The 60,948-nt window shown below is 40.6% G+C and overlaps 1 protein-coding gene across 2 annotated transcripts; it reads left to right on the top strand.

Annotated features, from left to right (window-relative positions):
- Window positions 1-1,395: 1,395 nt before the first annotated feature.
- QPCT (glutaminyl-peptide cyclotransferase) lies at window positions 1,396-57,250 on the top strand. 2 transcript variants are annotated; one of them, XM_003416080.3, is made up of 7 exons: window positions 1,396-1,540; window positions 28,019-28,165; window positions 36,280-36,558; window positions 49,771-49,947; window positions 51,925-52,024; window positions 54,347-54,463; window positions 56,922-57,250. In XM_003416080.3, exons 1-7 carry the CDS (start codon window positions 1,421-1,423, stop codon window positions 57,065-57,067), a joined length of 1,086 nt encoding a protein of 361 aa, XP_003416128.1. In that variant the 5' UTR covers window positions 1,396-1,420; the 3' UTR covers window positions 57,068-57,250. The 2 variants fall into 2 exon arrangements, with proteins under 2 accessions (XP_003416128.1, XP_064133260.1); XM_064277190.1 differs by lacking the exon at window positions 49,771-49,947.
- The last annotated feature ends 3,698 nt before the right edge of the window (window positions 57,251-60,948 follow it).

The following is a 60,948-nucleotide window of genomic DNA, read 5'->3' as shown; positions in this document are numbered from 1 at the left end:
GCCACACCTTGGAAACCCTATGGGGCAGTTCTACTCTGTCCAACAGGGTAGTTATGAGTTGGAATCGACTGGATGGCCATGGATTTGGTTTGGGTTACTATACAAATAGAAAGTTCTGAAGTTGTTCAATTATCAGAAGAACTGTCCACGAATGTTACAAAGAAGTTACTTTCGTTCAAGCCAAATTATCACTCAAAACCTTCAGACATGAATGGACTTAGCAATTTTGAACATCAAGAAAGGAGACACTTCCATCCTGTTTTCTCTTGTAGCTCCAGAGGAGGGCAGAACAGTGTATTCCCAGGAGAGCTCTCTCTCTTTTAAAATACTCACACTTAAAGCTGAGTCTAGGAAGACAGAGTGGGCCTTCTGGCAGGCTCCATTGCTTTCAAACTTTTGCTCTCTGGCAAGTAGCTCTATTTCTGCATTCTTGTTGTGGTTGTTCCGGGAACTATATGTTGCTAACCAGATGACTCAAGGCAGGCCACTCCCTGATTCTCACTGTGGAATAAAAAGAGGATGATGAAGTAATTGTTGTGACAGGTTAGGCTAGAAATCTTCAGGCGAAATTAAGATGTTATTTTATTTTTGCTAGGATTGTCTGGATACAAGTGATCTTTTGAAGTTACAAAGTAAATAAAATCGTTTGGATCTTTTCCTTTCTGGGGGATGTGTTGCAGAAGATGACTTCCTAGAGAGCCACTGTGAATATTTTAAATTTCAGATAAAGAATTCAACCACACCTTTCAATTTGGGAGTCTGTTGGTCTGTACCCTAAAAGGTAACTATTGGTGAGGAAAAAAGGTGAAAGAGAAAAGGTAAAGATTCACTTGTCTTGGAAACAGCTTCCCATAGAGGAAATAGTTATCCTCGAGTGTTCCAGTTCAGGTTGTCTATACTGGGTCTCAGTTTTTTTATCTGTAAAATGGCATTAATACCTACTTCACGTGCTTGTGAAGATTAAATAAGGGAGCACGGGAAAAACACCTAGCACAGTGCCTGGCACTTAATATTCGGTGAATGCTGATTTACCTACCCATCCCTGTGGAAAAACACTTCATAACCCCTTAGGGTCTGATGAACCGTCACTCCCCTTTCTATTCCCTGTTACAGCATTGGAATCATTAAAGGCTCTTCCATGTCTCATCTCTCCTTCCTTCCTGTCCCAGATAAGGAAAGTGGCTGTGTTTGCTTCACGGGATTCAGCAGCTGGTACCTCGCGGGAAGCCCAGCCCGGGCTTGCGAAGGTCTAGGGGAGGAGGGTTTCGGCCTGCGCCACGCAGCAGGAGGCGACCGGGATGCGATGGGGAGGCGGGCACTGTCGACTCAAGGGTGGAGAAGGGGGACGGCGAAGGACGCGCGTTCCCGGCTCGTGACCGCGGGCGGCCCCGGGAACCGGCGCCCAGGCAGCCCCGGAGAGATGGCAGGCGGCGGGGACCGAAGCGTTATGGATACCCTCCACCTGCTGCTGCTAGTGGCCGCCCTGCCTCTGGCGCCTGGGGGGGCCGCTCGGAGCGCCACGGCCTGGACGGAGGAAAAGGTGAGGGGCTGCTTCTGCGAGGTCGTAGCTGAGAGGCTCTTGCTGGGCGCGGAGACCGCGGGCCTGGCCGGGCGACCCCTCCCGGGCAGGGCGGGACCCCAGGCTCCCGCGCCCCATCCCACCCGGGGGAGTGGGGCTCTGCGCCCTCGCCGGGGTGCCTCGGCTTGCCTCGGGACTTCTTCGAGGACTCCAGGGGGGCTGGCTGATGTCACGGCCTCTCCAGGGCTGCGGTCTGATGGAGGTACTGATCCGCCCAGTGCGGAGGTGAGGGCGCACCGCGCGCCGCCGCCCACCCGGGACCGGCGATGACAGCGGTCGCCGCCCTGGGGGTCGGCCTGTGCCACATCCAGGGATATCCTTGGGACGTGGACGTTTCCATGCTGTCCAGGACAGGCGTGGGTTATTGATTTAGGTTTTTTACTCGGAGCGAAGGACCTTAACTGGCGACCTGCTTTTCTTTAACACCAGTTTGAGAGAGAGAGGGAGAAAGAGATAGGAGAACGGAAAGAGAGAAGGGAGGGAGAGAGGGAGAGGAGAGAAATTCAATTTTCAAAGAAATATACCTAGCTTAAATGTTCATATAAGAAATTTAGGATGAAAGTGATTTGTAAGTTCCCTCTGTGTGAAGAAAACAGGTTCACAATTCTTTTCTTGTGTAACACTTTTGAAATCGTGAAATTGCTAGAAGCCCATGTACGTGTTAAAGATACTGTAGTGAAATGGCAAGCTTTTAAAGAAACTAAGAAAAGCAGGAAAGTAAGGGATGTTAACGTCGATGGTGCTATCCAACAGATCTTTTAAGTGCTTACATTGTGCGGGTTGGTGTTTATTCAGACTTTTGGAATACACCTATGAACGCAAAGCCCCTTCACTCACGCCTCTCCACCCAGCCCCTTGCACATGTATATGAATAGCTGCTTCAGTTCTGTGTCTTGTTTAGTTACTGTCACCATTCAGGGGCCACAACATGCCTTCCCCGCTTTTACACATGCAAGCCACCGGCCAGAGGGAACCTGGTGAGTGTGTGGGAAGGAAATTAACTCAAGGATAACTTCATTATAAGAAAAACAATTTCCTTTGGGGTTTCAGTAGGAGTAATACCCAAGAAGAGGAGCGTAGAGTTACACACAGGTCCTCTCCTTCAGTTCGAAACTGAGATCAGTCTGAAACTGAGACGAAAACAAAACCCATTGCTGTTGAGTGGATTCCGACTCATGGTGACCCATGTGTTACAGGATAGAACTGCTCCATAGGGTTTTCTAGGCGATGTTCTTTACTGAAGCAGATTGTCAGGCCTTTCTTCCGTGATACCCCTGTGTAGGTTCCAACAGTCAACCATTTTTTCCAGGTTGGTAGACGGGTTGCCCAATGGTTACACACTCGATGCTAACTGTAAGTTTGGTGATTTGAACTCACCTAGTGGCTTCACGGGAGAAAGACCTGGTGATCTGCTTCCATAAAGATTACTGCTAAGAAAACCCTATGGGACAGTTCTGCTCTTTCACACGGAGCTCCTATGAGTCAGAATCGACTTGACAGCCCTCGACAACATCATGAGTTGGGGGCCAACTCGATGGCCAAAAACAACAATCAAGTGCAAACTGTGTTACCCAGGGACCTTTATCAGAATGTGGAGTCACACCAGGTGTGTCTTTATGATACATATAAATGGATGGGAATGAAGGAGATGGAAACTGAACGGCCTGCCCTGAAGTGATCATTTATAGGCAGTTGTGGACAAGGTGATTTTATGAGTGGGAAGGGGTGCTGTGATTCTTACAGTATTTTAAACTAATCAGTTTAACTTTTTAGAAATGCCTTTTAAACCCTGAATTCTTTTTATACTTATTTTAAGAAGCTTTTAATCGCTGTGCTATTATACTGAATGCTTCCGAGTAGTACGAGTAAGTGAAGCTAATGGCAGATTCAGCCATGACAACATTTCCGGTTTTCTAGCCCTCTCCCCTCTTATTCTGTAGGCTTTTATAAAGTCTTCCAGGCAGCCAGCTGTGGCTTGTGGTCTGGGAGATGAATCAGTCCACAGTAAAATACATGCCTTGCCTGCTCTATATGGCATTTGACTATTTTAATCATATGAGGTGTGTCTTTGGTACACTAGTCTGACCACTTAAAAAGTAAGGTGGTGAGGAAAGCATCGATTTTGAAATTTTGCTTCCTTTGTTTTGAAATAAAAGTATGTCTCTTTCAGTGGTATCTAATATATAAAAACAGGTCAACCCTAGTTTATAGTTGTGTTCTAAAGACTGACTTGGTTATTTATTTATTTTTTATACCCAAATAAAGTTTTAATTTATATTTATTCAGGGACTACAGGATCCTTCCACAATTTTTTTTTTATTTTATTGTGTTTTACTTGGAAGCTTTCAGTGCAAATTAGTTTCTCATTCAAAAATTTTTACACAAATTGTTTTGTGACATTGGTTGCAATCCCCGCAACGTGTCTGCACTCTCCCCTTTTCCCTTTCTACCCTGGGTTCTCCGTCTCCATTCATTCAATTTTCCAGTCCCTTCTTGTCTTCTCGTCTTGCTTTTGGTCTCCTACATTTCGTTGATCTAAGAAGTGTGCTCCTCATGTGTGTTATTGTTTATTTTATAGGCCTGTCTAATCTTTGACTGAAAGGTGGACTTCGGGAGTGGCTTCAGTTCTGAGTTAGTAGGGTGTGTGGGGCCCCTCGTCTTGGGGGTTCCTCCAGTCTCTGTTAGGTCAGTGTGTGGCCTTTTTTTTTTCTTTTTCTTCTGCAAAAGACCTTTTTATTTTATTTTTTATTGTGCTTTAGGTGAAGGTTTACAGAGCAGATTAGTTTCTCATTAAACAATTAATACATATTATTTTGTAACATTGGTCGCCAACCCCACAACGTTTCAACACTCTCTCCCTCTCGAACTTGGGTTCACTGTTTTCATTTGTCCAGGTTTCCTGTCCCCTCCTGCCTTCTCATTCTTGCCCCTGGGCTGGCGTGCCCATTTCGTCTCGTGTACATGGCTGAGCTATTTGTATTATTGTTCATTTTATAGGCCTATCTAATCTTTGGCTGAAGGGTGAACCTCAAGAATGACTTCAGTACTGAATTAAAAGGGTGTCTGGGGGCCATACTCTAGGGTTTTCTCCAGCCTCTGCGAGACCAGCAAGTATGGTCTTTTTTGTGAGTTTGAATTTTTTCTCCACATTTTTCTCCAGCTTTGCCTGGGACCCTCTGTTGTGATCCCTGTCAGAGCAGTCAGTGGTGGTAGTAGCCAGGCACTATCTAGTCGTGCTGGACTCAGTCTGGTGGAAGCTGTGGTAGTTGTCGTGCATTAGTCCTTTGGGCTAATCTTTCCCTTATGTCTTTGGTTTTCTTCATTCTCCCATGCCCCAGAGGAGGTGGGACTGGTAGACATATCTTAGATAGCCACTTGCAAGCTTTTAAGACCCCAGATGCTACTCACCAAAGTAGGATGTAGAACATTTTCCTTATAAACTATGTTGTGCCAATTGAGCTAGATGTCCCCTGAGACCATGGTCCCCAGCCCTCAGCCTGGTAACTTGGTCCCTAAGGGAGTTTGGATGTGTCTATGAAGCTTCTATGACTTTGCTTGATCAAGTTGTGCTGGCTTACCCAGTATTGTGTACTCTTACCCTTCATCAAATCACTGCTCATCTATTGTCTAGTTAGTGTTTCCCTCCACTCTTTCCCTCCCTTGTAACCGTCAAAGATTGTTTCTTTCTGTGTGTAAAGCTTTTCATGACTTTTTATAATAGTGATGTCATACAGTATTTGTCCTTTTGTGATTGACTTATTTCAGTCAGCATAATGCCCTCCCAATTCATTCATGCTGTGACATGTTTTGAAGATTTGTCATTGTTCTTTATCATTGCATAATATTCCATTGTGTGTATGTACCATAATTTGTTTATCAGTTTATCTGTTGATGGGCACTTAGGTTGTTTCCATCTTTTTGCTTATAGTGAATAATGCTGCAGTAAGCATGGGTGTGCATATGTCTATTCATGTGACAACTCTTATTTCTCTAGGATATATTCCTAGGAGTGGGATACCTGGATATGGTATTTCTATTTCTAGCTTTTTAGGAAGCACCATATCGTTTTCCAAAATGGTTGTACCATTTTGCATTCCCATCAGCAGCGCATAAGCGTTCCAAGCTCCCTCCAACCCCTCCAACATTTATTACATTCTGTTTTTTTGATTTGTGCCAGTAATACTGGGGTGAAATGGCATCTCATTGTAGTTCTGATTTACATTTTTGTAATGGCTAGTGATCGTGAGCATTTCCTCATGTGTCTGTTAGCTGCCTGAATGTCTTCTTTGGTGAAGTGTCTGTTCATATCATTTGCCCATTTTTTTTCTTTTTTTTAAATTGTACTTTAGATGAAGATTTACAGAACAAACTAGTTTCTCATTAAACAGTTAGTACACATATTGTTTTATGACATTGGTTAACAACCCCCATGTTGATACTCTCTCTTCTTGACCTTGAGTTCTGTTACCAGCTTTCCCATCCCCTCCTGCCTTCTAGTCCTTCCTCCTGGGCTGGTGTGCCCCTTTAGTCTCATTCTGTTTTATGGGCCTGTCTAATCTTTGGCTGAAGGGTGAACCTCAGGAGTGATTTCCTTACTGAGCTAAAAGAGTGTCCGGGAGCCATAATCTCGGGGTTTCTCCAGTCTCTGTCAGGCCAGTAAGTCTGGTCTTTCATTGTGAGTTAGAATTTTGTGCTACATTTTTCTCCAGCTCTTCCTGGGACCTTCTATTGTGATCCCTGTCAGGGCACTCAGTGGTGGTAGCCAAACACCATCTAGTTGTACTGGACTCAGTCTGGTGGAGGCTGTGGTAGTTGTGTTCCACTAGACCTTTGGACTAATCTTTCCCTTGTATCTTTGGTTTTCTTCATTCTCTCTTGCTCCCAAAGGGGTGAGACCAGTGGAGTATCTTTGGTGGCTGCTTACAGGCTTTTAAGACCCCAGATGTTACTCACCAAAGAAGAACATAGAACATTTTCTTTATAAACTATGTTATGCCAGTGAGCTGAATATTCTGAGACCATGGTCCCCACAACCCTCAGCCCAGCAATTCGGTCCCTCAAAGAGTTTGGATGTGTCTATGGAGCATCCATGCCTTTGCCCATTTTTTAATTGGATTATTTGTCCTTTTGTTGTAGAGGTGTTGGATTTTCCTATAGATTTTAGAGATTAGAGCTTTGTCAGATTTGTCATAGCCAATTTTTTTCCCCCGTTTGTAGGTTCACTTTTTACTCTTTTGGTGAAGTCTTTGATGAGCATAAGTGTTTAATTTTTGGAAGATCACAGTTATCTAGCTTATCTTCTGGCATTTGTATATTGGTAGTTACGGTTTGTATCATATTTATGCTGTATATTAGGGTGTCTAGTGGTGACCCTAGTTTTTCTTCCATGATCTTTATAGTTTTGGGTTTTATATTTAGGTCTTTGATCCATTTTGAATTAGAATTTATGTATAGTGTGAGGTAGGGGTCCTGTTTCATTTTTTTACAGCTGGACATCCAGTTTTACTAGGGCCATTTGTTAAAAAAGACTGTGTTTCCTCATTTAAAGGACTTTGGGCCTTTGTCAAGGGCCAGGTGATCATAGGTGAATGGGTTTACATCTGGGTTCTCTATTCTGTTCCACTGGTCAATGTATCTGTCATTGTACCAGTATCAAGCTGTTTTGAATACTGTGGCTATGTAGTAGGTTCTGAGGTCAGGTAGTGTGAGGCCTCCTACTTTGTTCTTCTTCAATAATGCTTTACTTATCTGGGGCCTCTTTCCTTTCAGTATAAAGTTAGTTTTTCTGTCTCTTTAAATGCTGCTGGTGTTTGGATCACAGGATTCCATTATATTTGTCGATTGATTTGGGTAGAATTGACATTTTCACAATGTTGAATATACCTATCCATGAGCATGGTATGTTTTTCCATTTATGTAGGTCTTTTTTAGTTTCTTGCAGTAGTGTTTTGTAGTGTTCTTTTTATAGGTCTTCTATGTCTTTAGTTAGATTTATTCTTAAGTATTTTATTTTTTTAGGGGCTTTTGTAAATGGTATTGCTCTCCTTTTCATAATTCTTTTTATTGATGTTTAGGAATCTAACTCATTTTTGTATGTTTATCTTGTATGCTGCTATTCTGCTGAATCTTTCTATTAGTTTCAGTAGTTTTCTTGTGGAGTCTTTTGAATTCTCTATGTACCTTTATTTCTTTTTCTTGCCTTGGCTGTTGGTTTTTTATAGATGCCCTTTATTGTGTTGAGGAATTATCCTTCTATACCTATGTTATTGAGAGTTTTTATCAGGAGTGGGTGTTGGACTTTATCGAATGCCTTCTCCTAGTCAATTGAGATGATTATGTGATTCTTTTATTTTGGTTTATTTATGTGGTAGATTACATTGGTTGATTTTCTAATGTTGAACCATTCTTGCATGTTGTTGTTGTTGTTAGGTGCTGTTGAGTTGGTTCTGATTCATAACAAAACACACAACAGAACGAAACACTGCCTGGTCCTGCGCCATCCTTACAATCACTGTTATGCTTGAGCTCATTGTTGCAGCCACTGTGTCAATCCACCTCGTTGAGGGTCTTCCTCTTTTCCGCTGACTCTGTACTCTGCCAAGCATGATGTCCTTCTCCAGGGACTGATCCCTCCTGACAACATGTCCAAAGTGTGTAAGACGCAGTCTCACCATCCTTGCCTCTAAGGAGCATTCTGGCTGCACTTCTTCCAAGACAGATTTGTTCGTTCTTTTGGCATTCCACTGTATATTCAATATTCTTCACCAACACCACAATTCGAAGGCATCAACTCTTCTTCAGTCTTCCTTATTCATTGTCCAGCCTTCACATGCATATGATGTGATTGAAAATACCATGGCTTGGGTCAGGCACACTTTAGTCTTCAGGGTGACATCTTTGCTCTTCAACACTTTGAAGAGGTCCTTTGCAGCAGATTTGCCCAATGCAATGTGTCTTTTGATTTCTTGACTGCTACTTCCATGGCTGTTGATTGTGGATCCAAGTAAAATGAAATCCTTGACAACTTCAGTCTTTTCTCCATTTATCATGATGTTGCTCATTGGTCCAGTTGTGAGGATTTTTGTTTTGTTTATGTTGAGGTGCAATCCATACTGAAGGCTGTGGTCTTTGATCTTCATTAGTAAGTGGTTCAAGCCTTCTTCACTTTCAGCAAGCAAGGTTGTGTCATCCACATAATGCAGGTTGTTAATGAGTCTTCCTCCAATCCTGATGCCCCGTTCTTCTTCATATAGTCCAGCTTCTCGTATTATTTGTTCAGCATACAGATTAAATAGGTATGGTGAAAGGATACAACCCTGACGCACACCTTTCCTGACTTTAAACCAATCAGTATCCCCTTGTTCTGTCCGAACAACTGCCTCTTGATCTGTGTAAAGGTTCGTCATGAGCACAATTAAGTGTTCTGGAATTCCCATTCTTCACAGTGTTATCCATAGTTTGTTATGATCCACACAGTCGGATGCCTCTGCATAGTCAATAAAACGCAGGTAAACATCCTTCTGGTATTCTCTGCTTTCAGCCAGGATCCATCTGACATCAGCAATGATATCCCTGGTTCCACGTCCTCTTCTGAAAACGGCCTGAATTTCTGGCAGTTCCCTGTCGATATACTGCTGCAGCCATTTTTGAATGATCTTCAGCAAAATTTTGCTTATGTGTGATTTTAATGATATTGTTCTATAATTTCCACATTCGGTTGGATCATCTGTTTTGGGAATAGGCATAAACATGGATCTCTTCCAGTCAGTTGGCCAGGAAGCTGTCTTCCATATTTCTTGGCATAGATGAGTGAGCACCTCCAGCGCTGCATCTGTTTGTCAAAGCATCTCAACTGATATTCCTTCAATTCCTGGAGCCTTGTTTTTTCCAATACCTTCAGAGAAGCTTGGACTTCTTCCTTCCATACCATAGGTTCCTGATCATATGCCACCTCTTGAAATGGTTGAATATCAACTAATTCTTTTTGGTGTGATGACTCTGTGTATTCCTTCCATCTTCTTTTGATGCTTCCTGTGTCATTTAATTTTTTCCCCATAGAATCCTTCTCTATTGCAACTCGAGGTTTGAATTTTTTCTTCAGTTCTTTCAGCTTGAGAAATGCTGAGCGTGTTCTTCCATTTTGGTTTTCCATCTCCAGCTCTTTGCACATGTCATTATAATACTTTGTCTTCTTGAGCTGCCCTTTGAAATCTTCAGTTCAGTTCTTTTACTTCATCAATTCTTCCTTTTGCTTTAGCTACTCGATGCTCAAGAGCAAGTTTCAGAGTCTCCTCTGACATCCATCTTGGTCTTTTCTTTCTTTCCTGTCTTTTCAGTGACCTCTTGCTTTCTTCATGGATGATGTCCTTGATGTCATTCCACAACTCGTCTGGTCTTCAGTCACTAGTGTTCAGTGCGTCAAATCTGTTCTTGAGGAGATCTCTAAATTTAGGTGGAATATACTCAAGGTCATATTTTGGCTGTCATGGACTTGCTCTGATTTTCTTCACTTTCAGCTTGACCTTGCGTATGAGCAATTGATGGTCTGTCCCACAGTCAGCCCCTGGCCTTGTTCTGACTGATGATATTGAGCTTTTCCATTGCCTCTTTCCACAGATGTAGTCAATTTGATTTTGTGTGTTCCATCTGGTGAGGTCCATGTGTATAGTTGCCGTTTATGTTGGTGAAATAAGGCATTTGCAACGACGAAGTCGTTGGTCTTGCAAAATTCTATCGTTGGACCTCCGGCATTGTTTCTGTCGCCAAGGCCATATTTTCCAACTACTGATCCTTCTTCTTTGTTTCCAACTTTCGCATTCCAATCGCCAGTAATTATCAATGAATCTTGACTGCATGTTCGATCAGTTTCAGACTGCAGCAGCTGATAAAAATCTATTTCTTCATCTTTGGCCCTAGTGGTTGGTGCGTAAGTTTGAATAATAGTCGTATTAACTGGTCTTCCTTGTAGGCATATGGATATTATCCTGTCACTGATAGCTTTGTACTTCAGGATAGATCTTGAAACGTTCTTTTTGACGAATGCAACACCATTCCTCTTTGAGTTGTCATTCCCAGCATAGTAGACTATATGATTGTCCAATTCAAAATGGCCAGTACCAGTCCATTTCATCTCACTAATGCCTAGGATACTGATGTTTATGCATTCCATTTCATTTTTGACGATTTCCAATTTTCCTAGATTCATACCTTGTACATTCCAGGTTCCGATTATTAATGGATGTTTGCAGCTGTTTCTCCTCATTTTGAGTCGTGCCACAGCAGCAAATGAAGGTCCCGAAAGCTTTACTCCATCCGTATCATTAAGGTTGACTCTACTTTGAGGAGGCAGCTCTTCCCCAGTCATCTTTTGAGAGCCTTCCAACCTGGGGGCCTCATCTTCCAGCACTATATCAATGTTCTGCTGCTATTCATAAGGTTTTCACTGGCTAAAGCTTTTTAGAAGTAGACTGCTGGGTCCTTCTTTCTAGTTTGTCTTAGTCTGGAAGGTCATCTGAAACCCGTCCTGCATGGGTGACCCTGCTGGTACCTGGGTACCGGTGGCATAGCTTTCAGCTTCCCAGCAACACACAATCCCCCACAGTACGACAAACTGACAGACACGTGGGGGCATTCTTGCATACCTGGTATGAATCCCACTTGTTTGTGGTATATGTATTTTTTTAAACATGATCCTGAATTTTATTGACTAGAATTTTGTTGAGAATTTTTACATCTGTTTTTATTCATGAGAGATATTGGTCTGTAATTTTCTTTTTTTGTTGTGTCTTTGCCTGGTTTTGGTATCAGTGTTATGCTGGCTTCATAGAATGAATTTGGAAGTATCCCTTCCTTATCTATATTATGCAATAGTTTGCATGTAGTAGTGTGAGCTAGTCTCTGAATGTTTGGTAAATTCTCCAGTGAAGCCTTCTGGGCCAGGGCTTTTTTTTTTTTTTAGTTTTATAACGTTCTTAATCTCTTCTCTTGTTATTTGTCTGTTCAGATTTTCTACTTCAGTTTGTGTTGGTTTAAGTAGATAGTGTGTTTCTAGAAACATGTCCATTTCTTCTAGGTTTTCAAATTTTTTGGAGTATTGTTTTTCGCAGTACTCTGTTACGATCCTTTTTATTACAGTTGGATCTGTTGTAATTCCCCCATTTCATTTCTTATTTGGGTTATTTGCTTCCTCTCCTGTTTTTCTTTTCCCAGTTTTGGCAAAGGCCTGTTGATTTTGTTGATCCTTTCAAAGAACCAACTTTTGGTTTTGTTGCTTCTTTTTTTTTTAATTCTCTATTTCATTTATTTCTGCTCTGATCTTTATTATTTCCTTTCTTCTGGTTGCTGTGGGCTTTTTTTTGCTGTTCTCTTTCTATTTTTCGAGTTGTGTAGCTAATGTTTTGATTTTGTCCGTTTCTTCTTTTTTGATGTGTGCATCTTTGCTTTATATTGACCTGTGAGCGCTGCCTTTGCTGTGTTCCAAAGCTTTTGGTATGATATGTTTTCATTCTCATTTGATTCTAAGAATTTTTTAATTCTGTCTTTGATTTCTTCTATTACCCAGTGGTTTTTAAGCAGTGTGTTACTCAGTTTCCATCTATTTGATTTTTTTCCCTTGCTCTTCTTGTTACTGATTTCTACTTTTAAAGCGTTGTGATCAAAGAAGGTATTTTGTATTACCTCAAATTACGGGTTTTGTTGAGGATTGCTTTCGGGCCAAAAAAAAAAAAAATTTTTTTTTTTTTTTTTATGTGGTCTATTCTGGAGTACATTCCATGTGCATTGGAAAGAATGCTCACTTTGCTGCTGTTGGGTGGAGTGTTCTATCTATGTCTATGAAGTCAAGTTAGTTGATTGTGGCCTTTAGATCTTATGTATCTTTGAGTTTCTTTCTAGATGTTCTGTCCTTTACGAAGAGTGGTGCATTGAAGTCTCATACTATTATTTTGGAATTGTCAGTTTCTCTCTTCAGTGCTTTTAGAGTTTCTTTTATGTATTTTGTAGCCCTGTCGTTGGGTGTGTAAATGTTTATTGTGGTTAAATCATAATAGTGGATTGTCCCTTTAATCATTATATTATATCCTTCCTTGTCATTTATGGTGGATATTGTCTTAATGCCTTTCTTATCTGAGATTAGTATGCCATTTCTCTCTTTTTTGGTAGCTGTTAGCTTGATATTTTTTCCCATTATTTACGTCTTTGTTTCTAAGGTGTGTCTTCTGTAGACAGGATATTGATGGTTCATGTTTTTTTTAATCCATTCTGTCTCTCTGTGTCTTTATGGGTGCATTTAAGTCGTTTACATTCAGTGTGATTATCTGTAGATAGGAGTTTATTGCTGTCATTTCGTAGTGCTTTTTTTTTTTTTTTTTTTTTTTTGTGGTACTGATGTTTTCTTTATTCCTGTTACTCTCCTGTGCTGAATTCCTTGTGTTTGTGAATTCTCTTTTTGTTTCTTTTGTTTTTGTAGATTTTGTATTTACTGAAACTTTGTGTTTTTCTTCTTTATTTTGATGAGTGGGTTTGTTTCATTTTTTTGTGGTTACTTTGAAATGTAACCTCATCTTCGTAAGTTGGAACCAGTCTTTTATTATTTGATATCACCTTGATTTCCTCTACATTTCAAAATTCTATACCTACACTGATTAGTCCCTCTTTTATTGTTCTGACATTATTGTCATTTTGAGATTGACATCTCTAGTTCTCGGTTGTAAAACTTTAGTTTTGTTTTATACTTGAGAGTTCATTACCTAGATTGGTATGTGGTTGATGCTGTCCTGTGTCCTAGATTCAGGTTGTTTTCTAATGTTCTTGGTTCTCTAACTGAAGGAATCCCTTTAATAATTCTTGTAAGTTTGGTTTGGTTTTTACGTATTCCCTTAATTTCTGTTTATCTGGAAATACTCCAATTTCGCTATCATATTTGAGCAAGAGTTTTGCATGATACGTTATTCTTGGTTGGCAATTTTTTTTCCCAAAGGTTTATATAAGTCATCCCTTTGCTTTCTTGCTTGCATGGTTTCTGTTGAGTAATCAGAGCTTAGTCTTATTGTCTCCCCTTTGTATGTGACTTTTCATTTTTCTCAAGCCATTCTCAGGATTCTTTGTCTTTGGTTTGTACAAGCGTGATTATGATATGTCTAGGCGATTTTGGTGTGTCTTTCTTTTGAGGTCTATCTTATATGGGATTCATTGAGCTTCTTGGATGGTCAGCTTTTCATCTTTCATGGTATTAGGGAAGTTTTCTTCTTTTCTATGTAGCCATAGCTTATTCATTTTCACTGCTTTACAGTATTTCCTAATATTACATTCCAGGGTGCCATTAATTATTTAACCACTGTACTGCTAATATATATTTAGGTATTTTCAGTTTTGTGCTACTAAGAACAGTGCGACTATGGACATCTTTGGACAGGTGCCAGAGCTTCTCTAGGTTAAATACCTAGGAACCTGTTGGTGAATATTATTACTTCATTGTGGTTGTTTTAATTTGTATTTATCAAGTTCCTATGTACTTGAAAAAAAAATTTTTTTTCTTTGTATACGCTTATTGACCATTTGGATCTCTTCTTTTTAAAAATGATATTAGGGAAGTTGTCTGTTAACAAATCTTCAACGATCCTCTCTGTGTTTTCCATTTTGTCCCTCTGTTCTGGAACTCTGATCATCTGCAAATTTTGTTCTTGATTGTATCCCACATAGTTCTTAGATTTTCTTCATTGTTTTCTCTGATTTTTCCTCAAACAAAATGGTATCCAAGGATTTGTCTTCAATTTCGCTGATCCCACCTTCCATTGTTTCAGGTTTGCTCTTAAAACCTATTGCATTGTCCATTTCTAAAATCTTGTTTATCTTTTAGATTTCTAATTGCTGTTTTTGTATGATTTCTAATTGCTTATTTATTTTAACATTCTGTTCTTGTATTATTTTCCTGAATTCTCCCATTGGTTTGTCTGCATTTTCCTTCATGATTTTCCTAATCTCTTGGAGATCCCTGAATATAAGACTTCTGAATTCCCTATCAGGTAGTCCCAGTGCCTTTTCTTCTACTGAAAGGTCATCTTGGTGTTTTATTTTGCTCACTTACTGCAGCCATCCTGTCCTGTTTTTTTTTTTTTTTAAATAGGTTTTGGCATTATCTGCTGTCTCGGAGACATTCAGGAATTATTTTCTTTGTTCATAGATTGTAGGTTTGTTTGTTTCATCCTTTTTTGTTTTATTTGATTATGTCTGGGTGGGAAGGCTGGGTGTGCTTTGTTGCTTTCTTGTCCATGGGCACGATAGTTCTCACCACCTTGTCCAGGTGGGCAGGGCCAGTTGGTTAACTATGGTGCAGCGGGGCAGGTCCAGCAGGTGTGGAGGGGTGGGAATGGGTAGTTTGCAGCATGAATTGGGGCTGGCAGGCTGGGCCTGGGGGGCGCAGCACAGGGCAGCATCTGAGGTTTCGGAGGTCCACTGGCTGTTTTCTTACCTATTGTCCATTACTCTGTCCCAGGGCCCACCTGGTTAATGTGGACAGGATCCTTTCCTTCAGGTCGACAGTGAAAGAAATCAAGCTCACTTTTAAATGGGTGCTTTATAGAGGCTTGAAAGAGTTCTTGAGAGATTTAAGAGAAAAAAATGGGAACAAAATAAATAAACCCCCAGTATCTCTTTTTGCAAACAGATATGTGAGTGAAACATAGTTAACAAATAGCAGCAATAAATGCTTGCCAAATGAATAAAACTACGTTCAGCAAACAGGTCTAAAGGTGCTCATGAATATAGAGACTTCGCATATGTTGCTCTTAAACCTCCTGGACTCAACCATTTCATTAACATACTTCAATAAAGAGCACTCTCCTCTCCTGGCCTCTCGGGGAGTAAAGATGCCTCTGTGAAATCACAGACAGAAATTTCCCCATCAGTGAAGGCTATGAGAAACAACCACGCCCAATGAATTACTTGAGCCCTTTGACTAATTAAAGTTCTGTATGGAAAAGCATTTGACTTTTCCAAACTAAACAGTATGCATTCAATTTTTATGGCTCCTTATTCTCAGAACTGAATACATATAAAAAATGTAAGTGGAGATAGGAGGAAGGAGAAAACTGGAAAGAAAGTGTGGGCTGGGCATGAGGAAAGTAACTGAGGCACAGTATTGAGTCCCATGATAAATGCAAACCACACATTATTCTAGGTTTTTTTTAGATAAAAAACATGTAGACAATTTTCTATCAGTACAAGTGTCCACAGAGTTTCTGGCACAAACAGTTAAGCATTCCACTTGACTAGTAGCCAAAAGGCTGGTGGTTCAAACTAACCCAGAAGTGCCTCAGAAGTTAGGCCTTGAGATCTGCTTCCAAAAGGTCAGAGCCTTGAAAATCCTATGGAACAGTTCTACTCTGCACACATTGGGTCCTGATGAGTTGCAATCCACTCAATGGCGACCAACAACAACACAGGTATCCTCAGAGGAATGTGGCTCTGGTACAGCCTCTGCCTTGTCTTTTCATCCAGGCAGAAAGGACAGAGTCTGCTTGGCGTGGGGTGGCAAGAATCTTGCAGCTGAACAATGTGAACCAGATATCCTGAGCCATCTTTCCCTAGGCTACTTGCATGGTGCTGGGCCACAGCAGGTTTTAATGACATAATTTGTAGAGCTGGCCCAGCTTGCAGAGGGTTTTGAGGTCCCAAAATTAAAGTGAGATAATTCCAGAAGTGCAGCCACTTCAATTCCAGTTTCCACCCCATATGAGTGTCTCTCAGACAGCACTCAAATGAACACCTCTGTCAACCTGTAAATTCAACTCAGCCAGCGTTTACTGAACTCCTTCTGTGTGTCAGATATCACCGACATTACAAATGCAGTTGTGGAAGAGTTAGGAGCTGGAGAAAATAGTTATGTCTTTAAAAAACAAAAGCAGCCCTCTACTTAAAGGCAGAGCAGAATGGGCTTGCACACAACAATTTAGGGTCAAATCCAACTCCCTCACTTACTAGCTGTGACTAAAAAAAGATTGTTTATCTGAGAAATGGTTGTCATAGTACTTACTACCAGATGACAGGGGCTCAAAAATGGTTCATTTTGTCCTTCTCACACTACCAACACCTGACCTAGCACTAACCTCCTTGCCCCTACCTTGAGGCCTCCATTGCTGCTTCCATAACGATCTGGGGGGTGGGGATAAGAATTCTTCCAACCTTCTAACCATAGGGAGGGATACTCCGCAGACTTTTAAAATACTGGTCCAGAAGCAGAAGCATGTGCAGTGTTGGGAAAAGCAGGAGCCATTTGCCAGAGTTGACCCTGGTAGAGATTCCGAGGTAAGGCCAACCCTTCTATAAGTGGTTACTCTTTTCAAAAAGTCTGTCCCTCATCCGCCATATGACTTGAATTTTTCTTTTTCACTTTTGCTGCCATGAAGAAAAATTCTATCAGTTAAAATACTTTGCATCCCAGCTTTATAATAGAGAAAATTTGGACACAACCTAACTATCCAACAATAAAGGAATAGTCAAATAAATGATGGAATCATAATGATTTTGCAATCATCAAATGATGCTTTCAATTAATTTATTGGCTTAAGGAAATACTCATAATATTGTATTAAGTATAATCACAGGACATAAAATTGTATATGCAGCACAGTTTCTCATATGTAATAAATATTCATGTGTTTATTGAAAAGTAAACAATTATATGCAGTGATTAAGAATAATGATGAATCCGTGAAACATCTCACAACACGGATGAATTTGGAGGACACTGTGCTGAGAAAAAATAATTCACAAAAGGACAAGTATCGTATGAAGCTACTATTAGAAAAAGTCAAGAAAAGGTTTACACCCAGAAAGAAACATTTTTGATGGTTTCCAGGGATGGAAGGGGGAGGGAGGGAAAATCACTAACTAGAGAGTAGACACGTATTAACTTTGGTGAACGTAAAGGCAGTACACAATATGGCGGAAGTCAGCACAACTTAAACAAGCCAAGGAAAGATACTGTGAGGTACACAAGAATAAAAGGCAATGAAGATAAATACTATAACATTCACAGTCCTGTAACACCAGTAATAACAAACAATAGTCTATGAGTGGATACATAGATAGATATGTATGCTGAATAGGTGTGGGAGTACACTCATGTGCATATATAGATTTGGCTGTGGATACTTCTACATACCTATTTGTATGCGCTGGATGTATATTCACGTATATAATAGAGCACATAGGCCGCACAGTCATTGAAACTGCCTAGACATAACCAGACACCTCGAGGGACTGAGTTACTGGCCTTGAAGGCTAAGGACCATGGTCTCGGGGGACATCTAGGTCAATTTGCATAACGTAGTTCATAAAGAAAACATTCTACACCCTACTTTGGTGAGTAGCATCTGGGGTCTTAAAAGCTAGCAAGTGGCCATCGAAGATAGAACTATTGGTCTCTTTCTGTCTGGAGTAAAGGAGAATGAAGAAAACCAAAGACTCAAGGAAACAATTGGTCCAATTTATAGATGAGGAAATTGAAACCCAGAGAAGTTACAGAACTTAGCCATGATTACAGGATCAAATTGCAGAACCAGGATTTTACTCTACCATGAGCTTTCCTTTCCTCCTCTACTTTCTTCTCTAAGGTTCGTGAGTCCTAGCAGAAGGTACAGAGAACAGTGCCCAGGTAGCACAGGACCATGGGGCTGGTGGGCAGGGATAGAGGGTTAGAAGTGTTTATTTTGCCCTTTCTGGGCCATAGTGGACCCTAAATGGATTTTCAAAATAGGTAGTTTGGTTTTGGTATCTTGTTTTGTTTACACCATATTTTCCTTTTTCCCTGCTCTCTTTTGTGCTACTTAAAAGTTATCGATACTTTGGGGGTTGATCCATATTCTAAAATTACTTGTCCTCCTTCCTGCTCTTTTTCCCCCATCCCAGTCCTTTAGTACAATGTTGTCAACCAGCTGTTGGAAGGAATCTATTAAATCAGTTCTCCGTGAGGTGCAAGTGACTGGCCGTTTTCGATAAGGCTAAATCTGAAATATAACTAAGGCATATAGCAGGTAGGGAGCGTGCTCTGGATACCGCTTGAGGGGGGTCGCCAATGAGCAGTTCAATTGGCCATCACAGTTTCTATAACCAGCTGTGATAGATCATTCAACAGTTTAACACTAATGGCCCTAGGCGATATTTTCTGTAGATAGGCCCCTGCATATATTTTTTAAAAAGAAAGTTATTAGCTCCAATAAATTAAAAAGTATGGCTTCTATTGAAGTCACCCAATTATAAAGTTAACATGTGCTTTTATTTTATTACAGGGTCACTATGAGTCGAAATCGACTCAACGGCAACAGGTTTGGTTTTTATTTTAGAAGACTTGGAAACTATAGAAAAGTATACTAAAAAGAAAACTAATGTCACCCATAATCCCACCATTCAGAAATAATTGCTTAAATTCTAGTAAAAAGACCAAGATTAATGGTCTGACTGAGACTGGAGGGACCCTGATGATCATGGTCCTCAGACTCGTTGATAGCCCAAGGTTGGAACCATTCCTGAAACCAACTCTGCAGACACGGATTGGCCTGGACTATAAGATAGACAATGATGCTGGTGAGGAGTGAACTTCGTGGCTCAAGTAGACACATGAGACTATGTGGGCGACTCCTGTCTGGTGGCGAGATGGGGAGGGACGGGGTACAGGAGCTGGTTGAATGGACACGGGGGGATACAGGGTGGAAAGGAGGAGTGTGCTGTCTCATTAAGGGGAGAGCAGCTGAGAGTGCACAGCGAGGTGTGTATGGCTTTTTGTATGAGAGACTGACTTGATGTGTAAACTTTCACCTAAAGCACAATAAATAAATTAAAAAAAAAGAAATAATTGTTAACATTTTGGTATTTTTATTTTTAGTTTTTTTCCTCTGTCTCTGTATACACACACACGTATGCACATATACATCCATATGTGTACGTATTTACATTTATAGCTATAGAGTTGGGTAATAATTATACCAATCTCATAGATTTTTATGAGAATTAAATGAGCTAATTCATGTAAAGCACTTGGCACAGTGCCTGGCACATAGTAAAGTTTCAATAAGGCTAATTATTTATTTATGTATTTATTTTTATTGTACTTTAGGTGAAGGTTTACAGAGCAAATTAGTTTCTTATTCAATAATTTATGCACAAACTGTTCCATGACATTGGTTGCAATACCTGCAATGAGTCAGCACTCTCCCCATTACCACCCTGATTCCCCATTTTCATTCCTCTGATTTTCCTGTCCCTTCCTTTCTTCTCGTCTTTGCTTTTGGGCATATGTTGTCCTTTTGGTGTCATGTAGATGGTTGTTCTAAGGAGCTCTTTCCTTGCATGCGTTACTGTTTATTTATAGACCTGTCAATTATTTGGCTGAAAGGTGATCTCTGGGAATGGCTTCACTCCAATTGGAAGGGTGTCTAAGAATTATAGTCTTGGGAGTAACTCCACTCACTCTCAGACCAGTAAATCGGGTCTTTTTTATAAATTTGAATTTTGTTCTAGATTTTTTTCCCACTCTAACTGGGACGTTCTATTGTGATCCTAGTCAGAGCAGTGAGTAGTGGTAGCTGGGCACCATCTAGTTCCTCTGGTCTCATGCTGGTGGAGCTGTGGTTCCTGTGGTCCATTAATCCTTTGGACTAATTGTTTCCTTGAGTCTTTGGTTTTCTTCACTCTTCTTTGCTCCTGACAGAAGGAGACCAATAGTTGTATTTTAGATGGACACTCACAAGCTTTTAATACCTCAGACGCTACTCAGTGTGTGCAGAGTAGAACTTCTCCATAGGATTTTTCAAGGCTGTGACCTTTTGAAAGTGGATCTCCAGGCCTGCCTTCCCAGGTGCCACTGGGTGGGTTCGACCCACCAGCCTTTCAGCTAGTAGTCGAGTTGAATGCTTAATCTTTGTGCCACCCAGGTACTTTGTTGACATTTGTACTGATAGAAAATTGTCTATGTATCTTTTATCTAAAATAAACCTAGAATAACGTGTTGTTTGCATTTATCATGGGACTCAATACTGTGTCTCAGTTACTTTCTTCATTGCTGGCCCACACTTTCTTTCCAGTTTTCTCCTTCCTCTTGTCTCCACGTAGATTTTTTTTTTTTAAATATGTATTGAGTTCTGAGAGTAAGGTGCCATAAAAATCAAATGCATGCTCTTTAGGATGGAAAAGTCAAATGCTTTTCCATAAAAAAAAAAAACAGGACTTTAATTAGATGAAGGGCTCAAGTAATTCACTGGGTGTGGTTGTTTCTCACAACCTCCACTGACGGGGAAGCTTCTGTCTGTGATTTCACATGCGGGACCTTTACTCCCTGAGAGGCCAGGAGAGGACAGTGCTCTTTACTGAAGTATGTTAATGAAATGGTTGAGTCCAGGAGGTTTAGAAGCAACATGTGCCAAGCCTCTACATTCATGAGCATCTATAGGCCTGTTTGCTGAATGTAGTTTTATTCATTCAACAAGCATTTAATGCTGCTATTTGTTAACTATGTTTTATCCACATACCTGTTTGCAGCTAGAGATAAAAAAAAAAAAGAGATACTGGGGGTTTATTTATTTTGTTCCCATTTTTTTCTCTTAAATCTCTTAAGAACTCTTTCAAGCCTCTATAAAAAAAGCACCCATTTAAAAGTGAACTTGATTTCCTTTCACTGTGAACATGAAGTGAAGGACCCAGGCGGGCCCTGGGACAGAGTAATGGACAGTAAGTAGGAAAGGAGCCAGTGGTAGAGCAGCCTTCATCACAACAGTTCTTTATTGTCACAGTGACCATCCTGGGCTCACCCATCTCTAAGCCATCCCAAGCACTGAGTATCAAAAATAACGAAGCCCATAGACATTGAACCACAGCACTCCCTGTCTCTTTGCATGTAGCTGTGTATTCAGCTGGTTTGGTACTTACTGATGGCAAAAACGCCCATTTTACCTTAATCATTGTGTAAACACAGCCTTATGAAGATAGTTTAGAAAGGTCATTCATCTGTTGATTCCTTCTGTGATTAATTCACCTAGTTTTTACTCAGTGCTCAATATGAGCTGGGCGCTGTATGGTGCTGGGAAGAGAGTGGTAAGTAAGACAGGTTGTCCTGCCCTCACGGTGCTTACATTGTGTATGGAATACAGACATTAAACAAATACACACTTAATTACAATTGTGTACAATGAAGGAAAAGAACTCTGTGATTGGGATTATATAAAAAAAAAAAAAAAGCAGTTGCCGTTGAGTTGACGGGGACTCCTGGGCACCCCACGTGGGTCAGAGTAGAACTGTGCTCCATAGCGTTTCCAGTGGCTGATTTTTTGCAAGTAGATCACCAGGACTCTCTTCTGAGGTGCTTCTGGGTGGACTTGAACCTCCAACCTTTTGGTTAACAATCGAGCACGTTAACCTAGCCCAAAGAGTCAGGAAAGGTTTTCTGAGGAAGCGTCCTCCAAGCCGTTGCTTGAGGGTGAGCAAGAGTTAGCTAGGTGAAGATGAAAGGGAAGCATGACTGAGGGTGACACAGGTGCCAGGGGGCAAAGCCTCAGGCTTTGGGGTCTGGAAGGGTGCCAGGGTTGCTGAAGCGTGGTGAACCAGAACAAGCAGCACTACGTGTGGCTTCTTGTGAGGCCTTGGGAGAATCCCGACCGGCTGTTGTAGGCAGGGTTAGGTAATAATAACCATGTGCCTCTTTTGACATTTTTCCTGGACTTTTATCTTTTCTCTTCTCATATTTCTATTTTGTCTTTTGGCTTCAGCTTTCTTCTCAAAGTGCTATTTGATAGCTAGCATGAGGACTTAGATCCTAGATCCAAGTTTAAAAAGGGTTTAAAGCCTGAAGTGACACATTTATTCAGAAAATACATTTAAAAATTTATTACCAGTAAACAAACGCAATCCTTAAGATGTTCACACACAGCGTCAACATCCCAGTTAATTGAACTAAGAATGTGGTTAGTGCTTCTGTTCTGCGTTTTAGTTCCTTGCGCAGTGCCTGTGGTCTTAAAAGCTTGCAAGCGGTCATCCAAGGCACAGCAATTGGCCTATATTTGCCTGAAGCAACAGACAAAGAAGGGTCAGGAATGAGGAGGAGATAGAATGTGCGGCTAATTGCCTCCATGAGTAATGGCCACCTTCGCCATGTGATCAGAACTGAATGGTGCCCAGGCACCATTACTGAATATTTTGATCAAGGATTCTATAGAGGAAACTTGATCAAAAAGGTGAAAAAGCAGAACAGAATTTCAAATTCTTATGGACTCCAGACTTTCTGGATTTATGGAGGCTGAACGAACCCTGAAACTATTGCCCTGAGATAATCTTTAAACCTTAAACCAAAAATATTCCCTGAAGTCTTCTTAAAACCAAACAATAAACAATAGCTCAGCTTAACTAGTGAAAAATGGCTGCCTTGAGCATTATGGTCTTTTAACAACTGTCTATGTGGGATGAAATTGACAACAGCAACTCAAAAGAATTGAAAGGGGGTGCTGAGTTTATGTTAATGGGGGAGGAACAACTCAGAAAAGGAGGCCAAGAATGGTTGCATACCTCAAAGAATGTAATCAATGTCACTGAATTGTACATGTAGAAACTGTTGAATTGGTATATATTTTCTTGTGTATATTCTCAACAACAGCAGCAAAATTAAAAAAAAAAATCAACTGGAAGTATTTGAATGGGGCAGTGAGGCAGAGTAGAACTAGTGCTAGATCAGGGCCCACTCTCCTATGACCTTGGGGAAAATGAGTTGGTTTTTATAGACCTCAGTTTCCACTGAAACAAATCAAGGGTATTGGATGTGATCCTCTCTCGTGGCCTTTGCAGCAATAAAAATCTGTACCCCATTAGTGTAGGATGATGCGGTCCCTGAGTGTCACAAAAGGTTTGTACTGGACTACTAACTTAAAGATTGGCAGTTTGAACCTGCCCAGTGACTCTGAGGGAGAAAGAGCTGGTGACCTGCTTCCAGAAAAATTGCAGCTAAGATAACCCTATGGAGCAGTTCTACTCTGTAATACATGTGGTCACCGTCACCCTGCATTGGCATATGCTAAATGGCAATGGCCTCGTGTTTGATGGAGTCTCTGGGTGGTGCAGTTAATGTCCTTGGCTGCTGACTGAAAGGCTAGAGGTTCAAGTCCACCCAGAGGTGCCTTGGAAGAGAGGCTTGGTGATCTACTTCTGAAAAAGCAGCCATTGAAAACCCTACGGAGCACAGTTCTACTCTGACACACATGGGGTCGCCGTGAGTCAGAATTGTCTAGAATAGCTACAGTTTTTTTTTTTTTTTAAGTATTTGATAGAAGAGAATAGAACTAACACTTAGTGAGTGTTTACTGTGGCACTTTACATATATTAGCTCAATTAATTATAATTACCTCCATTTTACAGATGAGAAAATTGAGCCTTAATGAGCTGAGGTAACTTGGCCAGGGTTACAGCTGCTACGTGGGAGGTGCTGAGCTCAGAGGCATCTGAGTCTATCTGATCCCACAAACCATGTAATAATACTGGAGAGTAACAGAACCATCTCAAAATATAAAAAAAAAAAAATAGATAAGCATAAATAATTATGCAATAAGTATACTCCAATTCCATAGTTTCTTACCAGTCACATAGAGTGAATATACTCGCATGATTGCTTAAACGTATTCAGCTAACTGTGGTGCTGACAAATAGCCAAGTCTCCACCAATTTGTTTTGCATTTAGGAGAACTCAATATTCTTATATAACCCTTATCACTCACCTCAGGGAAGAAATCATCTGATCAACCACTCACCTTTGGGGAGGAGTAACATATTGCATCATTGAGTGTCTGATAAACCTGTAATGAATGAATGATTCATTATCATCACTAGTGTCTGAACAGAATACAGCATGTGTAAAGCAAAATCCAATAACCAAATTTGAATGTTATGTTTGTTTTGCTTTTTAAGCAGAGTTTGCTCTAATATATGTGTACTTAAGAGTGTGAGTATTAATAGAATATTAAAATGATTTTAACTTAAGACAAAAAATTTACTAGTTAGTGGATTGTAGTCGTCAAACTTGGACTGCAAAGAACTGCAACAGTTGTCTAGATTAGTGCTGTCCGATGGAAATATATAATAAGAATCACATACGTAAGGTGTAGCACATGATTTGCTAACCTAAAGGAGCCCTGGTGGTGCACTGGCTAATCGCTTTGCTGCTAATTGAAAGGTTGGTGGTTTGAACCCACCAGCTGCTCCACAGGAGAAAGATGTGGCAGCCTGCTTCCACAAAGGCTTACAGCCTTGGAAATCCTATGAGGCGGTTCTACTGTGTCTTACAGGGTTGCTGTGAGTCATAATCAACTCGATGGCAAGGAGTTTTCAGGTTTTTACTAACTGAAAAGTTGGGGGTTTGAACCTACCGAGCAGCATTGCAGAAGAAAGACCTGGAGATCTGCTTCTGTTAAGATTATAGCCAAGAAAACCCTATGGGGAAGTTCTACTCTGTAACACGTGGGATTACCATGAGTTGGAATTGACTCGATAGCAACAGGTTTTCATTAAAAAGGTAAAAGCAATTAATTTCAATAATATATTTTATTTTACCCAGTATATCCAAAAATTATCATATCAACATGTATGTAATCACTATAAAAATTATATTTTATGGCTTTTTTTTTCCTACTGAGTCTTTAAATCCAGTGTATATATTGCACTGACAGCATATTTCAATTCAGAGTAGCCACATTTCAAGTGCTCGATAGCCACATGCGGCTTACCCCGTTGCCGTGGAGTCAATTTCGACTCATAGTGACTGTATAGGACAGAGTAGAACTGCTGCATAGGGTTTCCAAGGAAGGTCCGGTGGATTTGAACTGCCAACCTTTTAGTTAGCAGCCATAGCTCTTAAGCACTATACCCCCAGCGTTTCCCACATATGACTGGTGGCTACCATATTGGACACTGCAGATCTAGATCAAAGAGTGTTTATGGCAGAGTGAAAAGTTAAGGGGCCTGCCCAAGCTCACACAACTTATACAGGTAGTCCCTGACTTACGACATATTCGAGTTACAGTGAACTACAATTACAACCCTCTGCATGGGGGTGAAGTTGATGCCTGGCTTCAAGGCATTTAAAGACAGAATCACACTGCTGCTTAGAGGAAATGCTGCTGGATTTAAATTAAAACCTTTTTTTGTTTATTGTTCTGAAAACCCCCGAGCATTCAAAAATATTGACAAAAATAAGCTGCTAGTGTACTACAGAAGTAACTTCAAGGCCTGAATGATGATTGTGTTATTCGAAGACTGGTTTTTAAATTGTTTCACCCCAGAAGTCCATGCCTTCTGCTTTGAAAAGAGCATGCTTTCAAGATTCTGCTTCTACTGAATAATGCCCAGGACATCCTCCTCGAGTAGATGATCTAGACCAAGATGTGAAAATGGTGTGATTCAGCCTGTGGAGCAAGGTGCACCCACCACCTTCAAGGCAGACTACCTACGGACTATGTTTACGCAGGCAATAGCTGCAACAGATGGAGATACAGTAACTTTACATGATTTCTGGAAGAATTATATTCTTCTTCAGAGTATCCAGAACATTGCATCTTCCTGGGAGGAAGTACCGGGAAAATGTATGCAGGGGATTTGGAAAAAATTGCTGAGTTGTGTGAACATGCTCCAAGCATTTGATCAGAATAATATGATGAAAGAGACGAGTGGAAAGATCACCCATATGGCAAGAATGCTGAATTTAGAACTTGGTATTGTTGATGTGGATCAAGCAGAAGGGAAATTGACAGATCAAGACTTAATGGATTTTGAAGAAGGAAGAAATGCTGAAGAAGAAAGAAATAATCAGGAAGAAGAAGAAGAGAAATTGTTAGAACAAATTTCAGTGAAAGGATTAACTAAAGTTTTTTCTAAGCTAAATCAGGAGCTTCAGTTGCTTAAAAACATGGACCCAAATGCTGATGGCTTTGCTAAAGTGGATAGGCGGATTCAGGAAGCAGTGAGATGTTACCATGAAAGATATGAAGAAAAAAAGAAAAGGACCGCAGACAACTCTCACTAATTTTCTGACTGGAAACACTATCCGCATTCCCAGGGATAATACAGACTATTCAGAACCTTCCACAAGTGGAGTTGTTATGTCAACTGACAAAATGCCAATGTTGTCCAACTCTTCTTCACCATCGGAGTAAATTTTTATGATTTGTGTATTTTTTTAATGTATGCATTAAAATACATCTGTAAGTTTGTATGTAGTGTTTCCAATCTGCAAAGACAAATAAAGATCGAATTTATAACGATGCTGATGATAAAAGGCAATAATAATGAAAATAAAAGGCAAGGTCGTGGAAGCTCCATAGACACATCCAAACTCCTTGAGGGACTGAATTGGTGGGCTGAGGGCTGTGGGGACCATGGTCTTAGGAACATCTCGCTCAATTAGCATAACATAGTTTATAATGAAAATGTTCTACATTCTACTTTGGTGAGTAGCATCTGGGGTCTTAAAAGCTTGTAAGCAGCCATCTAAGATACTCCACTGATCTCATTCCTTTGGGAGCAAGGGAGAATGAAGAAAACCAAAGACACAAGGGGAAGATTAGACCAAAGGCCACAACTACCACAGCCTCCACCAGAGTGAGTCTAGCACAACTAGATGGTGCCCAGCTACGACCACTGACTGCTCTGACAGGGGTCACAATAGAGGGTACTGGACAGAGCTGGAGGAAAATGTACAACAAAATTCTAACTGACACACACACAAAAGACCAGACTTACTGGTCTGACAAAGACTGGAAAAACCCGGATAGTATGGCCCCCAGACACCCTTTTAGCTCAGCAATGAAGTCACTCCTGAGGTTCACCATTCAGCCAAAGATTAGACCGGCACATAAAACAAAAGGAGACTAAAGGGGCACACGCCCCAGGGGCAAGAACAAGAAGGCAGGAGGGGACAGGAAAGCTGGTAGTAGGGAACCCAAGGTTGAGAAGGACTGAGTATTGACACAAGTAGTAAAAGTTAGGTATTAATTCTCAGGAAACCCTGGTGGCGTAGTGGTTAAGTGCTATGGCTGCTAACCAAAAGGTCAGCAGTTCAAATCCACCAGGCACTCCTTGGAAACTCTATGGAGCAGTTTTACTCTGTCCTAAAGGGTTGCTATGAGTCAGAATCGACTCAACAGCAGTGGGTTTGGTTTTTTTTTTTTTGGTTATTAATTCTCAGGTTTGTTGATTTTTAAGCCATTATGTTAATTTTGATTTTAAAATAGACGACCAGTTTCTTAGTGTAAGGGGCTAATTTAAAGCTAAGTAGCTTAGTTCACTTCCTGTGACGTAAAAGTTATCCTTTAATTTTGAGGTTCAAAGCGAAGTTTTTGCAATTGCAAATGTCTCAGAATAAGCCTTAAACATATTATGAAATTATAGACTTAAACAATTTTATTTAATCCTCAGAATTATCACCAACCAGCCATTTTGAATTCATCTTCTCTCCGGCAAGTGGCAGAAGGCACCAATATTTCTAAAATGTGGCAAAATGACTTACGACCGCTTCTGATAGAGAGGTATCCAGGATCCCCAGGAAGCTATACTGCTCGCCAGGTAAGAACACAGCACACAAACCTAAAGGTTGTTAGATACTTTCTTTCATATGACAGGTAATGTTATGACCGAAGGAAGCTCTGAGTTGTCTAATATTCAGATGTGTTATCTAGTTTTATTATTCACCAAAAGGAACAGTCCAGAAACCCAAACAACTGAGAGAAAATGCCTGTTCTGAATTTAGTGATACATGGTAATCTAAATCAGTTTGTGTGAACCTGGGTCTGGGGAACAACATCAGATAGGGAACTAAGTTCTTAACTCCTGACCATTCAGTGACACTCCTCCAGGCTCCCAATCAAGTTTTCTTGAACCCCAAACACCCGACATCAACAGTCTTAGGCAATCTTTGCTTGACAGTTCTGAGCCATGGTCACTGCTCTGATTATCAGAACTTCATTCCCCTTAAAACTGAAAACCAAAACTGTTGCTGTTGAATCAAGTTCAAACTCATAGTGACCCTATAAGATAGAGTAGAGAACTTCCCCATAGGGTTTCCAAGGCTATAATCTTCACGGAAGCAGACTGCCATGTCTTTCTCTCACAGAGCAGCTGGTGGATTTGAACCACTGACCTTTTGGTTAGCAGCTGAGCACTTTAACCACTGTGCTACCAGTGCTCCTTTCATTCCCTTTAGGGAAACTGTTCTCCCTGGAGGGAGAGTTATAGTCAGTGAGAAGCTGCTTTCTCTACAGCAGTGCCTTGCAAACTTTTGACTCTGACCCACAATAAAAACATATTTTACATTTTATATACACAAACTGTGTAGTTATAGTTAACTGACACAAAAGTTTCATGAAAAATATTCACCCTTATTATCCAAAATCCTATGGGACCGTTTATGCTGTCCTACAGAGTCTCTGTGAGTCAGAATTGACTCAATGACAGTGGGTTTGTTTGGGTTTATCTGCAATTCACTGTGATACTGTTAATTGTTTTACTAGTTTTTAAAAACTGCTGGTCATGACCCACTAAACTGTTATCCAGACTCACTGATTGTACCACTGCAGTTTGAAAGATGCTGCTGGAAATGGTGGAATAAGTCATAAGCTGGGCCAAAAACCATTGCTTTTGAGTCCACTCCAACTCACAGCGATCCTGTAGGACAGAGTAGAACTGCCCCGTAGGGTTTCCAAAGAGTAGCTGGTGGATTCGAACTGCTCACCTTCTGGTTAGCAGCCTGAGCTCTTAACTACTGTGTCACCAGGTCTCCAAAGCTGGGCTAAGGGCTAAGCCCTGAAAATTTCTTTGCCTAACTCCTTGGGCAAAAGAACTTGGCACCCACTGCTGTGCCGGAGCATCGCTCCTGCCCCTCCAATCTAGCCTAATAGTCAACCATTGTATCTGTTGCCCCATTAGCCTCTTATCCAATTGTTATGGATTGAATTGTGTTCTCCCCAAATATGTATTGAACATGTATGCCGCTTTACCTGCAGAGGTGCAAACAGTTAAGGTCTGGACTACCAACAGAAAGGTTGGTGGTTTGGAAGAGGTGACAATCTGCTTCTGAAAGGTCACGGGCTTGAAAACCCTATGGAATGCAGTTCTACTCTGCAACACACTGGGGCTGTGATCCTGTGTGGATATAGGGTTTTTGTTATGTTAATGAAGCCCTACCAGAGTAGGGTGGGTCCTAAACCTAATCACTTCTGAGTTATTAAAAGAGCATAAATGACAACACACAGGGAGAAGACACAATGTGAAGACAGACACATACAGCACAGGCATCTACAAGCCCAGGAACTACAAGGGCCGCCAACTACTAGAAGGAGAAATGGAGTCTCTGTGTAATGCACACGGTTAATGTGCTTGGCTGCTAACTGAAAGATTGGAGGTTTGAGTCCATCCAGAGGTGCCTTGAAAGACATGGCTGGCAATATGCTTTTGAAAAATCAGCCATTAAAAACCCTATTCAGCACAGTTTTACTCTGACATACATGGGGTCACCATGAGTTGGAGCTGACTTGACAGCAACTAGTTGGTTGATTGGTTAGAAGCTGAAATAGACAAAGACAGACCACACACTAGGGCCACACCCTGAATTCAGACTACTAACCTCCTTAACTGTGAGAAAATAAATTTTGGTTCTTTACAGCCACTACTCGTGGTATTTTTATTAGGGCAGCAGAAACACATTCCTATCCCACAGCTCCTGATTCTTCTAAGGAATTAGATGGCGGAGACCCAAACAGCACCTTCAGGCCGAGTGAGGAATGACAGTAATGGAGGCTGGCTTTCACTCAGCACCTCTCCAGTCAGGCACTTTACCAAGCACTTTGCATAGGTCATCTCATTCAGTCTCCACAGCAATCCCACCATTTGGATACTCTTACTCCCCGAATTTCCCAGATTAAAATGGACCTGAAGTTTAGGTATATGAATTATCTTGTCAAGGGTACACAGCTAGTAGTGATTTGGACCCAAATTAGCTTGACTTCTCCATCCTTCCTCTGGAGAGGTCTGGCTGAGCGGGGCAGCCCTGTGGTATGCACACACGTCTCCAGCTCTGCTTCTTCTCATGCCCAAGTTGGAGAGCAAGGTGCATGCTGTTCGCTCCAACAATATTCACTGGGCCTCATCTCCCAACCATTTTCTTGAAAGAAGCTGACTTAATGGGGCTTTCCGAAATCATCAGTTCCCTATTAGAAGAAATCTAGGTTTGTAATGCTCACTCAAACCAACCTTTTTCATTTCCTCATCCTGTTTGCTCAGAAGGTTGTCTGTACTCTAAAACAAAATCATTGTTAATTTTTTGAGAACTGTCCTCTAAGCTATGGAAGATAAAGAGCTTCTTTTTTTGAAGATGAGGCAGATGACACTGAGTCATTATAAAATATCACTATGAAATATCTATGCATACTTTGGGCCTGACGTTCCTCACCTGCCAGCTAATGTCATTTTGATCTTTATTTAGCTTCAATAAAATATATGGCATAAATAATACACCTAGGTGCCATCGTGATTTTAAAAAATTATGTATACATTTAAAAGTGTTACTGAATTCATAATAACATTTTCCACTATGATGTGGGGGTGGAGGCAAGCAAGGAATTACCTGACAGTATTTTGAGGTACCTTTTGGAAATGGCTGCTGCGTTGCGTATGCATGGTCTGGCTGGCTGATGTAGCCGTCGTCCCAAGAGGTACCTGTGTTGGAAACCTCATACCGTCCCTGTAAGACATTCACTTAGGAGATTCAGTCTGGAAACTTTTTGGGAAGAAAATCATTGTTAATTTTTAGAGAGCTGTCCCCTAAGCTATGAAAGATAAGGTAGACGACACTGAGTTATTACCAGGGAACTACACGAATGGCCTTAATTTGACTAGAATTAATACCTAATCAAAATAGTAGAAAACATTTTCTCGTGAGGCCTTTTTGAGTGCTAGATCAGATGTTTTATAATTTATAGTCTTATGGTCTTCACTAGAAAAGACCCTAAAATCTAAAAAGGTGTGGACTTAGTATAAAATTGGTTAGTGAGTTAACTTCTGCAGTTATCAATAAAGATGTGCATGACTCCGAACTCTCTTTCAGAGACAGATAATATTTTGGAGAAACAGTGCTTCATAGTCTGCCTTTTTATTGTCTCTGATCAATGAGTCCAAAGCTGCCTATTGAATTATCAGAGTATTTTTTGAGGAGATAATTTATTTGTAAAAGAAATAATTTTTTGGCCAGAAAAAAAAATTTGTTATAAAAATACAGGTAACACAACACTTGCCAATTCAGCATTTGTCACTGTACAATCCAGTGACACCAGTTACATCAGTCATGTTGTACAACTATCACCAATATCTGTTGCCATATTTCCCGTTGCCATAAACAGAAAGTTAATGCTAGCTAAAGATTTCCCTCTTTCCCCTTCCTTCCTGCCCCTGGCAACTACTGTTAAACTCTGATCTCTATCTATTTGCCTATTTTAAGTGTTTCATATTAGTTAATTCATACTGTATTTGTCCTTTTGTGATTGACTTATAAAATAAATAAATTGAGGGTATTAAATTTGGAACTGTTTCAGTGATTTCTATTTGAGATAGGAATAAAAAAATAAATTAAAAAACCAAGATGATGAAGTCTTACTGAGGGGCAAGCAAAAAACCCTTTGTATAAAAGCAGCGAGCTAGAAACTGCAGGGGTAAAAATGCGCAGTGCATCTGGCCTTCTTCAGCGCAAGGTGTATATGTCTTAGGGTGCACCCTCAGGCTAGCTTCTTGGGTGGAGGGCCCTCGGCAATGAGCCTTCAGCTTGGAGTGTTGTACACCAAGAAGAAAGAGGTGCCTAGGTTCTCAGTGGCCGGCTCAGCAGCCAGACAGCAGTCTGTTCGCAGACCTAGCGCAAATACTGGAGAATCTGCTTCCTTCGCATAAACCCGTTCTATTAATGTCACTGTTTCGCAGCACCTGGAAATTAGAATTTAAGTTTAGGTAAATTAGACCCAGAAAAGTTCATTAATATTAATCTAAAGTCAGCACTCTGTCTCCTTTATGATGTGGGATGTCATTTAATAGCATTTTTCTTTCTTTCTCCCTTCCTTCCTTTCTTTTCCTTTCTTTCTCCTCGGCATCTCCATCTCTATATCTTTTTCTTTCTCTTTCTACTTATTCTTCATCTGTCTCTGTCTTTATCTGTCTCCATCTCTTTCTATTTCTTTCCTATTCCCATTAAAAAAACAAACATGCGTAGTAACCCAAAGTGTACAGTCTGTGTTTGAAAATGCATTTGGCGCCCCTGGGGCCCAGCCTTTTGCTGCGTGGACACCGGGAAGCCCAGCTGCTTTAGACTCTTGTGTCAGAAGGAAGCCACAGCCAAGCACTCCCTCCTTAGGGGTATCCTAGTGATAAGAGCAGTAGTTTTTGGAGCCAACTCCAGAGAATTGTAGTGGGAACTTGCAGACTAAGTCTGAAAGCCAGAAATACAGCAACAAGGGATATTGGTGGCCTGATTAGATTATGTAGCCAATTTGATTGTTTATAAAGAAAGTAGTTGCTAAGATAAATTAAAAAAAGTTTACTTTAGGGAGAACTCCTTTTGGGGCATTTGCTGATTCTTTTGTGGATTTTTGTGTCAATGTAAACATCAGAAATTATGGCCAAGACCTGTTTAGAATTTGAGAAATGAGTTTGTGTACGAGAGCCTGCCTGCAGTCGAGCAGTGCAAACAGATATATCTTTTAAATCCCACTTCACTCTGGGAGCTTGCAGGCTGCTATTGGTGTTGATGTAGTTTTATGGAGCAGTCTATCATCTGGATACCAGATGTTCTGGAGTGTATGCTTGCTTTTTTTTTTCTTCTTCCTTTTTTAAGATGACCTCTTTTTTTTTTGTCTGGGGATAACTCATTTTAATATTCTGTGAAAAATTGTATCTTAGATGCACAGTGATCTGTCTCTATTCAAACTGCTTATATTCTGTCTGTATCATATAATTTTATATATTCTCATTGAAAACAACTTATTAGTTCCAGTCAACCCGTATTTACTGATGGTCTGTTGTGAGCACAGCACTAAGAATTGTGGAGAATAACAAAATAAATGAGATATAAAGGTTGATTTCGAGAAGGTTCTAGACATTTCTTTTTAATATGATAGAAAAGACGACCTGTAAATCTGTAATAGAAAAGATAAGGTACTGTGCGTTGTTGTTGTTAGGTGCCATCGAGTCGGTTCCGACTCACAGCGGCCCCATGTACAACAGTCTTGTGCCACCCTCACAATTGTCTGAGCCCATTGTTGCAGCCACTGTGTCAGTCCATCTCGTTGAGGGTCTTCCTCTTTTTCGCTGACCCTCTACTTCGCCAAGCATGATGAACTCCAGGGACTGGTCCCTCCTGGTGACGTGTGCAAAGTACGTAAAACAAAGTCTCGCCATCCCCACTTCTAAGGAGCATTCTGGCTGTACTTCTTCCAAGACAGATTTGTTCGTTCTCCTGGATGTTTCATGGTGTATTCAGTGTTGTTCCCCAGCACCATAATTCAAAGGCATCAATTCTTAGGTCTTGCTTATTCATTGTCCGGCTTTCGCATACATATGAGGCAATTGAAAATACCATGGCTGGGGTCAAGTGCACTTTAGTTTTCAAGGTGACATCTTTGCTTTTCAACATTTGAAAGAGGTCTTTTGCAGCAGATTTGATTTCTCGGCTGTTGCTTCCATGGGTGTTAATTGTGGATTCAAGTAAAATGAAATCCTTGACAACTTCAATATTTTCTCTGTACGATACTGTGTATACATGCATATTTAGGCCAAAGTCCACTTCCCTACAGAGAGCAGGGAATGAATAGCTGGGGAATTGTTTGTTTATTCCGGCTTTTGCAGGATTAGCTGCGGAATCGGTATCCACCCTGACTAAGCTCCCATCTCCCTGCAAGCTTCCTGCCACAGTTTTCCCAGGGCCTTTGCTACGTGTCCTGTCACATTAACGAGTGTCAGGCCACACGAAATGAGGCTAGTCTAGAAAATCCTGTATTTCCTTGGGGAAAAAAAATCCTGTTCTTTTCCAGTTACTATAAGTTTTTTTTTTTATAAGTTATTCATTTATCATCTCAAGATTCATCCTCACTGGATTAATTGAGGAACAAATCACCACTTATTTTGATGGTTGGTTTCTTGTTCGACTTTTTTTTTTTTTTTGACTTTTTAAAAAAATTTTTTAAGGCAACATACAAAGATGTATACAATAATTTAAAATAAAATAAATGGAATGTGGTGAGAAAAAAGAGGCAAAGGAAAAATAAAGATAGGAAGAGGCAAAATGGAACAATGAACTCGCCTCTGATTTGTCACACCACAAATTGTAGGTTCTCGAAGGACACACCTCCAGTCCCTGAGTGGTGCTTCTTTATCCCATCAGTCCCTGCATTGCCTATAAGGCCAGGGTGGCAGGATGAGGTGGGGAAATCTATTCCTTTTTAGTTTCGCCAACATTTACAGTTAGCCTGGACCAGCCTGGGGTGCAGAGAAAAACTCCTTGCTGTGGTCATTAGGGTTCAGAGTTAGTAGCTCACTGATACTTAGAGTGAGCAAGAACCTCAAATATCCCCCAACCATTTCCTTATTTTGCAGCTTTTTCTACATTATCCTTGACAGGTGAGGGTCAGTCTCTTTCGCTAGTGTTCACTACATTAGAAGTATTTGCTCTACATTTGGGACAAAAACTACCATTGGCCCTCCTGGCCTTTGAAGGGCTTAGTGGAAGCTGAGATCTGTAGGACCCCGATGTATCTCATTTCTCAAACATTCCTTCTTAGCCTCCTAGAAATGTTAAAAGTGGACCTTGATACATACTGAACTGGGTCTCTATCTCCTGATTTGTAGAAATATCCACGATAAATTGTTAAATGAGAAAAGCAAAGGGCAGAGTACATTGCCGGCCAATGCACTTCATGTGCACCACTGTCTGTCGGTGGCGGGTTGCGTGTTGCTATGATGCTGAACAGGTTTCAGTGGAGCTTACAGACTAAGATGGACTAGGAAGAAAGGCCTGGCTATCTACTTCTGAAAATCAGCCAATGAAAACTCTATGGAGCATAATGGTTTTTTATTGTGCGTGGGTTTGCCATGACTTGGGATCTGACTCAATGGCAGCTTGTAACAACCAAAACCTGTTGCCATCGAGTTGATCCTGACTCATGGTGACCTTATGTGTTACAGAGTAGAACTGTTCCATAAGGTTTTCTTTGCTGTAATTTTTATGGGAGCAGATCGTCAGGCCTTTCTCCCATGATGCCACTGGGGTGGGTTCCAACTGCCAGCTTTGAGTAGTTGAGCGCACTGTGCCACCCAGGGATTTACAACGCACCATTCCTATAAAAACATACACTTCTCTGCCAACTGTGTGTTTGTGTGCTAGTATATGTTCATATAAGCAAGGAGAAGGGTATGGAAAGATACACATCAGATTGTTAACATTGGCAACCCAGGGGCTGACATGGATTGGTGGGGGGAAGGTTAGGTGAGAAAGAAGATTACTTTTCCTTTAAATATCTTTTTACTATAAGCATGCATTGCATTTTTGATTTGAAAGGTATCACATAAACTTAAAAACATACCTAACAAATGAAAATTGTCTGTCTAGATCTTAACTTTTTGTTTCATTTTGTTTTGTTTTTGATCAGCACATCATGAAGCGAATTCAGAGACTTCAAGCTGACTGGGTCTTGGAAGTAGACACTTTCTTAAGCCAGACACCCTATGGGTACCGGTCGTTCTCAAATATCATCAGCACCCTCAATCCCACTGCTAAACGACACTTGGTCCTCGCCTGTCACTATGACTCCAAGTATTTTCCCCACTGGGACAACAACGTTTTTGTGGGAGCCACCGATTCAGCTGTGCCGTGCGCGATGATGCTGGAGCTTGCTCGAGCCTTAGACAAACGGCTCCTTTCCCTGAAGGTATCTGTTTTCCTCTTGTTGATTCCTGGGATAAGGTACCTTAGCAGTAACTCAAGGTGAATTCTAGAGTCCTTGGGGAAGTGGGAAGGCTGTTTAGAAATGGAGACTTCAGGTGCATTTTGTACTAATTTGTTACAAAATGCTGTGAAGCTGAATGAATATTAATTGGAAGATTGCATTATTTGAAATTTCAACCATGGGCAATAAACCAAAGATGCATGACAGTACACTCATTAAATGCAATCTGATATCTCAGTTTTGAATATTCATTATATTAAATGCACTCTCTGGGAAAAATGAAGAAGGTGAAAGGTTGGTACAAAAAAAAAAAAAAACCCACTGCTGTCGAGTAGACTCTGACTCGTAGTGACCCTATAGGGCAGAGAAGAACCGTCCCATATGGTTTCCAAGGCTGTAATCTTTACGAAAGCAGACTTCACCATCAACCACCGCAGAGAGGCTGGTGTGTTTCAACCTCTGACCTTTTTGGTTAGCAGCCGAGTACTTTAACCACTCAACCACCAGGACTCCTTGGAAGGTTGGTACAGGCAAGTATATGAGCACTGTGTTTATTTCTTCTTGTTAATACAGCCATGAAACACATCTCGACCTTCTGATCAGAGAGTCGGTGGCTCTCGAGTGGGGGGGAGTGGGTTACAGCAAAGTGGTTCCTAAGTCAAGAGCAGGTAATTCAGACATATCAAGATGAAAAGCGTGAAGCAGAAATGCATTACTGTTATTATCTGCGAATCTCGGCTCAATTTTATGTAGCATAGCAGAGCTTTTGTTATGCTGTCAGCTCAAAATACTTCTGGGACTCTCAGATGTTATTTCAGGCTCCGTGTTCTTACAAGTATATTGGAAAAAAGTGCTAAACTAGATGAAGACGTTTTGTTCCGCTTTCACTCATAACCCAAGTAAACACAACAAAGCAAAAACAAAATACTGTTCACAGGCAATATTTTTTTCCTCAGAAGAGTCCAGCCTTTGATACAATGGTATGAAGAAGTAAAAGGTTTATCTTGTAATGGAAGTAATAGAGATATTTGGTTCTATTTTTGCTGGATATGGAGAACTTGAAGAAAGCCAGAATTGTTTATAACCTCTCAGTATCCTTTTCACTGTTTGGTTTTGTTTTGTTTTCTGAATCTTCTATAATGTCTTTGTCCCCTGCTCTGCCCCTTGCTTTTAACTAGCACTTTCCCCTAGCAATTGAATGGGGGAGTTCAGAAGCTGATATAAAAGTTTAATTTTACATATTTGTATTTCTGGTATCCACTGACCGTCAGTTTGTTGTAATGTGGTGGCTTGCATGTTGCTGTGATGCTGGGAGCCATACTGCCGGTATTTCAAAAAGCAGCAGGGTCACCCACAGTAGACAGGTTTCAGCAGACCCACAGACTAAGACAAACTAGGATGAAGGACCTGGAGAGCTACTTCTGAAAATTAGCCAATGAAAACCCTATGGATCACAACAGAAAATCGTCCATTATCATGCTGGAAGATGAGCCCCTTAGGTTGAAAGACACTCAAAGTACAGAATGACTGCAACAATGGACTTGAGCATACCAATGTTTGTGAAGATGGCTTAGGGCTGGGCAATGTATTGTTCTGTTGTACATGGGGTTGCCACGAGTTGGAGCTTACTCATTGGTAACTAATAGCAATAACATTTCTAGGATAAGGACATGAAATGAAGCCTAACTTAAAGGCATAGTTTTGTATAGTGAGTAGGTTTTCTCTTGGAGAGCTCTTTTACCTTGTTCCATATAGGTGGAACTTTTGACGACCAGAAATAGGATTGAATGAGTTGTTGGGTGATGATTTCCATCAAAAAAACTCAAGTCATATACGTATTCTTGTAATTATTTTTCTTAATAGAGGTAAACAGTGATGTGGAGAATTAAAGAAAATATTGGTTTTGAATGCAAAATTTGAGAGTATCAGATTTATTTCTCTGGTTGGACTTTAAATTTATATTAAAGAGTTATTTTAAGTTTATTCAGCTGTCATGGACTGGAGAGGTGATGATGTAAAGTGCTCTGGGAGAGGGTTGAGTATAGACTGAATTATTGTTCCAACTCTTTGCAGCCCCCTCCCCACTCCAGTAATAAGATTATAATTATATATTCATATCATTTGGCTTGTGGCTTTTCTGTGCCCTCCCACAATAGCCGGTAGTACTTCCATGTCCTTTGACTCTGGACTTAGTTATTTGACTTTATTTGGCCAATGGTATGTTAGTAGATGTGATTCAATCAGAGGCTGGAAATGTCCTTTTGCCTTTGGGCCTGCTTTCTTGTGCTTCTGCCATCACCCTGAGAAGACCATACTCTGGCTGGCCCTCCAGTCCCAGGAGGACAAGAGACATGGGGAGTAGAGCCAAGCTTGCTGACTATAGGATAAAGAAGAGCCCTAGCTGAACTCAGCCTGGTCAGTTGTCTCCCAGCTGGCCCACAGATCCAGGATGATACACGGGTGTTGGTTTCAGCCAGAGTTTGGGGTGGTGTATTACACCTTATTTTTACAGCACTAACAGGCACAGTCTTGGGTGGAGAAAGACTGCAGATATTTCACTGAATATGTGAACACTGGTAACTAGGATTGGAAGACCTTCCCAAATCAGGCCACACAGAGTCTCCTAGGTCCAAGGTATTTGGCTGAGTTACTGGAAATTGAAGGCCATGATTACTTTTCTGCCAATTCTGAAAAGCAGCAAAAACAGCAGGTTACCTCATGGGACTCAGTATCAGTGTCCACAACAGTTCAGTCCTACCTAAATGAACCGATGCCGAGAGAGCAGAGTGAGAGTAAATTATCACACCGAATATTGGAGTCACTGACTGTTGAAATTTCAATGAGGTACCCGTACTGTCAAGCAGTGGTATCACTAGAGGGGTAAGGGAGGTGTGGACTGCACTGGGTGACACTGCCAGAGAGGTTGACACCAAAATGACTGTCTATAAAATTTTTGTGCAATGTTTCAGCTGAAATTTATTATTATTTTTATAAAAATATCCCTATATTTAGTTATAAAAACAAAAACATTTTTGTAAGCCCAGCTTACGTGTATCAATATACCTACAAGACTAAAACTCTATGCTAATTTACTTTTTGAACTGTCAGAGCTGTCATTATTATCCAATTACAATGACCCTTTGAATCATCTGTATGGTTTCATCTTCATGCTCTACAAGCAAGTGCTGTTGTTTATATAGTGGCTGATTTTGTCAAATTTCTTGGTGATTTAGCTACAATATTGTAGTAATTAGTATTTGTAACCTATATCAATAACTTTTTTGAGTATGAAGTGGTAATTAAAGGAAAAGAAGGAGTGCTATACAGGAATTATAATCTAAGAGTAACATTAGTATAAAAACATTACTAAGGATTCTGTATGGTTTTGTACGGGAGGAGGTCCATGGAAGGTGGTGACACTATGAGTTAATGTACTGGGTGACACCAATCCTAGTGACACCACTGCTGTCAAGCCATCAAAAGGTGAAAATGACCTCTTTTTGCCTCTTTTCTGGTCATGAATGGAGTATCTCTGGTTCCAAGGAGTCTCATTCTGTCTACCTGTTCTGTGATTATGCTGTCTGATTTGGACCTAGTACTTGGAAACCAGTCAAGGCCCTTCAAACAACTGGAAGCTTAGAATGTCTCAATTGAAGTATGCACCTTGCTCCTTAAAAATAATTTTGTTAATGAGAAAATCTGTGTAATTGTTTAATGTTTTTTAAGCTCTGAGTGTATATCTATTACACAGGCAAACACACCCTGTGCTTAATGCTGTCAGGAGTGTGGGAGATTCAAAGTATCATCAACTGTCCTTTTCCTGTGGTCTAATTAAGGGGCAACATTAAGGCAATTGGAAACCCTGGTGGTGTAGTGGTTAAGTGCTATGGCTGCAAACCAGAAGGTCGGCAGTTCGAATCCACCAGGCTCCTTGGAAACTCTATAAGGCAGTTCTACTCTGTCCTATAGGGTCGCTATGAGTCAGAATCGAATCGATGGCAGTGAGAGTGGGATTAAGACAATTGAAATGATTAGCATACAAAAATAACTTTTAGTTTTTGGATGATACAGACATTTTTATCCTTGTTATGAAATCACTCTAAATAATCAAGAAAACTCTCATTGATGATACTAGAAGACATGTGTTAACAGAAACCACAATATGAAGATAAAGATGGGTGGAAAAATGGCAAATGACATATGAGAGTAGAGAGAAGTCACACTCTCTGGAGAGGGGAATAAACGGAAGAGGTAAGGTGGTCCCCTGACAAACTCTTGGAAAGGCTTAGTAGTTGGAGATATCAGATGCTGCGAAAGGCAGAGGTGAGGCAGGGGGCTGGGGTTGGTGTCATGGATTGAATTGTGTCCCCCCCACCCGAAAAGTGTGTATGAATTTGGCTGGGCCATGATTCCCAGTATTGTGTGATTTTCCTATATGTTGTAAATCCTATCTCTGTGATGTTAATGAGGCAGGATGGGTGGAAGTTGTGCTAGTAAGGCAAGACTCAATCTATAAGATTAAATTGTATCTTGAGGCAACCTCTTGAGATATAAAAGAAGTGAGCAGAGAGACAGGGGGACCTCAAACCACCAAGAAAGCAGTGCCGGGAACAGAGCCTGTCCTTTGGACCTGAGGTCCCTGTGCAGAGAAGCTCCTAGTTTGGGGGAAGATTGATGAGAAGGCCGACAGAGAGAGAAAGGCTTCGCCTAGAGCTGACGCCCAGAATTTGGACTGTTATCTTACTTTATTATGAAGAAAGAAATTTCTCTTTGTTAAAGCCATCCACTGTTGGTATTTCTGTTATAGCAGCACTAGATAACTAAGACAGTGGGGATTATTTTTAAATTTGTATTGGAGTTGACTCAACGACAATGGGTTTTTTGGTTTATAAAGAGCACTTATCTATGTAGATCCCTAGTCCCTGGGTGAAGACCTGGTGGCATGGTGGTTAAGAGGTTGGCTGGTAATCAAAAGGTCAGCAGTTTGAATCCACCAGCTGCTCCATGGAAACCGTATGGGACAGTTCTAATCTGTCTTATAGGGTCACTGTGAGTGAGAATCGACTTGACAGCAATGGGTTAGCCCCTGGGTGGTGCAAATGGTTAACATGCTTGGATACTAACCAAAAAGGTTGGAGGTTGGAGTCTACCCAGATGTGCTATGGAAGAAAGGCTTGGCGATGTACTTCTGAAAATTCAGCCATTGCAAACCCTTTGGAGCGCAATTCTACTCAGATACAAATGGGTTGCCATGAGCTGGAATCGACTGAGAGGCAACTGGTGTGATGTGACCTCCACATCAGGCAGGTACACTCCAATTATACTCCTGCAGATGAAAGAATATTTTCTGGAGAGACTGAACCAGTGAGGTTCTGGACTTGGGGACACCAAGTATACAGGAAGATAGTTATGAGGGGTGCCCCATGGAAATCAAGGAGATTAGAAGAGTGTAAGTGTTGAACAGTGAGAGCCCCTATCTTTTCTCTATGACACTAGAAAGCCAGTGACCAGCTTTACGTATTAAATAGGAAGCTGAGGACCTTTCTCTGGAGAACGTGAACCACCCCAGGGGGAAGACCCACAGACATTTGGGAGTCCTCAGTGAAAATGCTGACAGGGCACTTGAATTCCCTACAGTGAAATCAACCAGTTTGTGTCTCCAGTCAGCCTTTCAGCACATTATTCTTTCATATGAATGAGCACAAAGATGACCAGACATTTAAGGACAGTCTCCGACAGGAAAGAAAGAATGCAAAACAAATAATACAAATTAAAGATGGAACTCGGGAAATGCAGTACAAGGAGCAGAAGAAAACTTTAAAGATACTGTTTTTAATATCATCTAACAGAAGAGGAGAAGTTTAGCCACACAAAAAAAGAAAATGAAAGTTACAGTAAAAGAATAATTACAGAATGATGAAGAGCCTTTGGAAATTAAAAATATAATTTAAAAAAAGTCAGTGAAATAGTTGGATACCGTGAAGTGATGACTCACCTGACAATGAGCCTTTTGGCCTTTGTTCTTGGTTCTTCTGAGCTGGACCAACACCTAAGGCTAATAAATGGAGACTGACCATACCAAGAGGGACCACCTGGAGGCCTGATGCTGAATAAACCTCACAAGGCATGATGTTATCTATCATGGCTACCTGGTGAGGCCAATAAAATCCCTGAGCCCTAAGACTCAGAGGAACTTTCCAGTCCGTGCCCGTGTACAGGAGAGGGTACTGTGTCCCCTCTGGGACATAGGAACTCTGTGCTGAGACCCCTCTCAGACCTCACCCTACGCATCTCTCCATTTGTATCCTTTTTGGCTATAATAAAGCTGTAGTCATAAGTTTGTTATACTCTCTGTGAGATTCTGTGAGTTGTTCCAGTGAATTAACAAAACCACAGAAGCAGTGAGAGTCAGCAGGGGCTGGTGTCTGTTTGGCAGCCTGAAGGAAGGTGTCCTTCTAACTTCTGGGCTCTGACCCAGCTCTGGTGGCGGGTCATAGAGAGAAAATGCCACATGGATGGCTGGAGATGAGATTGCAGAAATGGGAAGGTGAGGACTGGATCCATCCCCACATCTTGGGGATTAGATTCATGCTGATCCTTACCACACACTTAGCAACGGGGGTGGGATTTGCCAACTTGTCCTCTTGTTTACTGCAGATACTAAAGTAGAAGAAGTATCTTTTGTAGAAAGAGGATTAAATGAAGGAAATGGTCGTTACTTTTGGAAGATCATCCCAGGAATTCCAACAGGTTGTGTAGAAAGTATTGGGAAGGAGAATGACATTGGACTTCTCAACAGAAACCTTGGGAGCTAGAAAACAAGGCAATTGTGCCTTAAGCATTTTATATGTAAATAATTTGCAACCTAGAACTCCGTCCTAGGGTAAAATCACCACAAAGTTACAAGCAAAAGTGGGAAACAGACAAGTGTGCTGCCAGAGCTATGTCTGTCCGAGTCCGATGAATATTACAGAATTATCAGTATGAATTGTCTTCCTTAATAATCATTGGTACAAGTTTCAGTAACAACAGTCAAGAGTATCTTCATTGGTCCAACAAATCTTACTATACTAACAGAAAAACAAAAAAGTGGAAAATGTGTGAGTCTTTTGTGCTCTAAGTATTTGTTTATGTGAAAGGTTTCCTAAAAGATGTTTTCTAAGATTGTCCTAGCTATTGTTTTTATACCTCAGGCCCCAGTTGATGTGTCCTTGTGAGTACTTGTCGCCCCAGCTTGGCCACATTCTTTATACTCAAGGACAGGGAATAATGGTTCCAATTTTAACTCCTAAGTCAGTTTTCATACCTGGCCAAATTAGTATGAGACTAGAATGAAGACAAAATCAGACATGCAAAGCCTCAAAAAATTTTACTCTGATGCAGTATTTCTTTCTCAGAAGTTACTTAAAGATATGTCCCAACAAAATCAAAGATTCAGTCAAAGAAGAGGTAGTCATGGCATCCAGGTCACTGGGGATCCAACGCAGGAGAGGCTGAGGGAATCCCCAGGGTGATGTTGCAGGGCATCCTAGGATGACCTTGGATGGTTCTGGGAATCTGTCTTGGACTGGCGGGAGGAATCAGTCCAGGCTGCAGCAAGCAGAGGAGGGTTCCAAGATGGATGCATCCATAAAAAACAAACAAACAAAAAATACAACTACTGGTTTCATCCTGATTGGCGCAAAGGAGAGTGGAGAAAACCAAAGATTCAAGGGAACAATTAGTCTAAAGGACTAATGGACCACACGAACCACACCTATGTGACCCAGAGACCAGAAGAGCTAGATAGTGCCCAGCTACCACTACTGACCACTCTGATAGGGATCACAAGAGTGGGTCCTGTGCATAGCGGGAGCAAAATATAGAACAAAAAATCAAATTCATAAAAGAAGACCAGACTTACAGGACTGATAGAAACTGGAGGGACCCTGAAGACTATGGCCCTAAGATACCCTTCTAACATGGAACCGAAGCCATTCCCAGAGACCACCTTTCAGCCTACAAAATAAACAACACCTGAGAGGAACATGCACCTTAGAACATTTAATTATATGAGAACAAAAGGGCAAAAGCTGCCCCAAAACAGAGAAGGCAGGAAGGGGTAGGAAAACCAGATAAAAGGTAAAAGGACACCCAGGAAGAAGGGAGAGTGCTGACACATTGAGAGGACTGTGACCAATGTCCTGGTACATTCTGTGTACAAATTGTTGAATGGCAAACTATTTTGCTCTGTAAATCTTTACCTAATGCACAATAAAATATTAAAAAAAAAAAACCCAATGAACAAAAAAAATGCTATAGTTTTGGAAAGTTTGACCATATAGTAAATTGTATTGACAGGCATTGTGTTCAAAAAAATCTAAGCAAATGCAAAAGAGGCAATTATCCATTCCAGAAAATAAAAAAAAAACAAGAAAACAAATTTAATCACAGGGTACCTTGGTTCAGTAACAAACAATGTTAACATTCACATAATATTGAAAATAGAGAATATACATTTTACAAAATATTGATATAATTAAATGGAAGGGGAAAGGGAGATCTGTGTAAGGGAGGTAAAATCCTCATCTGTCATAATAGGAAGTTAATAGATAAGGTCTAAAATTGATAACATTAAGAGATAATAATATATTATTTACAAATCATGGGGTGTCTTAGTCATCTAGTGCTGCTGTAACAGAAATACCACAAGTGGATGGCTTTAACAAAGAGAAATTTATTTCTTCACAGTAAAGTAGGCTAAAAGTCCAAATTCAAGGCGTCAGCTCTAGGGGAAGGCTTTTTCTCTCTGTCAGCCTCCTCATCCATCTTCCCCCAGACTAGGAGCTTCTCTGCACAGGGACCCCAAGTCCAAAGGACAGGCTGTGTTTCCGGCACTGCTTTCTTGGTGGTATGAGGTCCCCCTATCTCTGTTTACTTCTTTTATATCTCAGGAGATTGCCTCAAGACACTTCCGATCCGTAGATTGAGTCCTGCCTCGCTAACACAACTGCCACCCATCCTCCCCCATTAATATCATAGAGGCAGGTTTTACAACATACAGGAAAAGCACACAATACCGGGAATCAAGGCCTGGCCAAGTTGATGCACGCATTTTTGGGGGGACATAATTCAATCCATGATGGGGCGTAAATATAAATACCAGTGAAATAGCTGAAAGTTTAAAGCAGTTGCCTCTAGGGAGAAGGATAGAGTGGGAGATGGAGATAGAATAGAGGATATTACTATGTTTGTTATTATTATTAGCTTTTAACACTTTTAAACTGAGTGTGTGAATTGCCATCTTAAAAATAAAATAAATACAATGTAAATGCAGATTTAGTATAAGTGCTAAATGGTCGGATATAAACTAAAGGTACAAGCATCAGAGTCCCTGGGTGGTGCGAATGGTTAAGTGCTCAACCAATAACTGAAAGGTTGGCTGTTCAAACACACCCAGAGCCACCTTGGAAGAGAGACCTGGTGATTTGTTTTGAAAGGTCACAGCCTTGAAAACCCTATGGAGCAGTTCTACTCTACACATGTGGGGTCACCATGAGTCAGAATTAACTCAATGGCAGCTAACAACAACAATAATTTAAGCATCATAACAATCCTATGTGAGAAATATTATGGTTTACATTTTATAGATGGAGAAAATAAGAGGTTGTGTGACTTTTTGAGGTCATACAGCTAACAAATAGTATAGTTGGAACTGCGTCCAGGTTCCTCAACTCCAAGTCCAGTGCTGTGTTTACTAAACCCCAGTTATCTTCCAAGGTGATAGATTATATTTAAAAGCAACTAATAGGGTCTGTGAAATATAGTGAATATTCAAAAAATATTGTTTGGGCCTAGGCATTCAGATTAAAAAAAGAGATCAGCGGCTTCCTGGATGAAGTTGTACTTAGGGTGACAAACTATCCCAGCTTGCCGGGGACTGAGGAGTTTCCCAGATGTGGGACTTTCAGTGCAAACCCAGGAAAGTCCTGGATGACGAACAGGATGGTTGGTCATGCTAGTTGTACTTGAAATGGTCCTCAAAGGATGGGTAAGATTTATATAGTTGAAGGGAAAAAGGGAGGAACTATAGGTAAGAGCAATTATGTGGACCAAGGCAAGAGGGGCACGTACATTCTAATGGGGTCAGGAGAGATGCGTGGTGAGAACAGTGGGAAATTGGTTTGCAGAGACAGAATGAATTGGATGTTGTGTGTGTATGCGTGTGTGTAGGGGGAGAGATGGAGGGGGGAGGGGGAGAGAGTAAAAGAGAGGGAGAAAGGGAGAGGGAGATAGAAAGGGGGAGTGAGAGAGAGAGACAAGGATGACTCCAGTGTTTTTGGTCTGAGTAACCGTAAGGGTGGTACTGCCATCAGTTTAGTTGGAGAAGACTGTGGTAGACCACCTTTCAGGAGGAACATCAGGAGCTGAGTTTTGGGTATGTTATATTTGAGATGCCTATCAGACATCTGAGTGGAGATGTTGATTTGGCAGTTGAATGTACAGCTCTGAAGATCAGGAGTAAGGTCAGGGCCGGTGATATATTTTTTGGCATTGTTGATACATAGTAATTCGATGGCATTGGGTTTGGGATAGCACTTTAAGCCTCAAGAGTGACGAGATCATCAAGAGAACAAGTGTAGACAGAGGAGAGATGAGAACCAAGGTCCAAGCCCTGAGGATCTCTAGCATTAAGAGGTAAGGGAGATAAAGGGAACCATCAAAGCTGACTGAGGTAGAAGGCAACCAATGGAATGTGGTGTCCTAGGAGCCAGATGAAGAATGTGTATCAAGAAGGAGGGAATGGCCACCTATATCAAATGTTGCTGACAAGTCAAGAAGTATGAAGGCTGATAATTGAACACTAGGCTTAGCAACGCAGTGGTGACCTTGACAAGGGCAGTTTCACTGGAGCTGTGCAAGATGAAGCCTACCGGTGAAGAAGCAGGTTTAAGAAGAAGAATTGGATACGGTGCAAACTATCAACTATTCAAGGAAATTTAGCTATAAAGAGGATTAAAAAATGGGCCAATAGTTGGTGTGGGAAGTGGATTCAAAAAAATTTAAGATGAGAGAAATAACAAGAGGCCGATGGGAATTATCCAGCAGAAATAGAAAAATTGATGATGTATGTGGAAATGGTAGAAATGCAGGAGTGATAGCCTTGAGGAGATGACAGAGGATAGGATCTAGTGCCCAGAAGGAGAGATTGGCATCTGGTATGAGCACGACAGTCAGCACACTAGCAGGCAGGGAGGCAGAGTAAGGGGTGCTGTTGCTGGTTGATGAGTAGTGTGGTGGTGGGAGTTTTAATGCTTGAATTGTTTTCAGTCCGTAAGAAAATACTTTGCAGCTGTCATCAGCACTAAAGGCCAACTTGAGGTTTATGCTCATGAATTTTAACCGAGGTCAGTCAGTGTGGTTGTGTATTTTTCTCCAGCCAGGTTCAGCTGCTTGATTGCAGGCACAAACTGGGCAGAGAGTTGAATTTAAACAAGAATTTATTTTTGCCATGTGAGTTTAACTAAGACAGAGAGAGATAAAGGAGTTGGGGGTATTTGCAAAGGAGTGATTAGAACAATTGCTTTGGAATTTAAACTGAATAAGGAAAGAAGGGAGGACATCATGGGGCTAAGGGACTGTCAAAGGTGAGAGATTCAATGGATTAGGGATTCCACTGGGGTCAGGATACAAGAAAGACCAATCTGGAAAGTTGAGAGGTGTCCTCCGAGAGTGGACTGCATGAAATCAGTCAGAATCCTACTCACTCTTCTAAGTTCCACTCAAATACTGCCTCTTTCATAACACTATCCTTGGCATCTGTCATCTATTGAATTGTGTCCCCCCAAAATATCTGTTAACTTGGCTGGGTCATGATTCCCAGTATTGTATGATTGTCTACCATTTTGCCATCTGATGTGATTTCCCTGTGTGTTATAAATCCTATCACTGTGATGTAATGAAATGGATTAGTGGCAGTTATATTGATGAGATCTACAAGATTAGATAGTGTCTTAAGCCAATCTCTTTTGAGATATAAAAGAGAGAAGCAAACAGAGAGACATGGAGACCTCATACCACCAAGAAAGCAGCACTGGAAGCAGAGCATTTCCTTTGGACTTGAGGTTCCTGCACTGAGATGCTCCCAGACCAAGGGAAGACTGATGACGGGGACCTTCCTCCAGAGCCTATGGTGGGAGAAGACCTTCCCCTGAATTTGAACTTCTAGCCTGCTGGACTGTGGGAGAATGAACTTCTCTTTGTTGAAGCCATCCACTTGTGGTATTTCGGTTGTAGCAGCACTAGAAGACTAAGACAGCATCCAAGGATTTGACCTCTTATCCCACCAATTCCTGCAGGACATTTGTGTTTTATTTGTGGCTGCATTTTATTTGCTCATGTATTTATCTTCGCTCTCCATTATCCCACTAAAGTGTAGGTTCCTTTAGGACAGGGGCTATAATTTATTATTCTTTGTGTTCCGGTGTCATTTCTAAGGCAGATCCTTGAATGTAGACTTTAAACAAACAAACAAAAAACTACAGGCTTAGATAAGATGAGATGCAAGAAAGATTGAAGATTGCAGTTGTTTCAGATTGGGTTTCCTGTGAAGGACACTCTGAGACGGAGTTTAGCATCAGGCCATTTATTAGCGAGTGGCCTTGGGATCAATACCTGTGGAAGAGAAGGAAAGGAAAAGGGATTGGGCACAATGAAGTAGAGCTTCGATGCAGGCTCAACAACAGCCTTAGCTAACCCTAGGGAGCTCTGGAGGTGCAATGGTTTTTTAGAGTGTACCTGAGTCATTGGATGTAGGACGTTCCAAAAGGGTACAGCCTGAGACATTCATGAATCCCACAGCTGAAGGCTTTCTTGTTTGGAAGGGCCAAAAAGTCCTTCTAAAGGGGAACTGGGTGGTATACCACAGCATCCACCATAGTTTTACCTAGTTTCAGAGTTCTCTGAGGAGTCAGAAAAAAATAGGAGACTTCTATTTTCAGAGGGAGTGGGAGAAGGTGCGATTTATGTGGGTAGAGATTGTGGGAGGTGTGATGATTTTTGACCGGAAGTGGCGAGAGAAAAATTTGGGCATATTTCAAGTGCTTTGGTATCTTCCTTCATGATATATTTATATTTTTTGCACAGTTAGTGGGAAAGCACATAATTTTTTAATTATCACATGTTTGCTAACTTTTGATTATTCTTTTTTACCAGAACATTTCAGACTCCAAGCCAGATCTCTCACTTCAGTTAATTTTTTTTGATGGGGAAGAGGCTTTCTTTCACTGGTCTCCTCAGGATTCTCTGTATGGGTCTCGGCACTTAGCTTCAAAGATGGCATCGACGCTGCACCCACCTGGAGCAACCCGTACCAACCAGCTACAAGGCATGGTTAGTCTGGCTAGTTTCCATGGCAGTGCAGCTGCAGACTCTGCCTCAAAGGGAGAGTCTTAAGCCAAGTAAGGACCTACAAATGCCACGGCGTCCTTGAAGCAGAGTGTTTATAATAGGACATTCCTTGGCAGTTGTTCGGTTTTTGAGGAAACCCAGAGCTAAAAAGAATGACTTGGGGTTAGAAGCTATGTATGACTGAGCTTAATTACAATAATTGAAAAAAAAACAACCAGATTAGGGCACATTGGATTCTGTTTAGTCCACGAGGAGCATGTTCTCCCAGCACTGTTTAGAGGTGGAGAGAGTGCTGGGGCCCTGGGGAATGGAGTAGGTGTGGGACATAGTATGGATTGGAGGTGAAGAATGTCCTCGGTATCTGCAAAGAGTTAGAGTGACTCTAGTGTGTATATGACATTTTGATGTGTTGGTTTTGATGTGGAATTTTTTGCATGGGTGTGAGGACATTTTGATGCTGCCTCAAAACCCTGCTCTTATTAACAAATAATGGGCGAAATGGACTCATTGCAGTCTTGATTTTCATCTCTAGTCCTAGAACTATACTCCATCCCTGATCCCTCACCCCATCCCTGAATCCTTTCCCCATGCTGACCCTCCTCTCAGTTGACCCTCACTGTGTCCCTGAGCCCTCACCAACCCCACTTTGGAACCTCATGCCACCCTTGAGATTTTACTCTACCCTGTGCCCTCATTCATCTCTGACTTTTACCTCATTTGTGAAGTGATATCCTGCTCCTGACTCTTCCGCTCATCCCTGTCCTTGCACCATCACTTATCTTCACTGCATTCTTAGCTTGATTTAAGAGTCCAAATGGCCACATCAAATGGCCTGCTTTGACTCTAACACACCTCTCGTTGGCATTCTCTGTATCCCAGTAGTGCACTGACAGCTTATAATGAGTTAGGGGAATGTGGTCAGCACTTCATTCATTCATTTGTCCGCACGTGGTTAAAAAGGGCTCAGAGGAGAAGAGATCTGGTTAATGAATAGTAGAAACAAAGTTATTTATCAGTTTGAATATGGAAATGCACAGTGATTTTAAAACCCCTTTTTCCAGAAAAAACTCTTAGCTTATTCAACTTTGTGAATATGCTACTATTTCAAACACTTTTTTTTTTAACAACAAACATATTTAAGCATCATGCATGAGTTCATAATAGTACGTCTATAGGATCATAGACTACAAATTCTTATCTATTATGTGTTAGACCTATGCTTGATTTTTACCTTACATTATCTCATTTACATAATTCAGAAGTTCTTAATCTAGAGGGTAATTTTCAGGGGATCCTCAAGCCTGCTTAATGTTTTATGGAGAAACACACACACACACACGTATATATACATACATTTTTTTTCCTCCTGAGAAATTCCAAGAGCTGATTCCAAGAACAGTCAATGGCTCAAAGAATTTAAGGAACAATGTTCTGATTAGAGAGGCTTGTAAACAGAAGAGGCCTTTAGAGACTAGCTAGTTTGATCTTATTTGATAGACAATCAAACTGAAGTCCAGAGACATGTGGTCATGTATATCCTCCATAGTCAAAGGATTTTTCTCTTTTGTTTTTATAAGAATAAATAGTAACAATCCAAGTGCTCTCCTATAGGCTGTTGTCTAATTAGAATGGTATAGATTAGCCCAGCTTGGATTCCATCTGAAAATATAGTGTTCTTGTTTATCTATGAAATATTCATCTAAATATCTCCTTTCCAATTTCTTCTTAGTGGTGTCTTTTTGGGGTTACATGCATGAAGAACCTCCACTTTGTCATTTGTTCACATTGCATAAGCAAGATTTAAAATATTCTCCACAATGTTATTAAACGTTTCATTCATTTATACATCTTTCCCCTTGTTATTCTCAATTATTAAATGGAGTTAGTTTTGACTGTTTTTTTCCCCCATGATGAATATGAAAAGTGATAAGTAATTAACCAATATATTTTCTCTCTTAGGATTTACTGGTACTATTGGATTTAATTGGAGCTCCAAACCCAGTATTTCCCAATTTTTTTCCGAACTCTGCCAGATGGTTTAATAGACTTCAAGCAATTGGTAAGCAGTGCTAGTATTAAAGAGTAAAATGTGGTTTCTTCATACTAACAAACACTAAATTTTTAAAATTCAAAGCTTATGATTTAAATATGTAACCTACTTTATTGGCTTTTTTCTTTATTGACTAGTTTATTATTCCTATTCATCTCTTTTAGCATGCTCACTTTATTGTCCTGCATGGAACCACACTTTGAAATGGAAACATAGAACATTACGTTTCAAGTTTGCATATTCTTGGAAATGGTCTGAAAATATTTTTCCAGAGTCTTGTTTGAAGCCTGTGGAATGCATTTCTAGGAAAAAACTTGGCTAATGATGAACGTAATATCCTTATAACGATACTAAAAGATATTCTTTAATTTTCATTTATCTTCCATCTCTGTCTTTGTTATTCTCTGTCTTCTGCCTTACCCAGACATTTTTGTCCTTTCAATCTGGTACCATCTCTGCCTACATTCCAAAGCTTTTTATTTTTCACTTGAGGGTGGGTGAGAGATCGGGATGTGAGAGGAAGCCAGATCCTTCAAAAGCCATTTAAGAGAAGGCTTAGTATCAAATAAATGGGAGTAGACTAGCCCAGACCAGGCCAGGCCATGCCAAGAAACAGATATCTATGGTTCAAGAGAGAGGCGTGGGGCTTGGAGAAGGGATAGGATAATAACTTTTCCCCTTCATACCTCCAACCCACTCCTTCAAAGAAAAAGCAGTTGGCAGCAGGAGGGGATGAAAATGAGATCTACCTTTATCATAGAATCCAGGCCAAAAGGCCTGCTTTTGAGGCCAAAACTTCATGCTGGGAATGCCTTACTAGCCACATGAATGTCTTGGAGTGTGATGGAATTATGTTACTTCTGGGCAGTGGGGAAAGCACTGCCATCTTAACTTCATGCTTTTGCCATGAGTTAAGAATCTACCAGCAACCAGATCAAGAATCTTTCTAGAGAAGCTTCTACTTCAACCTCAAATGCTTAACTTAGGAAATTTTAATCCATAATTTGAAATAATTGCTAATATGGCATTATTTGTATGAACTTCTTGTGCCTCTTCCTTGTGGCATGTTTCCCTTCCTTTGATAATAGCCTCAAGCAATTAGGTTTGGACTTTATTCAAGGATCTTGTGCACTTTCCCTATTTCCTCTACCAGAATGAACTGGTATCAGTAACTTACACTTTAATCAATTTCAATCCATTGGGCTGCCCTTCTAGTGGTGTATTTATACTTTGAACCATATCTCTAATTGTATAAGGAAAAGTTGTATCCTGTGGTAAAGGAGTTACAGCTATTAACCAGATGGGAATATTGTTTTTGTGGGGCTTTCTCAATACTCCTAAAATCACTTTATATATATTTGCTAATTAGCCGGTCTAGTTCTACTCTTAAAATTTATCAATTAAAAAGCCCAAATATCCTAGGAAGATTTTAATTAAGTTGTTCTTGGTAGCTCTTGTTATCTTGTAACAAATAAACCAGTTACCAGTTGCCATCGAGTTGACTCCGATATGTGTCTCCTTAGGGCTTTTAGTGGCTGGTTTTTCGGAAGTAGATTGCCAGGCTTTTTTTCCAAAGTGCTTCTCAGTAGGCTCAAACTTCTAACCTTGCAGTTAGCAGCCAAATGCGCTAACCGTTTGCACCACCCAGGGACTCTTTGTAATACATAACATGGGTTATATGTTACAAAATGGCAACAGTGGTGGAATATAGGCCAGTGGTTCTCAAACTGAGTGGATCAGAATTGTTATATCACAGATTGCTGAGCCCTACCTTCAAGAGTTTCTAATTCAGTAGGTCTGAAATGGGGCCGCATAATTTGCATTTCTAACAAGTTCTTAGGTGATCCTGATGATGCTGGTCTTGGGATCCCACCTTGAGAACCACTGATGCAGGTCAAACTAGGTATCCCTTTCCTATGGAGTGGCCATTCGGAATACTTCACACCCATTTTGTTGAGTATTCCTCTTTTAAGCATAACACTTTTTGAGGCATTCTTCTTGTATCATCGCTGACCTATAAAAAAAAAAAAATTAGTGTTTTTCCCCATTTTCTTCTTTTTTCATTCTCCATTATTTTATTGAGTTTCTATCTCTAAGGAGGTTCTCACCTGTAAGGATAGAGCCTTGTATGACTCTTCTCTCCTTGAAACTACTCCAAAATTTACACAACCAAGGTCAGCCCAGGTGTTGCCATGGGTGTGGCTGTGCTCACTGCTGCACAATGCTTTTAAATGATGGCTACATATGCTGAGAAGATCTCAAACTCCTTACATAAAGATGCATCCTGAGTCTTGATTAGATATTCATCTGCCGTTCACTTGTCACCTGCAGAACGTGAATTCCATGAACTGGGTTTGCTCAAGGATCACTCTTGGGAGAGGCAGTATTTCCCAAGTAATGGTTACAGAGGCGGAATTCAGGATGACCACATTCCATTTTTAAGAAAAGGTAATGTGTGGTGTGTGTACATGTACACATGTGTACATGTGTGCACATTTTTTACGTGTTATATTTATTGTAGTTATGTGCATTTTGAAACTCCAAGACTATGACACTAATATCACTTACCCACTTTTTTAAGAGTAGACCAAGATATGGACACCTGAAACTATTGCTCTGAGATAATCTTTAAACCTTAAACCAAAACTCCCAGAAGTCTGCTTTGAACCAAACAACAGGTTAGCCTAATTAATAAAGTATGTTTGCCTTGAGTGTTATGCCTTTCAACGATTTATCTATGTGGGATCAAATTGACAACAGCAACTCAAAAGATTAGATGAGAAGCTTAGGGAGCAGCTACTTTACGTTAATGATGGTGGAATGTTTTGGAAAAGGATAGCAGGAATGGTTGTGCAACTTGAAGATGTAAACAATACCACTGAATTGTACATGCAGAATTTGTTGAATGGTGTATCCTTTGGTGTACACATTTTCACAAAAAATTTTAGAAGAGGAAAAAAGAGTAGACTAAGATCAATACTATCAGTCTTGACTTATTCCTACACCCTATTTAGCTTCTGGTGCCATCAGGTAGCTCTCTTCAGTAGTGAAACTCCCCAGGTCTCTAATTTCAACTTAAAATTTAGAAGTGAAATAAACATAAATAATATTGAGTGCATTTTGAATCACTAAGATAATGCTTTTTTAAAGATTAGCTACACTGAATTTATAATGATCCAGACCAATCTAAAGATATTTAAAAGTTCCAAAAGCAGACAAGAAAATTAATTTTAATGAGTACCTGTCTTTATAAAAGAAGCACGAGTCTCCTACTATAATACAAGCTTTCAACAATATGGGTTTTCTGATTGCACACCTGTACACAAGAAGTCAGATATTTAAGCCAAATTGAATGTGAGGGAAGAAGTATATATTCTCCTTCGCTTGATCTTTATTGTCTCCAGGTGAGATTAAGATGTAATATTTTATGCTTTAACCTCCCCTTACCAGACCTTTCCCTTCAAGTTATCAAATGAGATGACAGAGTCCTTCATTGTTCATTGATATGAAGGAACATTGAACCTGGAAGTAAATGCAGTCTTCCTCTTCTCACTGAATGGTCTACACTTATCCAGTTGCTCAGCTCAGACACCTGAGAGTTGTCCTTAATTCTGAAATTAAGGACACACCTCTACCTCACACAATTCAGTTTCATGTCTTCAAGGTGGTGTTTAAGTATGATACTGATATGTAGCACTGGGCCTTACCAATAATTCCCACTGCCCCTATTTTGCAACAGTCTAGAAGTGTGAGGAATCATTAAATTTAATAAATTTATTAGTTAAATCATCCACTATGTAATCCTGTGACTTTTATTATCTCATGTAAGACATTCCAAATCCTTGAGTATACCTTTACATTTTTTTGCTACATCTAGAGTATTTATGAAAGCTCACATCCCACTGATATCCTGCCTTCCTTTTCATAGAGTTAGATTGTATTCTAACACTTTGTGTTACTCTGGTGTTTTCTGGTCAATAAGGAAGCAATATCCTTGGTGTTGAGATGATGTGAATCTAAATCAATCCAAGGATTCTTATAATAGCCTCCCTGTGGCCCTCCAGCTTTCACTCCTGTTGCCCTATTCTCTGCATAGGTGCTAGAGCTAACTTTTAAACATGTTAATAAGGTTGTGTTACTTCTTTTCTTTAAAGCTTAAGTGGCTTGCCATTATATAGAATAAGATCCAAAGTCTTTCCATGACTGACAAAGTGCTCCATTTTCTGACTATGCTCTCGCTCTTCAATTTCACTTCCTACATCTCTCTCCAACAGTTGATCTGATCCAATCATACTGGCCTCCTTGCTTGGCCTTTCTCAAGCAGGACAAGCACAATACTATCTCAGGACTTTTGTACTTGCTCCTACCGCTGCCTAGATTACTCATTCTCAGATGTTTGCATGGCTTACTTCTCATTTAGTTCATATTTTTGTTCAAATGTTAGATTCTCAAAGAGGCCTTCCCTAACTTTAAGTACCGCTCTCTCAATCTTACTGTCTGCTGCCTCATTCTGTATTCGCTTGTCTTGTTTTCTTCTTCTTAGTAAGCACTTATCACTTCCTAGAATTATGTTTTATATTTGTTTATTTGGTGCTTTCTTCACTGGAATGTAAGCTGCATATAGGAAGGACTTCCCCTTTTCCCTTAGGAAACCTCAACTCCCAGAACAGGACCTGGTACATAAGTGCTTTATGATTATTTATTGAGTTAACCAATACTTTTTTTTAATGAATAAATGTCTTTGGAGTACAAGGGTAAGATTCAAAGAAGTACACGAAACATGATGAGTTATTATTTGTCTTTATATGGTACAGAGCTCATACTCAGACATCTCCTTGAAGAATGATACTTACTAGTTTACTTGTTGGAAATACACATGTATTACAAGTCAGTTCTTCCTTATTAGGTGTTCCAGTTCTGCATCTGATAGCATCTCCTTTCCCTGAAGTCTGGCACACCATGGAGGACAATGAAGAACATTTGGATGAGCCAACCATTGACAATCTAAACAAAATTCTGCAAGTCTTTGTGTTGGAATATCTTCATCTGTAATACTCTGATTTAGTGTATGGTAATTGCTTCTAGCATTGTATTAAAAAATCAGGTACCGTTTAAAATAATCTGGTTCCAGACAAATCCTGTGTGGAAAATTCTGTCCTGTACACTCAATCTTTAGATGTCTTTGACTATGTGATCAATAAATCCTAGAATTGTATTGTGTCATAAATGGCTCATTAATTTTCATCTGGAGATAAAGAAAGGGAACATGCAAGGAAAACGAAATAAATATCCTTTTAAATCTTCAATAGATAAGATATTTTGAGGCTAAATCAGATTCCTATTGTCTTAGGTTGGGTTCTCTAGAGAAGCAAAGCTAGTAAAGTGTATAAATATATATAGAGAGAGAGAGGGAAGGAGGGGGGAGAGAGAGAGTGAGAGAGAGAAAGTGAGTGAGTAGGAGAGAGAGAGAGAGAGAGATTTATATCAAGGAAATGGCTCACGTGGTTATAGAGGCTCGAATGTCCCAAGTCTGTTGGTTGGGATAGAGGTTTCTCCTGATTCATGTAGCTGCAGGTCAGAGAGTAGGGCTCTTGCTCACAGGCTGCAAAGATCAATGAAACACAGGTAAGCTGCTAGCTCAAGTCCCAGGAGCTGGAGGTCAGACAAATGGGAGCCAGCTGCAGGATCCAGCAGGAGCAAAAAGCCCCCAAGCCTTGCCAGAATGTCTGCTTATATTCAATGGAGGCCACATGCCCAAGGAAGCTCCCTGTCAACTGATTGGCTACTCACAGCAGTTCCCATGATGGGGGTGATCACACATCGAGTCTCAACAGGGAAGTGATCACAACTTTATATGACTGTCAAAACACTGAGAATTATGGCCCAGCCAAGTTGGCACACAATCTTAACCATGACACCTACATTCAGTATCATGGTCTTCTAAGCAGTAATTAAATATGATGATGACTTGCTATGTGTAGCCCTAGTTTTATGATTATGTATATTTGGGAATCTATTGCATACAATGAGCTTTTCCATCATCTCCTTCCGCAGATGTAGTCAATTTGATTTCTGTGTGTTCCATCTGGCGAGGTCCATGTGTATGGTCGCTGTTTATGTTGGTGAAAGAAGGTATTTGCAATGAAGAAGTCGTTGGTCTTGCAAAATTCTATCATTTGATCTCCAGCATTGTTTCTATCACCAAGGCCATATTTTCCAACTACTGATCCTTCTTTGTTTCCAACTTTCACGTTCCAATAGCCAATAATTATCAATGCATCTTGATTGCATGTCTGATCAATTTCAAACTGCAGCAGCTGATAAAAATCTTCTATTTCTTCATCTTTGGCCCTGGTGGTTGGTGCGTATATTTGAATAATGGTCGTATTAACTGGTCTTCCTTGTAACCATATGGATATTATCCTAACACTGACAGTATTATACTTCAGGATAGATCTTGAAATGTTCTTTTTGACGATGAATGCAACACCGTTCCTCTTCGAGTTGTCATTCCCAGCATAGTAGACTATATGATTGTCCAATTCAGAATGGCCAATACCAGTCCATTTCAGCTCACTGATGCCTAGGATATCGATGTTTATGTGTTCCATTTCGTTTTGGATGATTTCCAATTTTCCTAGATTCGTACCTCGTACATTCCAGGTTCTGATTATTAATGGATGTTTGCAGCTATTTCTTCTTATTTTGGGTAGTGCCATATCAGCAAATGAAGGTTCCAAAAGCTTTACTCCATCCGTGTCATTAAGGTCGACTCTACTTTGAGGAGGCAGCTCCTCCCCAGTCATCTTTTGAGTGCCTTCCAACCTGGGGGCCTCATCTTCCAGCACTATATCAGACAGTGTTCTGCTGCTATTCATAAGGTTTTCACTGACTAATACTTTTCAGAAGTAGACTGCCAGGTCTTTCTTCCTAGTCTGGACCTTGCCAGACGGAATGTACAGAAATCAAACTGACTACATCTGTGGAAAGGGCAATGGAAAAGCTCAATATCATTAGTCAGAACAAGGCCAGGGGCCGACTGTGGAACAGACCATCAATTGCTCATATGCAAGTTCAAGCTGAAACTGCAGAAAATCAGAGCAAGTCCACGAGAGCCAAAATATGACCTTGAGCATATCCCACCTGAATTTAGAGACCAGCTGAAGAGCAGATTTGACACATTGAACACTAGTGACCAAAGACCAGATGAGTTGTGGAATGACACCAAGGACATCATACAGGAAAAAAGCAAGAGGTCATTGAAAAGAAAAGAAAGAAAGAAAAGACCAAGATGGATGTCAGAGGAGACTCTGAAACTTGCCCTTGAACGTCGAGCAGCTAAAGCAAAAGGAAGAATTGATGAAGTAAAAGAACTCAACAGAAGATTTCAAAGCGCATCGCGAGAAGACAAAGTAAAGTACTATAATGACAAGTGCAAAAAGCTGGAGATGGAAAACCAAAAGGGAAGAACACACTCGGCATTTCTCAAGCTGAAAGAACTGAAGAAAAAATTCAAGTCTCGAGTTGCAATGATGAAGGATTCCATGGGGAAAATATTAAAAGACGCAGGAAGCATCAAAAGAAGATGGAAGGAATACACAGAGTCATTATACCAAAAAGAATTAGTCGATGTGCAACCATTTCAAGATTGGCATATGATCAGGAACCGATGGTACCGAAGGAAGAAGTCCAAACAGCTCTGAAGGCATTGGCGAAAAACAAGGCTCCAGGAATTGATGGAATATCAATTGAGATGTTTCAACAAAGAGATGCAGTGCTGGAGGTGCTCACTCATCTATGCCAAGAAATATGGAAGACAGCTTCCTGGCCAACTGACTGGAAGAGATCCATACTTATGCCTATTCCCAAGAAAGGTGATCCAACCAAATGTGGAAATTATAGAACAAAATCATTAATATCACACACAAGCAAAATTTTGCTGAAGATCATTCAAAAGTGGCTGCAGCAGTATATCGACAGGAAACTCCCAGAAATTCAGACCATTTTCAGAAGAGGATGTGGAACCAGGGATATCATTGCTGATGTCAGATGGATCCTGGCTGAAAGCAGAGAATACCAGAAGGATGTTTACCTGTGTTTTATTGACTATGCAAAGGCATTCAACTGTGTGGATCATAACAAACTATGGATAACATTGTAAAGAATGGGAATTCCAGAACACTTAATCGTGCTCATGAGGAACCTTTACATAGAGGTGGTTGTTCGGACAGAACAAGGGGATACTGATTGGTTTAAAGTCAGGAAAGGTGTGCCTCAGGGTTGTATTCTTTCACCATACCTATTCAATCTGTATGCTGAGCAAATATTATGAAAAGCTGGACTACATGAAGAAGAATGGGGCATCAGGATTGGAGGAAGACTCATTAACAGCCTGCTTTATGCTGATGACACAACCTTGCTTGCTGAAAGTGAAGAGGATTTGAAGCACTTACTAATGAAGATCAAAGACCACAGCCTTCAGTTTGGACTGCAGCTCAACATAAAGAAAACAAAAATCCTCACAACTGGACCAATGAGCAACATCACGATAAGCGGAGAAAAGATTGAAGTTGTCAAGGATTTCATTTTACTTGTATCCACAATCAACAACCATGGAAGTAGCAGTCAAGAAATCAAAAGACGCATTGCATTGGGTAAATCTGCTGCAAAGGACCTCTTTAAAGTGTTGAAGAGCAAAGATGTCACCCTGAAGACTAAGGTGTGCCTGACCCAAGCCATGGTATTTTCAATCACATCATATGCATGTGAAAGCTGGACTATGAATAAGGAAGGCCAAAGAAGAGTTGACGCCTTTGAATTGTGGTGTTGGCCAAGAGTATTGAATATACCGTGGACTGCCAAAAGAACGAACAAATCTGTCTTAGAAATACAACTGGAATACTCCTTAGAAGCAAGGATGGCGAGACTGCATC

The sequence above is a fragment of the Loxodonta africana genome, chromosome 26 (assembly GCF_030014295.1).
Source record: "Loxodonta africana isolate mLoxAfr1 chromosome 26, mLoxAfr1.hap2, whole genome shotgun sequence".
NCBI classification, from domain to species: Eukaryota; Metazoa; Chordata; class Mammalia; order Proboscidea; family Elephantidae; genus Loxodonta; species Loxodonta africana.
Note: the sequence above shows the minus strand (reverse complement) of the source record. Positions and strands in the feature narration are given on the sequence as shown.

Bases quoted from the DNA above. Each gene is read 5' to 3' on its own strand.
- QPCT (XM_003416080.3), top strand. From the start codon at position 1,421: ATGGCAGGCGGCGGGGACCGAAGCGTTATGGATACCCTCCACCTGCTG. The intron at 1,541-28,018 runs GTGAGGGGCTGC...TTTAATCCTCAG, and splicing joins CGGCCTGGACGGAGGAAAAG to AATTATCACCAACCAGCCAT. The intron at 52,025-54,346 runs GTAAGCAGTGCT...TGTCACCTGCAG, and splicing joins TAATAGACTTCAAGCAATTG to AACGTGAATTCCATGAACTG.